This window comes from Hylobates moloch, unplaced genomic scaffold, assembly GCF_009828535.3.
Source record: "Hylobates moloch isolate HMO894 unplaced genomic scaffold, HMol_V3 SCAFFOLD_17, whole genome shotgun sequence".
In the NCBI taxonomy this organism is placed as follows: domain Eukaryota; kingdom Metazoa; phylum Chordata; class Mammalia; order Primates; family Hylobatidae; genus Hylobates; species Hylobates moloch.
The window spans coordinates 41,956,707-42,028,795 of record NW_026652292.1 but is presented as its reverse complement, the minus strand read 5'-3'; positions in this window follow the sequence as shown (position 1 = coordinate 42,028,795).

The window sequence follows — 72,089 nt, the reverse complement described above, 5'->3', positions numbered from 1 at the left end:
TAATTTATAAGATTGTTGTATAAATAAATATGTACAGAAAGTCCATCATACACCTAGTCCACAGCATGGACTTAATAAATGTCATTTATCTTTTCTACTCTATTTCTGCTTCCCATTCTTCAACTTACTACTACACAGCTAATCCATTAGCTAGTATATAGTAGAAACTGAAAAAAATTTGAAATGCATTTCTTTTATTGCTATAATTACAAATATGTTACACAGACCTACCTCAATGCTAGAGTTCATCCATTTAGTTGGTTTAGTTATGTTTAATATTAGTTTAATATTTCAAACATAGCAAAAAATGTTTATTAGTTACTTACAATACGTGGAGGAAAGTAATCAATAGGCTTCTTAGAAACACCCTGATTCCTGATCTAAACCCCAATCTTCAGTGAAATTGCTTTGGTAATGTATACAATTTCAGAAATTTATATTTTCGCTTCTAAAATCTCAATGTATTTAGTTAAGAGAAATAAAAATAACTTTAGCTGATTTTATAATGTATAAAGTTTATTTTAAACCTTTGCCTTTAAATGAAAAAAATAATGTTATTAGAGGTTTTATACTTTTCTGTAGATAACATCAGGCTAATTTTCACTAGACTGTAAATATTCTTATGTGGACAGGCAAATCGGCACTGAATATATAATAGAGATTCTTTTGTATGGATTGTGCCTAAATTACATCAGTCTAGAACAAACATATTTAATTAAAGCCAATAAATTCAGCTGTTCTATGATTGTTATACTTTTCTGTTTTCAATGAAAAATAGCCAGACCTGTTCACTGGGGCTTGTTGTAATTATGGATTTTAATGTGAATAAGCTATCATTTGACGTTCCACCAAGAAAATGTTTTTCCATTTTAAAGAGCTTTAAGATTTGTTATTTGAGTTAGTGTCCTTTGAATACCGGCCAAGAGAATAGGGTTTTTTTTTTCAATTACACATGTATTTCTTCATCTATTTAGAGGCTCTGAGGTCAGACTAGATTAAAAATACACACATGCATTTGTCTCAAGAATGGTGGAAAGTTACCTCCTTGGTGAGTGCAATATGCAAGATTGTGTGTGGTTTGGTCTCTAATCTTTCATTTCTTTCCAACATGAAAAAATAACCTTCCTAAGGCAAGAAGAAAACATTGTACTTGGGGAGTTGCTTTTTTTTTATTATTATTATACTTTAGGTTTTAGGGTACATGTGCACAATGTGCAGGATTGTTACATATGTATCCATGTGCCATGTTGTTTTGCTGCACCCATTAACTCGTCATTTACCATTAGGTATATCTCCTAATGCTGCCCCTCCCCCCTCCCACCACCCCACAACAGTCCCCGGAGTGTGATGTTCCCCTTCCTGTGTCCATGAGTTCTCATTGTTCAATTCCCACCTACGAGTGAGAACATGCGGTGTTTGGTTTTTTGTCCTTGTGATAGTTTACTGAGAATGATGGTTTCCAGTTTCATCCATGTCCCTACAAAAGACATGAACTCATCATTTTTTATGGCTGCATAGTATTCCATGGTGTATATGTGCCACATTTTCTTAATCCAGTCTATCGTTGTTGGACACTTGGGTTGGTTCCAACTCTTTGCTATTGTGAATAGTGCCACAATAAACATACGTGTGCATGTGTCTTTATAGCAGCATGATTTATAGTCCTTTGGGTATATACCCAGTAATGGGATGGCTGGGTCAAATGGTATTTCTAGTTCTAGATCCCTGAGGAATCGCCACACTGACTTCCACAATGGTTGAACTAGTTTGGTGTGAGATGGTATCTCACTGTGGTTTTGATTTGCATTTCTCTGACGGCCAGTGATGATGAGCATTTTTTCATGTGTTTTTTGGCTGCATAAATGTCTTCTTTTGAGAAGTGTCTGTTCATGTCCTTTGCCCGCTTTTTGATGGGGTTGTTTGTTTTTTTCTTGTCAATTTGTTTGAGTTCATTGTAGATTCTGGATATTAGCCCTTTGTCAGATGAGTAGGTTGCAAAAATTTTCTCCCATTCTGTAGGTTGCCTGTTCACTCTGATGGTAGTTTCTTTTGCTGTGCAGAAGCTCTTTAGTTTAATTAGATCTCATTTGTCAATTTTGGCTTTTGTTGCCATTGCTTTTTGTGTTTTAGACATGAAGTCCTTACCCACGCCTATGTCCTGAATGGTATTGCCTAGGTTTTCTTGTAGGATTTTAATGGTTTTAGGTCTAACATGTAAGTCTTTAATCCATCTTGAATTAATTTTTGTATAAGGTGTAAGGAAGGGATCCAGTAAACACATTCAAAAGCTAGCAGAAAGCTAGAAATAACTAAAATCAGAGCAGAACTGAAGGAAATACAGACACAAAAAACCCTTCAAAAAATTAATGAATCCAGGAGCTGGTTTTTTGAAAAGATCAACAAAATTGATAGACCGCTAGCAAGACTAATAAAGAAGAAAAGAGAGAAGAATCAAATAGATGCAATAAAAAATGAAAAAGGGGATATCACCACCGATCCCACAGAAATACAATCTACCATCAGAGAATACTATAAACACCTCTATGCAAATAAACTAGAAAATCTAGAAGAAATGGATAAATTCCTCGACAAATACACCCTCCCAAGACTAAACCGGGAAGAAGTTGAATCTCTGAATAGACCAATAACAGGCTCTGAAATTGTGGCAATAATCAATATCTTACCAACTAAAAACAGTCCAGGACCTGATGGATTCACAGCCGAATTCTACCAGAGGTACAAGGAGGAACTGATACCATTCCTTCTGAAACTATTCAAATCCAAACGAAGGTGACAATCAACAGGGATCTTATAGGGAAGCTCTGGTAAGAGTACATTTCCAGGTTTATTAAGGTTGTTGGCAGAATTTAGTTGTTTGCAGTTGTATCACCATTCCCAGTATCTTGTACAGTTGTAGGTCATTGTTTTCTTGCCTGTGTCAACTGGTGGTTGCTGGTGTCAGCTCCTAGTAACCTGTCTCCAGACTTCCTACTTGAGCCTCTATGTTGCAAAACCAGCAATGATGCCTCCGAACCTTCTCAGGCAGAGTCTTTCTAATTTCTCCCTCTGCCAAGCCTCTCTTTCTCCAGCTAAAGAATGTCCTCTGCTTTCAAAGATTCCTATGATTAGATTGGGTTCACCTGGAAAATTAAAGATGCTTGCCCTATCTTAAGGTTTGTACCCTTAGTTACAGCTATAAAGTCCATTTTGCCATATTCACAGATTCCAGGAATGAGAATGTGGACATCTTTGGGAGGCTACTGTGCATACCACAAATACTAATCTCACAATAATCTGTTTATGGCCTATTTTTGGCCATTACTTCACTGAAATTCATACTCTGCATTTTGTTAAATAATCACTCTCTGAGCTGAAGCACAGTAATACAGAAAATCCTAGATGATTCAAAATGAAAAACATTGATAGAGTAAAAAGAATATCAGAAATCATTGGTTTTTGAGACTAATGTGCAAGTTTACTTTTCCATATTTTTTGATAGCATTTTTCCTTGTTTTTAATTGTGGTATACTTTAGATAAGATGAAATGCACAATTTTTAAGTCATTATTCAATGACTTTTGATAAAAATATATGATTGAGCCACCCACAGCCCATAGAACATCGACATTACCCCAGAAATTTCTCATGCCACATAACAACCACTTCCCGTCACCCTCCAGCCATTATCCTTGTTTCTATCACTACAGATTAGTCTTGCCCATTCTGAAACTTTATGTGGATGTGATCATACAATACATACTTTTGGTGTCTTTTTTTGTAGTACTTTTGAATAGTTTTCAATTATTTGACTATATCAGAGCTTTTACAATCCATTCTCCAATTTTAGGGGCCTTTGAGTTCTCCTCAGCCTGGGGTTATCAAGAATAATTATACTGTTATCTTTATTTCTGTTAGGCTTGACAATATTTCATAATCATGTATTCTTAGAATAATGTGCAATTCATTTATTTAAGCAGTCATATTGATTTTTTTTTTGAGGCGGAGTCTCGCTCTGTCACCCAGGCTGGAGTGCAGTGGCGCAATCTCGGCTCGCTGCAAGCTCTGCCTCCCGGGTTCACGCCGTTCTCCTGCCTCAGCCTCTCGGAGTAGCTGGGACTACAGGCACCCGCCACCACGCCCCGCTATTTTTTTTTTTTTTTTTTTTTTTTTTTTTTTTTTTTTTTTTTTTTTTTTAGTAGAGATGGGGTTTCACCATGGTCTCTATCTCCTGACCTCGTGATCTTCCCGCCTTGGCCTCCCAAAGTGCTGGGATTACAAGCGTGAGCCACCGTGCCTGGCCAGTCATATTGATTTTTAGGTAAATTTTTTTAATTTAAATTTTAGGGTACATGTGCACAACGTGCAGGTTTGTTACATATGTATACATGTGCCATGTTGGTGTGCTACACCCATTAACTCATCATTTAGCATTAGGTACACCTCTTAATGCTATCCCTCCCCTCTCCCTCCTACCCCACGACAGGCCCCGGTGTGTGATGTTCCCCTTCCTGTGTCCAAGTGTTCTCATCATTCAATTCCCAACATACGGTGTTTGGTTTTTTGTTCTTGTGATAGTTTGGTGAGAATGATGGTTTCCAGCTTCATTCATGTCCCTACAAAGGACATGAACTTATCATTTTTTATGGATGCATAGTATTCCATGGTGTACATGTGCCACATTTTCTTAATCCAGTCTATCATTGTTGGACATTTGGGTTGGTTCCAAGTCTTTGCTATTGTGAATAGTGCCACAATAAACATAACATGTGCATGTGTCTTTATAGCAGCATGATTTATAATCCTTTGGGTATATACCCAGTAATGGGATGGCTGGGTCAAATGGTATTTTTAGTTCTAGGTCACTGAGGAATCACCACACTGGCTTCCACAATGGTTGAACTAGTTTACAGTCCCACCAACAGTGTAAAAGTGTTCCTATTTCTCCACATCCTCTCCAGCACCTGTTGTTTCCTGATATTTTAATGATTGCCATTCTAACTGGTGTGAGATGGTATCTCATTGTAGTTTTGATTTGCATTTCTCTGATGGCCAGTGATGATGAGCATTTTTTCATGTGTCTTTTGGCTGCATACATGTCTTCTTTTGAGAAGTGTCTGTTCATATCCTTCGTCCACTTGTTGATGGGTTTTTTTTTTCTTGTAAATTTGTCTGAGTTCTTTGTAGATTCTGGATATTAGCCCTTTGTCAGATGAGTAGATTGCAAAATTTTTTTCCCATTCTGTAGGTTGCCTGTTCCCTCTGATGGTAGTTTCTTTTGCTGTGCAGAAGCTCTTTAGTTCAATTAGATCCCATTTGTCAATTTTGGCTTTTGTTGCCGTTGCTTTTGGTGTTTTAGACATGAAGTCCTTGCCCGTGCCTATGTCCTGAATGGTATTGCCTAGGTTTTCTTCTAGGGTGTTTATGGTTTTAGGTCTAACATGTAAGTCTTTAATCCATCTTGAATTAATTTTTGTATAAGGTGTAAGGAAGGGATCCGGTTTCAGCTTTCTGCATATGGCTAGCCAGTTTTCCCAGCACCATTTGTTAAATAGGGAATCCTTTCCCCATTGCTTGTTTTTGTCAGATTTGTCAAAGATCAGATAGTTGTAGATGTGTGGCATTATTTCTGAGGGCTCTGTTCTGTTCCATTGGTCTATATCTCTGTTTTGGTACCAGTACCATGCTGTTTTGGTTACTGTAGCCTTGTAGTGTAGTTTGAATTCAGGTAGCCTGATGCCTCCAGCTTTGTTCTTTTGGCTTAGGATTGACTTGGCGATGCGGGCTCTTTTTTGGTTCCATATGAACTTTAAAGTAGTTTTTTCCAATTCTGTGAAGAAAGTCATTGGTAGCTTGATGGGGATGGCATTGAATCTATAAATTACCTTGGGCAGTATGGCCATTTTCACAATATTGATTCTTCCTACCCATGAGCATGGAATGTTCTTCCATTTGTTTGTATCCTCTTTTATTTCATTGAGCAGTGGTTTGTAGTTCTCCTTGAAGAGGTCCTTCTCCTCCCTTGTAAGTTGGATCCCTAGGTATTTTATTTTCTTTGAAGCAATTGTGAATGGGAGTTCACTCATGATTTGGCTCTCTGTCTGTTATTGGTGTATAAGAATGCTTGTGATTTTTATACTTTGATTTTGTATCCTGAGACTTTGCTGAAGTTGCTTATCAGTTTAAGGAGATTTGGGGCTGAGACGATGAGGTTTTCTAGATATACAATCATGTCATCTGCAAACAGGGACAATTTGACTTCCTCTTGTCCTAATTGAATGCCCTTTATTTCCTTCTCCTGCCTGATTGCCCTGGCCAGAGCTTCCAACACTATGTTGAATAGGAGTGGTGAGAGAGGGCATCCCTGTCTTGTGCCAGTTTTCAAAGGGAATGCTCCAGTTTTTGCCCATTCAGTATGATATTGGCTGTGGGTTTGTCATAAATAGCTCTTATTATTTTGAGATATGTACCATTAATACCTAATTTATTGAGAGTTTTTAGCATGAAGGGCTGTTGATTTTTAGGCAAATATTTTTTAAGATTACCTGCCCACAAACATAAACTACTTATTGAGCCCTGCTTGTATTTTGATGGGCATATGCACATACACGCTCAGAGTTGAATGTGGCTACTTTAAATGACTTTTGCCATTCTCATAAAATAATTAGCAGATTATCCAGCTTATAAACTTGATGACATTGCTATATAAGATACTGGAAAACAAATTCCATTATATAATATTTACAGAGATAAGTTTTTGAAATGGATAAACCACTTTTCCAGATTTATTATGCTAAATACAGTTGTTTGGATAAGGACATTCTTATAGATATCTGGCTTCATAACTAATACAAGCAATTTATCATAACATACCCACAGTTAATTTTTTTCTTCACTTTTGCCCTACAATGGGTGCTCTTAAATTCCTTTGTAATATCTTTAAAGGCACAGAAGTAAGAATTGGAAAGAAAAATAAGCCTGAGAAGTCTTTGGGCTCCAAAAGTCTTTTCTCTTGGTAACCATAGCAGCTCGTGACTCAATAAAATGATAAAAAGAGGAGCGCCTCTGCCCGGCCGCCCCATCTGGGATGTGAGGAGCACCTCTGCCCGGCCGCCCAGTCTGGGAAGTGAGGAGCGCCTCTGCCCTGCCGCCCCGTCTGGGAGGTCTACCACGGAGGCCAGACGCAATGTGGTGGCTGGACGTGGTGGCTCACGCCTGTAGTCCCAGCACTCTGGGAAGCCAAGGCAGGTTGATCACTTGAGGCTAGGAGTTCAAGACCAGCCTGGCCAGCATGGCGAAACATATGAAAAATACAACAGACAAACCAACCAACCAACCCAGCAACAACAAAACAGGTCTACCCTGGAGTCATACTCTAATTTTTTCTATTTTCCTCCCTTTCTGATCCTTTATCCCACTTTCTTTTACTTTCTCCTCCTTCTTCTTTGTCAAAGACATAGAGGATTGAGTTATTATCATTGATCCATACAAAGTCCCTCTCTCATTTATTTTCTTTAATTCCCACCCCCCATTTCTATTCCCTGTCTTCCCATATACAACCTTCCTAATATGTTTGATATGCATCTTTTTGTTTGTCTGCATTTTTAGAAAATGTTTATTGTTTTGTGTGCAAAAAAAATTAAAAAAAAGAAATATAAAGGAAAAATAAATAAATATTTCCACTAACTTTCAAAAAAAATGATAAAAAGACTTCATATTTTGGGGTTAAAAAAACTTGAACATGTTAGTTTTTCTGACAAAGATAATCAGATATGACAATTACTAAATCAGGATATTAAAACTATCATCTCAGGATAATAACAATTACGTATTTTCCTGTTGAAACTTTAGATTCTTTGTTGTTGTCATTGTCCCTTAAGGAAAACCTATCTGTCCTTGTGCCCCAGTAGCACTCCACATCTTTGGTAGATGTGAGTTTACATTTTTTATCACTACTCTTCTGCTTGAAGAGCATGCTTTAACATTTCTTGTAGTGCTTTTCTGGTGGTAACAAGTTCTTTCACCTATTATTTTAACCTTATTAAAGTGTTAATTTTGTCTTTTGAAGATTATTTTCACTGGATATATAATTCTGAAATGACTTATTATTTCTTCTCTATACTTTAAATAATTTTTAGATTTTCATTTAGCTTACATTTGTTCTGATGAGAAGTCAGAAGTATTTTTATCATTATTCCCTTTTCTATTACATGCCTTTTCTCCTGCCTACAATTACGAATTTTGAATTGGATTACTGTGTTGATATTCTACATCTCTCCACTGTCTTCCTTCTTTTCCTCTAAATCCTTGGACATATTTTAATACCAGTTTAATAATGCTTGTTTTTATTCTTAACAACATCCTGGCTATATTAGTTCTGTTTCTATTGCTTATTTTTCTCCTAATTTTCTCATAGTTTTCTGCTATTTTTGGGTGTTTAATAATTGTTTTTATTTTATATTTGACATGTTTCATACTATATTATTCAGATTCTAGACTTCTGTCTTTGGTAGAAGTGTGTTAAATTTTATTTTAAGCAGACAGTTAATTTACTGGCACATTAGTTTGATCCGGATGGTGCTCATTTTTAAGTTTTTAAGGCTGATTTAAGAGTATTTCTTCTGATAGGAGTAGATGAGCCCTACTTTGGAAGCTGACTTTCCTGAGTTCTTATTTAAACACTGAGAGATGCTCAGTGAGTCTTTTCACTTTGGCTAGTTGAAACTCTAATGGCTCTCAACATTGTTGAACCAGTGAAATCCTCATTCCGCTCATTGCCCCTTAGAAACTGTTCTCTGTGTGGCCTTGTGAAATCTTACTCTGTACATGCATAATATGTTGTTCACTCAAAAAATTCAAGAAGACTCATTTGTAGATTTTTAGATCTCTTTCTCCGTTCGACTCTTTCTTCTCTGGAATGTTCTTCATAAATTCCAGCCACCTCAGCTGCATCCTACAATCGGTTTCTCCATTCAGAAAAATTGCTGCTATTTGGGCTATTGTTTCTTTTTCTGCAGTTTTGGAAGTATCCCTATATAAAAGGCCAGCTTTAAATGTGGAGTTCACTTCAAGGATCACGACTCTATGCTGTGTGTTGTACAATGCTTTAAAATGGGCACATGGTACATTTTGTCTAGTTTTATAGCTGTTTACAGCAGAAGATTCAGTATGAAATCCATTATTTTATTATGGCCATAACCAGAAGTCAAGCACTCTGTTTTTTAAAAAAGCACATATTGTGTACCTGCTATCTTCCATGTACCATAACAGGTGTGTTCAAACACATAGTCAAGTCAGCTTTTACTATTTGTTGTTCCCCATGAAGGGCTTACATTTTATTTTATTTTTTTTCGGAGAGAAGGCTTAGGCAGATTTTTATTCAATATCTATGCATTTGCTCATGGTGACTATTTCTGGTATATTTTTACATACTTCCTAAATACTGTTTGTCTTGCAAGATTTATGGCACTATTTTTTTGCATGTTTTTCTAATTCATCTCCAAAATCAACTTTTCCCAACTTCATATGTTCATAAGATACTTTTAAATTCACCTCTGTTATAGCATTTACCCTGTTGAATTATGGCTGTCTCTGTATGTGTCATAAAAACCTAGCAAAATTTTAGGCTGCAACTGCCACTTTCCCCTCTTTGTGACCCAGCTTGTCACAGTTACAAGTGCACATATTAGGCCGTTTCTAAGGGTTCATTGTACTGAATACATGCTACCTAATTTAACTCACATAATAATCTTTTGAGGTATATAGTATAATTATCATTATGTTTAATAAGTGAATTGAGTCTCAGATAAGTTAATTATTCATTCTAATTTACTAATGTCAGTGTTAGAACTGAATTCTGAATTCAAGCTCCGTGTTTCCAACTCCAAATCTCCTAATCATCACTATACCACATTTATCATGCATTGCCTTTACTCTTGTTAGCCTGACGAATAGGAAAATAATACAATAATCCTTAAATATCAGTACTATCATAAAATTTCATATAACTCATACAATTTTAATCACAATTGGAAAGGTCTATACAGCTTAATTAGTCTAACTCCCCATTCAATGGCCATATTTTCTCTACAGTATTCCTAACCATAAGACTTTTTTTGACCCTGTCATTTGTGTCCCCCCTCCCTTAAAGCAATCCATGTATGATAGTAATTATTAATTTTTTAGAGTAGTTTACATATGCCATCTTAAAACTTGTATCCACCATTTCTTTCTCCACCCTTAATGGCTGTATAAAATTTGTCCCCTTGGTCATTCATTGGCAAGCCCTCAAATATTTGAAAACAACTAGTGTTGCCTTAAGTCCTCTTTCTTTCAAGCTAAGCATCTTTAGTTGCTTTTCTTTGCTCTTCTTCTTAGATTGGTTTCTACTCTTTACATCAAATATTTTCTGTTTCTGGCCAAGATTTTAAGAAATCTAAAACTATGAAACATACTGTCCTGTATGATCATAGTAATCTGTGAGGCCGTTACTATCTTAGGTGTTATTACAAAGTTCTTACTTTCCCTTTCCAAGATGAAAGACATAGCAACATGAATAAAGAAAATTTTCCCTCTAGTAACTGGAAGAGTTAGAGTAACTATGATTTACAGATGAAAATCTAGGGCCAGAGCCTTCCTGTAGGATACGAGACTTCCTTTTCAAGAGGTGGCCCCCTATATAATATTTTTAAATTATCTGCCCTCTTCCTTCAATTCTGTCACTCTGTTATGCCCTTTGAAAAGAAACAGTGAAGGAGTTATACTTGGAAATCTGCCCCATGTTTTTTTCTGATCACTGGAATGCAGAGGTGAATATGGATTTTATGAGTCTGTAGAGTTAAGGAGTAAATATTTTCAGTAATTAATTCTACAGTCTTAGAATTAGCTCTCACTGTAAATCAACAGCTGAATGGTGGGATTTGGACATAATGGAGAAAATATGGACTAAAGAGATTATGAATAGGTATTGTAGAGAATCCATATTTTAATTGGGTGAATTAAGTAAACTCTTGGATGAATTAAAAGGTTAGGTTCTGGTTGGATGTGGTTTTCCCTTATGTTCCAGAAATATGTCAACTCCCAATTTACAACAAAGACCCAAATTCACAAAAAGAGAAAGACACCTCCTTCCCTACCTAGTAGAAGAAACTAATATTGCCATCAGACCATCCATATGCCATTTTTTTTTTACATTACTCAGGCTATAATAGGCAGTGAACTTTCAATAATATATCACCTGATCTTTTGGTGTTTATATTAGAAACCTGTAATCTTTCTCTGACAAAGAGAATGAGCCCATGAGCCAATATACCTGACAAATGGGTAAAGGCAGGGGCAGTGCCCAGGTGTCCCTGAGAAGTCTATCTCTGCCACTGCTTTCTCAGGGCCGCGGAGAGTACGTATCTCATGCAAGCACACACTTGCACTCACGTGTGTGTATGTTTACCCTCTGGATTAGCCCAATTCTCCATTCACCTTTAGTTTTGCCTCATATTTTGGGAGTTCAGATTAGAAAACTGATCTAATCCATCCACATTTCTGGCATCTCTAAGCTTATATGGTATCAATGACCTCATGATCCTTTAGATTTATTATTAATATCTGAGTATTTACTTTCAAGGGTTAATTAACCTTGGTGAAATCTTAAAATCCTCAACTAAAGATATACTACATGACAGGCATACAATTTTGGAACTGCTTTGTTATGAATCTATACAAGGTAAATTGGCAGTGGTCACATATTAAAGTAGCTGCTTGAACAAACCTTAATGGCACAGCTTCCATCTCAGGACTTATTAAGATCCAGTGGTTGCTTAAAGAGAAATTAGTTTGTTTGCTATAATTTGTTGAGGAAATCACCAATACAATATGCCATTAGAGTGCACATATTTCTTATAAGATACCTGTGGTAAAGCTCTTCCTGTCATCCTAAACTGGGGAACATACTGAAATTAGCTTGCGTCATAAAAGTTTAGATGCAACTGAAAATTCAGAGACAATTGTTTTGTCTTAAAAGCTATTTTCACTTTTCCATTGCCACATTTAAAAGTTAAAGTTTATAGAGAAATATTCTCAAGTGATTATGGAACAAGTGCAGGAAAATAGAAAAATAAAAATATGTATTTCAAGGCATCAATTCTAATTCTGCTTCTAAAAATAGTCAGTGTGCAAAGCTGCGGTTGCCGGGGGATTTCTTCAATGAAACTGCATCGTCACCATCAACTACATTTTCAGGATCCACAATCTTCATAGATATACTTTATTTTTTAATATTATAGAGGAAGAAAGTGTAATAATTTGGTGGGAACTCCCTCCTATGTATGATATAGGAAGCTAGACAAATTAGCATCTGCCTGTGCTATGATGATCACAGGAACAATCTTGCAGCTGACAATTCCAAGAAATTACTGTCCTTGAATAACGTCAAGCTTTAAATTTTTGATTACTGAAATTTCGGTAACAAATATTGTAATCAAAATTGAATTTCATAAAACTTTGGATTCATTCTACGATAGTAATATTCAGCTTCAGGTGAATAATGACATTGATACTCAGCCTTTCAGTGTTCGGCCAAATATTTATTTGATGTATCTCTATATATATTTGCAGATTTTAAAATATTTTTTCTGCTGTGTATCATCATAACTGATACACATACACATACATACACACAAAATCTTATGGAAGGCAAATGCAAACATATACACAAAGAACATATTATAGGACAATGTGAAAAAAGAAAACATTCAAAGCAGAGATCATTACATAAGATCTCAAACTAAACATATCTTCACTGTTATATGTAATGAAATAAAATTAATAATTAAAGCAAAAGACTTATATTGGACAAGAAAAAATGTGTTGGTAATTCTGTTAGCTCCACCCAAATCGTTTATCTGACTTTCAGTACTCTGTTCTGTGCTCCAGGAGGTGAACTCCTAAGACTTTATCATTCAGGTTCCTCTGCCAGCTAGCTCCTAGTTGAATTGGATTAATGTAAGGCACTGGCAGTGGGTCACATGGCAGAAGGAGAGAGAGAGAAATCCTGATATCTATTCCCTGCTTTCTTCCTAATACTGCATGAGTGTAGTTTCTACCAGATAACGCTTCTCCACAGCACCAGCTCTTCCTAGGCTTCAATAATGCAAATTACACACCTTTTCCCTTCAAGTCTAGGGATGGTAACAGCGTTTCACTGTTCCTGGTGTCTGAGTTTTACAGCAACCTTTGCTGGGGTTTTAAATCCTGCTCTAGCTGAGGTAAGTAGTCCATTTGCCAAAGTCTCTATTGTGGACCATTGAAGCAGCTTTCTTTTTCTTTTCTTTCTTTCCTTTTTAATAATAGTGATGGGGTCTCCCTATGTTGCCCAGGATGTTCTCAAACTCCTAGGCTCAAGTGATCTCCTGCCTTGGCCTCCCAAAATGCTGGGATTACAGGTGTGAGCCACCATACCAAGCCTGAAGCAGATTTCTGTTTTATACCAGGGTCCCAATTAATGTAGAAGCTATTACAAAATGGGGTATGTAAGAATATCTCTTTCTTAGGGAATAACAGGTAGCTATACCTTGTACTGCCTACCACACAGAAGGAGCAGAGTGACTGAGAGGCTTCTCTGGATTTTGGAAGTAACATTACTACATTTGTGTGTATTCAAACCTATTACAGGCTAACTCACAAGTCTACCCATTTAGAACAAAGAGCTCTTTGCAGCAGGTTCAGTCTGTGCTGTAGGCTCCTCTGCTGTATGGGTATTTTGACTCAGTAGACATAAGTATCTGGCTTAGAGTAATGCTATTTGAAGCTTCTAAGTAACCCCAAGAAGACAATCACAGTTCACCTAACTAATGATTTTGGAACAAAACTATGTCCCCTTCTGCCAAATATTTTTATCTATTTAAGAAGTCTGGCTTGTCACCATGTAACTATGTGATTTGAAGTGTTCACCATCAACTGGGTGCTATCCAAGTTATCAAATCTTAAAATTGTGCTTGAAAATTAGCAGGTTATTATAAAATGGAATTGATATGGATGACATTAAGGCTGAACAGGAAGAGGAGTCACAAGTATATTGAATGAGGAGGTGGTTCAGACCTTAATATTGAATGAGGAGGTGGTTCAGACCTTTATTAGCTATTCCTGCTTGGTTATCAAATTTTCCTCAACTCTCATTCATATTCAACAAGGGAATCCCCTAAAGAGGAGGTGCTCAACAATCAGGTAGATTAGGTGTCTGATCTTTCCTGTGGATGTCTATCAAGCTTTCTCCCAGTGATACTGGTGCTTACTTAGTGGAACCATGCAAAAAGTAATCATAGTTGCATGGATGGTAAATATGCATGAACTCAACACAGTCGACTACCCGTTAGCAACCCTGATCTGTCTACTATCACTGAGTGTCCAACTTGTCAATACCAAGGGCCAGTGTGTTCCTGACATGGCACCATTTCATAGGGACACCGACCAGGCACCTGGTGCCAGGGTGATTACATTGAATCATTTATATTGTGGAGTAAGCAATCATTTGTCCACATAAAACTAAATACACATTCTAGAAATGGGTTTCTCTTCTCTGCCCTCAATGCTTCTACCAGTGTCACCATATGTCACTTTATAGAGTGCCTTATTCATTGCCATAACATCCCATACTACACTGCCTTTGACAAGGAAACTCATTTTATAGCAAAACAATTGTTACAAAAGATCCATGCCCATGAAATTCATGTTTCCCCACATCCCATCACCAGTAAGCAGCTGGCCTGATAGAATGATGGAATGGCTTCCCAAAGGCTCAGTTCCAATGCCAGGTGTGACACAATATTGTTTAAAATTGTGGTGCTGGCCTAACAGATTAAACTATTAGCCAATACATAAGCCATATTTCCAAAAGCCAGAATATGTAGGATCAGGAACTAAGAAGTAGAATTATTTTACCTAATATTCTATTTACAGAATTTTATTTCCCTTCCTGGAAACTTGTATTTAGTAGCTTTGGAGGTTCTCTTTTCCAAGGAAGGAACATTTCTTTCAAGAAATATAGCTATGTTTCCGTTAAATTTGGACCTGAAATTGCACCCTTGCTATTTTTAGTTCCTAATGCCATTGACCTAACTGGCAATAAAGAGTTTAACTATACTGAATGGATTGATTAATTCTGATTAACAAAGGAAAATTAGGCAAGTAGGCCTAATTGGAATCCAGGAGATCTGCTGTGGAGCCTTTTAGCACTTATATGTCCCATGAAGAGCCACCAAATAAAGACAGGATCACTAGGGACTTTGATCCTATGAAATGAGGATTTGGCTCATCCCGTGAGACAATAATTCCTGTACTACGGAAGTAGTAAAGTTTGCTTGAAAATGGAACTGATAATAGAAAAAGGAAATTATGATGATAAAATTTAGCCTCATGACCAAAAGTGAAAACAGTAGTAGCTAATTTACATATTTATGTTAACTGAATATTTCTTTCCCCTCACTCTCCTTGCTATGTCATATAAAGAGTACTGATAGTGGGTGACACTAACAGTTATAATCCAGTTGGGAATAAGACTGCATTTGCTGACACCCTGCCACAATTGAAATTATGCTAGGACTGTGATCTCCCTTTACTAGAGATCCAATTTTCTTAATCTAAGCAAGAGGCAAGAATGAATGCGAAGTAGGAGTAATGTTCTGGTAAGTTTCTATTGACTTCATGGATTTATTTTCTTCCGTTGTCTAACTTGCTCTGTGCTCATGGATGCAGAGCCATGCAGTCAACATCTTCCATATTCCTTTGTAGCTTGAATTTCAGCAGAAGGCACTCAGTGGGAGGCTCCTGTAGGGTTCAAGTTAGGTGGAGAGGAGAATGGGTTATTTCTTCCCCGATTCCCTCTGCTTTGGTTCTGTGCTTCTGCCAGGGGCTGCATCTCTCCATAACTAGCACTCCTGCTATGTGACCTTTCCTTGAAGCTCTGGAACTCACTTAGCTCTGGTAATACTATCTTTTCTCTTGTCTCTTTATGGCTTCCTGTGGTTGGTGTCTTTGTTCCTCTGCATCTCTCTTTCTCTCTTATTTTTTTTAACCCTAGCTACATCTCTGTAAACAGACTCTTAAGTTCTTGACAGTGGTAACTCTGAGAGGAATCATGATTCCTTCCAGGATTACATTCAGTAACAAAGCCAATGATTTTTTGAATACAAGCAGCAACTCTAATAAAAATTAACTCAAAAGCTTGAAAGTGAAGCTTTGGGCAAAAGAATTACAGGCAAATGGAAATAAAAAAAAAAAACAGCAAAGATCACAATATTTAGAACAAATAGGTTTTTTTCGTGGTTGGTAAAAAATATGAAGTAGGTCAAGGCACTTTGTATCAATAAAGAGGTCAATATAAATAAGTAACTGTCATAAATATTTATTAAATATGTATGCAAAATTCAGAAAGCAAAAACTTCAGAAGCATTTTTTAAAAGAATTTATAATGCTATATTTTCGGCTGATGGAAGATCAAGTGAAAAAACATAAGTGAGATTTAGGAGGACATAAGCAATTAATGGAGGATAACTAATATGTGCATATTTATTCAAATACTCATGGAATAATAGCCAAAGTGGACAAAGTATTGGGCCTCAATGAAAACCTTAGCATATTCCAAAAAGTAAAAATAGTGTAAAATTTAGTCCATGATGACAATGTAATAAAACTGAAAATTATTTCTGGGAAGTGATATTGCCTGCAATTGTTAATTTCTACATTTTTAAAAATAATTATTCTATTATTATGTTCAGTAAACATTGTACTTTTTTATAGTTAAAATATCAAAATACTCAAATATATACAAAAAGTTCATAATATATAATTTTAAAATACCATACAAATATCAAACTTAGAAGAAGCATAAACAATTGTAGCTGTGCTAATAGCCCTCAATGAATTCAGAATGTTATAATTAGATATTGAAAGAAGGGTAAGAAGTACATGTATAGTAACTGGACAGTGCACAGTCACAAGTTGGGTATAGCCCTATAAATTGTCTATTTTAAAGTATACGTATATAGTAATTTGCTATTCAGAAATGTTGAATCATTTAAAAATAATTTTATTATTACAGAAACAGGATGGGTGTATCAGAGAAAAGTTTTTAAATGTGGAGGAGCAAAATGTGTTGAAATAGTCCTATAAACAAGAAACCACCATTGTTAATACCTTTGCCTCTAGGCTTACATATTATTTTTCATCAAATATACACTTTGTAACCTCTTTTTCAGTCAATAATTTTCACATTTTTATTTTCATGCATTTCCATTATATATAATATCCATGCTGTATTTAGAGGTCTTTAATTAATTAAACATTTTTCTTTAGGGCTGATTTCTTTAAACCAGTCTCAGTGCGGTCCTGCACATTGTATCTAATTGTCTGCCCCTTATTTTTTTTTTAACCTAGAATTACCCCGCTTTTTAAATGGTACTGACTTGTTGAAGGAATGAGGCCAATTGACCTACAAAATGGCATACCTTAGGGCTTTGCTTGATTGCTTTCTGTGTCTAAATTTACACCTAATGCCTTAATGGCTGCCAGGTAAACACGCTTGACTAGAATAAATCACAGGTGAAATTTTGTACCTCATGTTGTACTACATCAGAAAATTTGTAATGTCAGGTTGACCCACAGTTGACACACTAAGAGTGATCATTGGTTTGTGTGATATCTGATATCTGATACTGATATCATCCTTCAGTTAGATTGCCCCTTTTGCAAGTATGGGATGCTATGAATGTCTACTTCCCCATAAGCCTTCACTTAATGAATTTTAGCAGCAATGTTTCTCTTTCATAAGCTTCCACTGAAATATAATATAATTGAATTGTGCAAATCATAATTGTATAGCTCAAGGAATTAGTGCAGAGTGAACACACGCATGAAACTACCAACCTGGGTGAAGAAACACTCAAAGGACACATAGGAGGCTCCTCATGCCCCAACCACATTATTTCCCTCTCCCTTCTCCCAAAATGTAACCACTGTCCTGATGTCAAATGGCAAACAATAATTTACCCCCTATAAATAGACTAATACAGAATGTGTTTGTATTTGTTCCTCTTGTTCAAAATTATGATCAAGATTCACAGACGTTATTGTGTGTATCTTTATCATATTCATTTTGATAGATGTAAAGTAGTACGATCTATTCATATACCACTATTTATTCTTTCCTGTCTTGCTAGACATTGCTTTCCTTCTGTGGCTAAATAATCCATTTGTGAACATTGTTATAAGTTTCTATTACTGCATATGTGCATACAATTCTGTTGAATGCATACCCAGAAATGAAATTCTTGGTTCACACAGGACGCATGTGTTCAAATCTGGTAGATAATATGAAACCTGTTTCCAAAGTGTTTGTTCAAAATCCATCCTGATAGCATAAGAGATTTCCAGTTGCTTCAAAACCGCATCAACACTTTAAATTATTTTCTATCTTTTAACTTTTCTAGTGAATGTGTAGTATTTCTCCCGATGGACTTAATTATTATTTAAGGACAAGTGAGGTTGGACATCTTTTAAAAGGTTTATTAGATATTTGTATAATCTCTTCTGTAACCTGCTTTTTCGAAATACTCTCCCATTTTCCTATTAGGTGGCCTCTCTTCTTATTGTTGGAATTTTATGTATTCTGCATATAAGCCATTTGTCAATTATATAAACTGCAAATAATCTAGTTTCACTTGCTTTTGCTCTCTTATTGGTGCCTTTTTAGAGAAGAAAACACTTAATTTTAATACAGTTCAAATCATTAATGTTTTTCATATCCTGCTTAAGAAATCTTTGCCTTCCCAGGCCCTGAAGATATTCTTTATTATCTTATAAAATTATTGCTTTTCCATTCCCGTTTAGATCTACATGAATGAAATGGTTTTGTGAATGAAGCGAGGTAAAAATCTAGATTTCTTTTTCCATACTGATACAGGATTCTATACTGTTATATTGGTCTATCTATGCTTGTGATATTTACCTTTCTTCATAACTGTAGTTTATATTATAGCCTTGATATCTGGGACTGTAAGTACTTTGTTCTTTTTTGAGATGTTAGCTGTTCTTAGCCTTTTGCATTGTCATCTAAATTCTAGAATCCACATGTCAATTTTTGAAGGTAAAGAAGCCTCTTGGAACTATGATTGATATTGTAATCAACAGATGAATTTAGGAAAATGGACATCTTTATAAATTTAAGTTTTCAATTTATGAACACATTCTATCTCTTGATTTATTTAGGTTTCATTCAATATTACCCAATAAAGTTATATAGTTCTGTAGAGATTTTGCATATATTTGATTAAATTTATCTCAAGTATTTGATGTTTGGATGCTGTTCAAAGGGGTATCTTTTTTTATATTTTAATCTTCTATTTATTGTATAAAGAAATACACTTTTTAAAATATTGGCCTTATATCAGAAACCACACAAAACTGTGATATTAATTCTAATAATTAACTAGAAAATTATCTTGTACATTTCATAAACAAATGTATAGTGTGAAAATGGGAGTGGCATTTTACCATTCTGGTCTTTAGTCTTTACTCCTTGCCCTCTTGCACTGGCAATGAATGGATTAGAATAAAGTAGGATGGAGTAATGAGAATAAGTAATCTAGCCTCATATTTTATCTTGCAGACAAGATGTTTAACATTTCACATTAAGAAGGATTTTGCTGCAGATTTTTTTCATTTTTTGAAGGTTATGTTTATCAGATTAAAACGCTACAGTTTGCTGAGGTTTTCAATTCTAAAAAATACTATTATCAGAGATTTTAGACAATCAGTAGATTTTTCTTTTTATTCAGTAGTAAATTGCAGTAATAGACTTTAAAATGTTTGTGGCAAATTTGAGCAGAAGGAGGATAACCTTTCAAATACAAAAGTTGCAAGTATAAGAAACCACAAAATATTTTTACTGAGATTTTCAGATTCACCCGTTGTTTATGTTTTGCTCCATTTATTTATGATTTTTCCTCCTCTCTCATTCTTCTCTTTTTTTTAATTATTTAAGACTAATATGTTAAATTTGCCCTTCTACCCTGTTAGGGTTTGGCTGTGTCCCCACCCAAATCTCATCTTGAATTCCCATATGTGTGGGAGGGACCCAGTAGGAGGTAATTGAATCATGGGGGCACGTCTTTCCCATGCTGTTCTCATGATAGCAAATATGTCTTAAAAGATTTGATGATTTTATACAGAAGAATTTCCCTGCACAAGCTCTCTTCTCTTGTCTGCCACCATGTGAGACATGGCTTTCACCTTCTGCTGTGATTGTGAGGCTTCCCTAGCCATGTGGAACTTTGAGTCTATGAAATCTCTTTTCTTTTGTAAATTGCCCAGTCTTGGGTGTATCTTTATCATCAGCATGAAAACGGACTAATATATACCCCCAAATGAATTTAAGTTTTCAATTTATGAACACATTCTATCTCTTGATTTATTTAGGTTTCATTCAATATTACCCAATAAAGTTATATAGTTCTGTAGAGATTTTGCATATATTTGATTAAATTTATCTCAAGTATTTGATGTTTGGATGCTGTTCAAAGGGGTATCTTTTTTATATTTTAATCTTCTATTTATTGTATAAAGAAATACACTTTTTAAAATATTGGCCTTATATCAGAAACCACACAAAACTGTGATATTAATTCTAATAATTTGACTTTCTAAAAAAAGGACATCTCCCTATAACCAAAGTATAATTATCAAAATCAAAAAAATTTACTTGTTAATTTTTTAATGTTAAAACATCCTTGCATTTCTGAAATTAAAGAAGTTCGTTAGTCTACATTAAACTTTTAAAACATGCTACTGAATTAGTTTAAAAATATTTGCATTAGAGTTTTACTTCAATTTGTATATGAAACCTGTATTGTGTTTTTCTTTCATGTACTGCCCTGTAAGATTTCTTATCAAGATAATGTGGCCATCATAAAATGTGTTGGAAAGGGTTTCTGCAATTACAGAAACTAAGTGTTATAGAACTCTAAGTGTTATAAAAGAATTACTATTCCATTATTAAATCTTTAGAAGAATTTGCAGGCAAATCCTGGCATGGACTATTCCAAAATTGAATATGTTAAATATTTAATTTCATTAATGTAAATCAGGCTACTCATATTTTTTTTCCACTGTCTGCTATAGTAAGTAGCATTTTTCTTAGAATTTGTCCATTTTTTTCTAAATTTTCAAATTGTTGCCAAAATTTGTTCATAATATCCTTAAATAAATTTTTAAAAATCACATGTATTGATGTATAATTTACATTCATTAGAATTTACTCTTCTTAGACATCCAGTTTGATGATTATTGATAAATTACATTCATTAGAATTTACCCTTCTTAGATATACAGTTTGATGATTATTGATTAATGTATATAATCATATAACTACCACTGCAGTCAAGGTATAGAACACTCCCATCACCCCCATAAATTCCTTCAATTTCCTTTGTATTAAGTCTGCAACCCCTACTTATATACCCTGGCAACCACTGATCCTATTTGTCTCTATAGTTTTGCCTTTACCAGAATATCATATAAATGGAATGAAACAGTGTATTGCCTTTCATGCCTTTTGCAAAATTATGTTCTTTCATGGATTTTAAGTTTCTTCTTTTTAAATTGCTAATATTAACCTACTATCTCTATATAGAAAACTTTATCACTAGCTGATTGATGTGCATTTGAGTTGTTTCTAGGTTTAAGGTATTGTGAATAATTTTCATATAGGGATATACACGAACTTCCCTTGCTCCCTTTTTTGGGGGTAAATTCTTAACAGAGGAATTTCTAGGTTGTATGTAAGAGGATATTTAAAATGATAAGGAACTGCCAAACTGTTTTCCAAAGTTACTGTATCATTTTGCATTCCCACTAGCAAACTGAGAGTTTTGTGGTCCACATCCTCACTATCGCTTGATACTTTCAGTTGTCTATAATTTTTAAATTTTAACCAATTTAGTTATATGTGTAGGGGCATCTCATTGTGGATTTAATTTACATTTTTCCAGTGAATAATAATGTTGATCATTTCATATGCTTACTGGCCATTTGCATATCTTCTTTGGTGAAGTATCTGCTCAAATGTTTCCCTACTTTAAAATTTTAAAAATTTAAAATTATTTTATATTCTGCTAATATTTTACAACTGAAGTTCACAACACACTGCAAGGGTTAATTCAGACACACTGGCAGAAATTGCAGTATCTGAAAATCTATATATATTACTTACCAATAATTGGTACAGAGTTGTGATTATTGATTAAGAAGCCTGAGAAAGAACTAGGACAAAGCACTTCTGAGCCTTTAGAGAACTTATTTTCTTGGACTGGATTTTCCAAAACAAAACTGATCTTTGGCTATATGTTTTTGGTCATATCTCACAGAATAATATCTTTAGAAGATAATTTCAAATATCCAGAAAAATGCTTATCTCGAAGTCTACTTCTGAACCTTTAAACTTGACCCAACTTCCCACATATCTTTTCCAGGCAATTACTTTGGCTTTCTCTAATTCATTCTGTACTCAGGATCTCAACCTTTTATTTTCCCCCAGTTTTCTTGAACTAATAGTATCTGTGAAACATATTCTTGGAAAGCAAAGCAAACAAAGAAACACACAGTTAATCAAAAGTTAACAATTGATGAACAATATCATGGCAATGTTAGCATACCATACCAGTAGTATGCTTCTGTTGTTTGCTTGCAGATCTAATGAAATCATAACATACGACTCTCAGAAAACAGCAAGGTAAAGATGACTTCTTAAAGATGTCCTAGACTTAACAGCAATCAGGTTCTAGGTAGGAGACTGGGTCCAGTTGATTTTTAACTTTTATTCCAATAAGATTTTATCTTTATCAGAAGGAATGATATTTTTTAATGGTAGTTAAAAACAGGTAGGAAATGAACGATTATTACACAACAGTACACTCTATACTATGTGATAAACGTCTGTGTCTCTTTTGACTTAACAGTCTGAATTAAAATACTACTATTTCATTAATCAATATGATATTTAAATCACCAAATTAAAAATGATCACTCCGTGTTAAAATTTTCTCTGATGACACTTCACTATGCAGAACATGGTAATTACTTTGAGAAATCAGCTATTCCAAGGTAACTGGGCAGTTAGAATATTTTATCAGGTAAATTACCAGTCACCATCAACATTCATCACAGACTCATTTGGATTTTATTACAGATTGACATTTACTTATTTGCCCAACTTTTAAAATTACAACAATTGCACGATTGCCCCAGGGTGCAACTGTAGAAAACTAGCACACTAATTATATTAATTATCATAAATAAAATGTTATCAAAGAGTAGCATGTAATAACATAGCATTTTTTAAAAGCAACTTAGGGCATCCCTATAATACCTTAAATTTAGGTATTACATTGAAATTTTTAAGACTGCTTTATCTCTATAGTTTTAATCTTTAACACTTCAGCCATAGGAATGTTATTATTAATGCCATTTCAGAAATGAAGAAGCCACAGCCAAAACAGCTGTATGATTACCCTAAGATCATACACAGTTGGAACATTTTAAGGTTAAGTCAAAAACCACATTTCCTAAACTTCCAAAGTTCCATTTTTTGCCCCTATATTTTTCTGCCTTTTAGGGATGAAAAGTAAAATATTTATCTTTTATGCTCCAAAGTATCAACACTTTAAGTGAACTAAAGATCCAAAAGTGAGTCTGATCTGCTTGCTTTTTCCCACCTCTATTGCTACTGACCTAGTCAAGCAAACATCATCTTTCCTCTCAAGTACCTGTAACAACTCCCTTCCTTCTTGCCCCATAAAAATCCATATTATACAGAGAAACCCAACTGACTTTTAAAATATAAATAAGATCATGCCATTTTTTTTTTGCTTAAAATGATATGTGGATTCTCAACATACTAGAATAAAATCTAAATCATCAAGTCCTATAAAATTCATGTAATCTGACCCCCCTCCCATTTCATCTCCTACCACTCTGTATGCCCTCATTATTTTGCTTTTTTTTGTCTGACTGTTGAGCCTATTGCCAAGATTCAGCCTGCCTCTGTGTCTTTGTTCTTCTATTTTGCTCTGTTTGGAATGTTCTACCCCCAGGTTTCTGCAGAACTGGTTTCAAATTTCTACTCCTCAAAGAGACTTTCTTAAATAACTGAACCTAAACTGACCTTTCCTCTTTCTCCTTCTTTCCTACAGCCTATCCTCTAGTCATTCCTTATCACATTCTGTTTTATTTTTATGCCCTTTTTCTTTGCTTTCAGAAATTATCAACTCCCACACCTTAGAAGACCACATAAGAGCTTGTGTATCTTGATTACTACCTGTAACAGAAGCTATGCATTCTTCACTCTTATCTCTAAAGGCTGCTCTGGAAATCACCTGCAACTTCAGTTGATGGTTCTATATATTCTAAAGAGCTTTCTACCTCAACATCTCTCAGCCTGAGGCCATTCTCTGAGTATTCTTCCTAGCAGACAAGAAATGCCAGGAAGTTAATGGCTCAAGGTATTAGGTTGGTGCAAAATTAGTTGTGGGTTTTGCTATTAATACAACCTTCAGTCCATAGATAAAATCAGGAAATTACTATGTACATGGCTCCTTCATTCCTCAGGTGGCCAATTATAAAGGTGTGTTCTACATCTTTCACAGTCTCCAGCATGACTGAACCCTAGTTGCACACAGTAGAAACCAACTTACTCATGTGCACTTCATTGCCTTTCATTTCTCTATTTTGTTGTTAAAACAAACTCACACTGACTTCCCTGTCCCCAGTGCCTGATTGGACTCATCATACATACTATTGTCCTCTTCCCTGCTCTTTGTTTTCACCATTTTTCTTCCCCACTGGCTTGTCTTGTCTCCACTAATAATCTTCTTTCTATAACTTCCCTCTCTGAGCCATATGCTTTTATCTCTCACCAATGTCCCGGATCACTGTCTTGAAGGTGGTTATCTCCACACGGCCTTTTTGTCTCCAAGTTTTGATAACTAATACTGCCTTTCATCCCTTCATGCCTAGAGAAGGTAACAGTTGCAGGGTACATACAGAATTACCCCTTTTGGTTTATCTATACACTGTCCACAGCTTTTAAATTGCTCTTTTATTATATTCTATTCAAATTAAACAACTTAAGTATATTGTGTATTTTCCCTAGTACACTGATAGGTAACATTTGTACATTCAGGTTTTAGTGTATATTCAAAGAGAGATTTTCCTTTCTTTCTTCCTATAAGATTTTTCACTTATTTCTTGAAATTGGCTTAAAGAATACAGCATATCCAGGTTTTAGGGGAAAAGAGACTCGGCACTAAAAACAATAATACTTTGCTATGCACTAAATTCACAAGAACAATTTTTCTTTATCTATTTCTGCTTCTTCTTTAATTCCTAGAGAAACTACTTTTTGTCTGATATCTTTCTTCAGAAACCTTATTTTTGTTATAGCTCAAAGCAAACCTCTTGGGCTTCTCTTTTGGAGGCAAACCTTCTCTTTGGAGCAGCATAAAGACATTCTACTCTTATTTACTTCTCTTCAGTTTTTTTTATTTTATTTTATGAGGAATTAAGTGTATAGAGTGAAATATACACCTATTAAAGGTATACACCCATGTGACACACATTTTAATCTGAACACAAAACATTTCTTTCACCTCATAAACTTCTCTCATGCCCCTTTCCAGTCAAGACTGCTGCAACATAAGGCAACTGGTGATTTGGTTTCTATCACCATAAGTTAGTTCTGCCAGTTCTCAAACTTCATATAAATGAAACCATAGCACATGTAATCTTTGGGTCTAGCTTATTTCACTCAGTGTAAAGTTTTTGAAATTTGTCTGTTGCTGTGTCTTGATAGCTTGTTCTCTTTTGTTACTGAACAGTGTTGACTAAAAGAGTCAAACTCTGTAAAATATTTGAAGAGATTTATTCTGAGCCAAATATGAGTGACCATGGCCTGTGACATAGCCCTCCTCAGGAAACCCTGAGAAAATTTTCCCAAGGTGGTTGGGATTCAGGTTGATTTTATACATTTTAGAGTGTTAAAACATACTAAATATGGCCTGAGAGGGACTCCATACTTCTATACGTGAATCTTTGTGGACAAACTGCAACCTAACTTAATAGGTAGACAACATTGAAAAAGCTAACTTAGGAGTATGCGCCTGTCACAATAGCTGAGTGTTGGCCAATCCCGGCAGCCATACTTCAACCACTCTTACACTACTGAGTGTTCAAACTGTGTTCAACTAAGGCAAATGCTAAGCTGTAACCAATTCAGTTGTTTCTGTACCTCACCTCCAATTTCTGTACCTCATTTCCCTTTTTATGTCTATAAATCTTTCACCACATGGCTGTGCTGGAATCTCTCTGAATCTGCTGTGATTCCAGGGACTGCTCTATTCTCAAATCGTTGATTGCTGAATTAAACTTCTTTAAATTTAATTCAACTGAAGTGTTTCTTTCAACAGCTGGTGTCAGAAGTGGGATCTGAAGTAGAGCCTTAACAATCCCCAGGAGTGCTAAGTGAACAAGCAAGGTACCTGCAAAGACCTACTTTTGTCCCTTGATCTCTCAAAGTGGCTGGGGATCATGGGTAAGTTCTCGCAGATTTCAGAACTCCATGGATTTGTGTTTGGAACTCTGAGTTTCTTTGAACAAATTTGTGATCAAAACAGTTTGAAAATGAGGACAGAAACTGAACTGGGTCCAGGATCAGATTTGATCTGGTAATTAACTGACTTGGATCCAGCTGGAGGCCTCTCTCTCTTTTTTTTTTTTTTTTTTTTGAGATGGAATCTTGCTCTGTCACCCAGCCTGGAGTAGAGGGGCGTGATCTAGGCTCACTGCAACCTCTGCCTCCTGGGTTCAAGTAATTATCCTGCCTCAGCCTCCCGAGGAGCTGGGATTACAGGTGCCCACCACCATACCCAGCTAATTTTTGTATTTTTAGTTGAGACGTGGTTTAACCATGTTGGCCAGGCTCATCTTGAACTCCTGACCTCAAGTGATCTACCCACCTATGCCTCCTGAATTGCTGGGATTACAGATGTGAGCCACCATGACTGTCCCAGTTGGAGGCCTCTTACCTTTGGCTGAGTCAGAAAGAAACTGTTAGTAAATGGTAATATCGCAGTGGTTGTAAAATTTGGCTTTTAGAAATGCACAGGGATTTTTGAGTTCTACCCCTTCATTTCATTTTTCTTGTGCACTTAGGTTGAAAAAAATTATTGGCTAAATCAATCAAGGGAACTTAGGTTGAAAAAAATTATTGGCTAAGTCAATCAAGGGAACCTAAGAGTAAAGCCAATATTTTAGGTAAAAATGGGATCCTTCATTTTTGAAAGTCTGAGTTGCTTCCATCTTTTCCTTTTTTATTTTATTTATTTATTCATTATTATTATTATTATTATTTTGAGATGGAGTCTCTGTCACCCAGGCTGGAGTGCAATTGTGCAATCTTGGCTTACTGCAACCTTCGCCTCCCGGATTCAAGCGATTCTCCTGCCTCAGCCTCCCAAGTAGCTGGGATTACAGAGGCATGCCACCATGTCCAGCTAATGTTTTGTATTTTTAGTAGAGATGGGTTTTCACCATGTTAGCCACGATGGTCTCAATCTCCTGACCTTGTGATCCGCCCGCCTCAGCCTCCCAAAGTGCTGGGATTACAGGTGTGAGCCACTGCACCCGGCCTAAAGAAATAGAATTTTATTAATTTATCAGCTGAGTTAGCATTACAGCAGCTTACAAAGCATTTGCCATTGTTTAGGGTTGCAGTGAGGACCACATGAAACACCTGATGAAAAACCTTCACAAAACCTGGTCTCTTTCCAACAGCTTAGCTATGTGAGAATAGCTTTTATAACATGACAATCCTAAAAATAAAACCATTTTAAAGTTAAAACTGTCCTTCCAGTTGCTGTTTCAAACTTTATCCCAAGAACTGAGGTGCCGTTCAGTAAAAGGCAACTAGAGGCTTCTCAGGAGTAAGGCTAAGTACTTGTTTTATGTTTTCTGGTGATGAATTTATTTCTTGTCTTTGAGTTTACAGTGACAGCTATAAAAGTGATTGCCAATAGTATTAGTATAATTTAATTTCTAATAGAATGAGTTTTCCATGTATGTGTTAGTCAGAGCTATGATATTCTTAATAATACCAGAACTTATTTTGTGCTCTATGATGATGATATTAGTGATCTGTTTTCTCAGCAATATTTTACAGTGCCTTGGACTATTAATACACTCATCTGTGTTTTTGGCTGGGTGCTGTGGCTCACGCCTGTAATCCCAGCACTTTCGGAGGCTGAGATGGGTGGATCACTCAAGCTCAGGAGTTCGAGACAAGCCTGAGCAACATTGTGAAACCCCCTCTTTACTCAAAATAGAAAAATTAGCTGGGCATTGGTGGCGGGCACCTGTAATCCCATCTACTTGGGAGGCTGAGACAGGAGAATCATTTGAACCCAGGAGGCAGAGGTTGCAGTGAGCCGAGATTACACCATTGCACTGCAGCCTGGGCAAAAAGAGGGAAATTCCATCTCAAAGGAAAAAAAAAAGAGTAAATAGTAAGATCGGGCATGGTGGCTCATGCCAGTAATCCTAGCAGTTTGGGAGGCCAAGGCGGGCAGATCAGCTGAGGTCGGGATTTCGAGACCAGCCCGACCAACATGGAGAAACCCCATCTCTACTAAAAATACAAAATTAGCCGGACTTGGTGGTGCATGCCTGTAATCCCAGCTACTCAGGAGGATGAGGTAGGAGAATCGCTTAAACCCGGGAGGTGGAGCTTGCGATGAGCCAGGATCATGCCATTGCACTCCAGCCTGGGTAACAAGAGCAAAACTATGTCTCAAAATAAAATAAAATAAAATAAAATAGTGAATAGTATTCCTTTATGTGTGTGTGTGTGTGTGTGTGTGTGTGTGTGTGTGTATCACATTTTCTTTATCCATTCATCCAATGCTGGCCTCCTAGGTTGCTTCCATATCTTAGATATTATGGATAATGCTGCAGTGAATATGGTAGTGCAGTTATCTGTTCAGTATGCTGATTTCAATTCCTTTAGCTATACATTCACAGGTGGGATTGCTGGAACATACAGTAATTCTATTTTTAATTTCTGATGAATCTCCATGTTATTTTCCTTAATGGCTTTATTCATTTACATTGCAAAATGTAATTACTTTTTTTTTTTTGAGACAGAGTCTTGCTCTGTTGCCCAGGCTGGAGTGCAGTGGTGTGATCTAGGTTCACTGCAAGCTCCGCCTCCTAGGTTCACACCATTCTCCTGCCTCAGCCTCCCAAGTAGCTGGGACTACAGGTGCCTGTCACCTGCCCGACTAATTTTTTTTGCATTTTTAGTAGAATGCTGTTGGGAATGGACTGGTTTATTCAATAAATCATGTTAGGTACACTGACTAACAGTGTGTAGGAGTGAAGTCACATTTAGTGAATTCTTTACATTAAGGTATAGTCAAAACAGACTTAATAATTAAATGTAAAAATGATCTGGAGAAAACCTTTTTTTGTTTTGTTTTGTTTTTTGAGATGGAGTCGCACTCTGTCATCCAGGCTGGAGTGTAGTGGGGCGATTTTGACTGACTGCAACCTCAGTTTCCCAGGTTCAGATGATACTCCTGCCTCAGCCTCCTGAGTAGCTGGGATTACAGGTGTGTGCCACCACACTTGAATAATTGTATACGTTTTAAAATAGGAATAGATTTTCTAAGCTAAACTGAACAGAAATGCTAAGAAAATAGTGAGATTTGACTTGATAATTATGTGTCTGAATGAATCAGCCAATTAATAAAATGAAAACAGGCCAGGGACAGTGGTGCATGCCTGTAATCCAAGCACTTTGGGAGGCTGAGGTGGGTGGATCACCTGAGGTCAGGAGTTCAAGACCAGCCTGACAAACATGGTGAAACCCCATCTCTACTAAATACAATAAAGTAGTTGGGTGTGGTGGCACATGCCTCTAATCCCAGCTACTTGGGAGGCTGAGGCAGGAGAATCATTTGAACCTGGGAGGTGGAGGTTGCAATGAGCCGAGATTGCGCCATTGCACTCCAGCCTGGGCAACGAGAGCAAAACTCTGTCTCAAAAAAAAAAAAAAAAAAAAAAAAAAAATCACTGCCCCACGAACTTTTTCACATAGGATGATTAAGGATTCCAGAGCCCATGCTACCTCTAGGGGCTCCTACCCCTCCCACACCACACATATATCTTGACAGGGCTAGTTACAGAGAATAAAAGGCCCAGTAAGTTAATATCACAATCATTGCCACATACCTACCAAAAAACTCAAATTAAAATTTTGACAAAATTAAGTATCAACAAGAATGCGAAGATTTGGGAATTATCAGACATTCTAAGACTGTCAGCTGGTGTGTTAACATTGGGATGAAACCAACAATAGCTAGTAAAATGGAAGATACGTTTACCCTGTAACCTATAGTTTCACCTCTTGCTTTATACTGTACACTATACACACTATACATACTAATGGTAACCAAATAGAAATACACAAATGTTCACAACAGCGTCATTTGTAACTGACAAAAATGAACACAACCCACATGTCCACCAACAGTGAAGGGATACACACTGGTGTACTGTATTTTTATTTTTATTTTTATTTTTATTTTTTGAGACGGGGTCTTGCTCAGTCACCCAGGTTGGAGTGCAGGCTGTGATCTCAGTTCACTGCAACCTCCGCCTCCAAGGTTCAAGCAATTCTCCTGTCTCAGCCTCCCAAGTAGCTGGTCTTCCTGATGGGTGCCGCCACTCCCAGCAAATTTTTGTATTATTGGTAGAGACAGGGTTTCACCTTTTAGGTAATGCTGGTCTCCAATTCCTGACCTGAGGTAATCCACCTGTCTTGGCCTCCCAAAGTGCTGGGATTACAGGTGGGAGCCACCATGCCCGGCCTTTTTTTTTTTTTTTTTGAGACTGAGTCTCACTCTGTTGTCCAGGTTGGAGTACAGGGTGCAATCTCGGCTCACTGCAACCTCCACCACCTCCCAGGTTCAACTGATTCTCCTGCCTCAGCCTCCCGAATAACTGGGATTAAAGGCACCCACCACCACACCTGGCTAATTTTTTTTTTAACAGAGTCTAGTTCTGTCACCCAGGCTGGAGTGCAGTGGTGCAAACTCGGCTCACTGCAACCTCCACCTCCCAGATTCAAGTGATTCTTCAGCCTCAGCCTCCCGAGTAGCTGGGACTACAGGCACGTGCCACCACGCCCAGCTAATTTTTTGTATTTTTAGTAGAAATTTGGTTTCACCGTGTTCACCAGGATGGTCTCAATCTCCTGACCTCATGATCCGCCTGCCTCAGCCTCTCAAAGTGCTGAGATGACAGGCATTAGCCACCGCATGGCCTAATTTTTGTAGTTTTAATAGAGATGGGGTTTCACCATGTTGGCTAGGGTGGTCTGGAACTCCTGAACTCAAGTGCCTGCCTCGGCCTCCCAAAGTGCTGGGATTATAGATGTGAGCCATCGTGACTGGCTGGTGAACTGTTTTAATAGAATGCAGAAACAATGCTAAGTGTGAATCTTAAATACTTAATATTGAGTAAAAGGAGCCAGATGCAGCAGGATACAGACTTTTACTCCAATTCTGTAAGAGAAAAACCAGGCAAAACCAGACTTTACCTTAGGCTTTTAAAAAATGCATAATAAGGCCAGGCACTGAGGTCAGGAGTTCGAGACCAGCCTGACCAACATGTAAAACCCTGTCTCTACTAAAAATACAAAAATTAGCCAGGCATGGTGGCACATGGCCTGTGCCTGTAATCCCAGCTACTTGGGAGGTTGAGGCACGAGAATAGCTTGAACCCGGGAGGCGGAGGTTGCAATGAGTCAAGATCATGCCATTATACTCCAGCCTGGATGACAGAGCGAGGCGCTATCTCTAAAAAAAAAAAAAAGATAAAAAAAGAAGGAAAAAAATACATAATAAAATTATAAAGAGAACCAAGGAGAGAACCACAGATATCCACAGGTAATGTGGATATCTGTTATATCTGTTACTAATAAGGGGAAGGAAGACTTTAGGATCAGTTAGGGGCATACAGAGGACTTCTCGGTGATGATAGTGCTCTATTTCTTCACCTGGATAGGTATCACACAGATGTTTATTTAATAACTGATGTATCCATATGCTTGTTTGCATATTTCACAATAAGAATGAAATAGAGGAAAGGAAGGTGAATAGAAAGAGATTTCTCCATTCATCAAAATTTTAAAGTCATGTTTTTCCTCAGGTTCTTCTCCAAGTTCAGTCTGAAATAGTGAAAGCAGCCAAGCACGGTGGCTCATGCCTGTAATCTCAGCACTTTTGGGAGGTAACAGAGAGAGACTCTGAAAAAAAAAAGAGAGAGAGAGAACAATAGAGTGGTTATCAGGTAGAGAGGAAGGGAGGAAATAAGGACATGTGAGTCAGAGATACACAGTAGCAGATATGTAGGATGAACAATCCTATACATCTATATACAACATGAGGACTATAGGTAATAAAATTGTACTGTATATGGGATTCATGCTAAATAAGATTTTACCTTCCCTTGCCACACCAAAAAATGTGGGTATCTGTGATAGATATGGTAATTTGCTTCACTATAGTAACCTTTTTACTATGTATATGTATTCTATAACATCATATGTTTACCTTAAATATACACAACAAAACTTATTTTAAAAAAGAAAAAATTGGCCAGGTGTGATAGTTCACACTGGTAATCCCAAAACTTTGGGAGGCCGAGGCAGGCGGATCACAAGGTCAGGAGTTTGAGACCAGCCTGGCCAACATGGTGAAACCCTGTCTCCACTAAAAATACAAAAAAATTAGCCGAGTGTGGTGGCACACACCTGTAATCTTAGCTACTCAGGAGGCTGAGGCAGGAAAATTGCTTGAACCTAGGAGGCAAGGATTACAGTGAACTGAGATTGCACCACTGCACTCCAGCCTGTTCATCTCAAGAAAAAAAAAAAAAAAGAAAGAAAAAAAAAGAAAATATTTTTGCCAGGAGTGGTGGCTCACACCTGTAATCCCAGCACTTTGGGAGGCTGAGGCAGGAGGATTGTTTGAGCCCAGGAGTTCAAGAACAGCCTACAGTCTGGGAAACATAGTGAGACCCCATCTCTATAAAGAAAGAAAATGAGGCCAGGTATGGTGTCTCATGCTTGTAATCCCAGCACTTTAGGAGGCTGAGGTGGGCAAATCACAAGGTCAGGAGTTCGAGACAAGCCTGGCTAAATGTTGAAACCCCATCTCTACTAAAGATACAAAAAATTAACCAGGTGTGGTGGCACGTGCCTGAAATTGCAGCTACTCAGGAGGCTGAGGCAGCTGAATTGCTTGAACATGGGAGGCAGATGTTGCAGTGAGCCGAGAGCTCGCCATTGCACTCCAGCCTGGGTGAAAGGCCAAGACTCCATCTCAAAAAAAAAAAAATATATATATATATAAAGAAAAAAATTTATGAAAGTATGCATAACAAAATTAAAATGTTGACTCTAAAGTGAGCTACTGAATGACTGGGGTGCATGAGAGAAAAGGTTACTTAACATTTTTATACCTATTGAATTGTATCCTATGTATGCATTATAAATTTAAATGTGCAATAATGCAGATAACTGAAGTGTGGGTATGCTTTGATTAGGACTTTGCATTTCCCATTTGCTCAAATTCCTTATGATTCTAGATGCATATAAATAGAAATACAAAATGTAAGGAGACACGGGACTTCTGATAGCCCTTTCTTCTTTCCACATTTTGTGTCTCTGGCTGTAGTTTGCCATATGAGTCCATATGGCAAATGAGCAAAATATTTTTCAGATGGATACCTGTGACCAAGCATTGCAAGTTAAAGATATTTCTGAATCTTGGACTGCTTATTTACAGTGAAGGCCCCTCATGCATAGTAAAGCAGAGAGGAATGTAAAAGGTTGCTACAGCATTGATAATCAATTTCTGGTGAGCAATAATTATAGGTAATGTAAAATGAGACAATTATTGCTTTTCATCATACCTTGAAAGAACTCTTACAGTCAATGATTTTGAAAAAAAAATTCTAAGTTCACTCCTTTCTTTTCTATAATGAAAAGACATTATCCAGTAGAAGTTCGAGTGTAAAATCTGAAGGCAGCTTATCTGACCCGGCCACATGGTCTTGCCACTTGTTAAAGATAAGTTTCTACACACTAACCTCTCCAGACCTCAGATCAACTCTCTAAAATGGAAACCTAGTAATATTTGCCTCTAGAACTGAAGCTGAACTGAGCATTTTAGAGAAGGAACAAACATACACACGATATATATATAGTCAGATTATGAACCCAGTGTAGCCCAGAATGCAAAAATTTCTCAGTAATAGAGATCCTCAAGAGAAAAATGAGATTTAGCCTATCTCAGTGACCTTTCATGTGGCAAATGAAAAGTGAAAGTCCATAATGAGAAAGATATGGGCAGCCAGTGACACCATCCATTCAATGTAGACTCTCAACATCTCTGACAGTCATTACGTGTTGTACCCCAACCTGCTTATGTATTGGGGTGATATCACCTTTTGATCAAAACATGCATAAACCTCAAGCCTCAGTAAGAAATATTTATGGACAACCAGATATTCTGTGTTTCCAGTCAAAACTCAGGTAGACCACATTTTATGTGACAGGAGAAGGCAGAGTTGATGCCCAGTTAACACTGAGATCATCCCTGCCTGCAGCTTCCTATCATCATAGCAAGCTCTTTCCCTGCAGTCCATCATCTGTATCTACCCTTTGCTATATAGATAGCAAAAATAAGCATCTGAAAAGATGCTCAACACCATATGTCACTAGGGAATTCAAATTAAAACAATGATGAGATACCACTACACATCTATTAGACTGGCTCAAATCCAAACACTAACACCACCAAATGCTGATGAGGATATGGAGCAACAGGAACTCTCATTGATTGCTGCTGGGAATGCAAAATGGTAAAGCCACTGTGGAAGGCAGTTTTGCAAATGCCTGCAAAACTAAACATACGCTTACCATATGATCTGGCAATTGCATTCTTTGGTATATACTTAAATGACTTGAAAACTTGTATCCACTCAAATTCTGCACATGAATGTTTACAGAAGCTGATACATAACCGACAAAGATTGGAAGTAACCAAGATATCCTACAATAGGGAAATGGATAAACTAACTGTGAAACATTCATACAATGGAATATTCTTCAGGAATAAAAAGAAATGAACTACCAAGGCATGAAAAGGCATGGAGGAATCTTAAACACATATTTCTAAGTGAAAGAAGCCAATGTGAAAAGGCCACATAAGTACAGAGTTCCAATTATATGGAATACTAGAAAAGGCAAAACTAGGCAGATGGTATTATAAAAAGTTCAGTGGTTGCCAGGAGCTTGAGTGGAGGGAAGGATGAATAGGTGGAACACAGAAGATTTTTAGGGCAGTGAAACTTTTCTGTGACCCTATAATCGTGGATATATGTCCTTAAGCATTTGTCAAGGCCCATAAATGGTAGAACACAAAGAGTGAATCTTAATATAAGCCATGAACTTAATAATATCAATATTGGCTCATCAAACACAACATATGTACCACACTAACAAGATGATAATAGAGGAAGTGTGTGTACTATGGTGTGAGGTGGATATTAGAGCTCAGTATGCCTTCTGCTCTATTTTTCTGTACACCTACAACTGTTCTAAAAATTAAGTCAATTATTTATTTATTTATTATTTGTTAATTTATTTTTCGAGATGGAGTCTCACTCTGTCACCCAGGCTGGAGTGCAATGGCACGATCTTGGCTTATTGCAACCTCTGCCTCCCAGGTTCAAGCGATTCTGCTGCCTCAGCCTCCCGAGTAGCTGGAATTACAGGCACCCACCACCATGTCCGGCTAATTTTTTGTATTTTTAGTAGAGGCGGGGTTTCATCATGTTAGCCAGGATGGTCTTAATCTGGTGACCTCATGATTCACCCACCTTGGCCTCCCAAAGTGCTTGGATTACAGGCATGAGCCACTGCATCAGGCCTTATTTATCTTTTTGAGACGGGGTTTAGCTCGTCACTCAGGCTGGAGTGCAGTGGTGCAATCATGGCTCAATGCAGCCCCCACCACCAGGGTTCAAGTAACCCTCCCACCTCAGCCTCCTGAGCAGCTGGGACCACAGGTGTGTGCCACCATGCCCAGCACACTTCTTAGACCTCTGAAAAGATGCTCAACACCATATGTCACTAGGAATATTCAGTATTTAACTAGAGGCTTCAATGGGCTCTGAAATATCCCCTTGTAAACTCTATAAAAAGCGTGTTTCCAACCGGCTGAATGAAAACAAAGGTTTACATCTTTGAGATGAATTCATACATCAGAAAGCATTTTCACCGAGAACTTTTCTAGTTTTATAGCAAGATATTTGTTTTTTCAATATTGGTCTCAATGGGCTCCAAAATGTCCCTTTGTACAGTCTACAAAAATGCTTGCCAACATACTGAATCAAAACAAATGTTTAACACTGTGAGATGAATTGTCACATCACCAAACATTTTTACAGATAGTTTGTATCTAGTTTTTAATCACTAAATTTGGAATTTTTCACTATAAGCCTCAAAAGGCTCCAAATTGTCCCCTCTTAGATTCTACTAAAAGAGAGTTTCGAACCTACTGTACAGAAAAAAAGTTTAACTCTGTGAAATGAATCCCCACATTGCAAAGCTATTTCGCAGATCGCTTGCTTCTAGTTTTTATCACAAATTATTTGGCTTTCCACTATAGGCCTCAATGGGCTCCGAAATGTCCTTTCATATATTCTACAAAAAGAGTGTTCCAACTTAGCTGAATCAAAAGAAAGTTTAAACTGTGTGAGGTGAAACCACAAATTGCAAAGCATTTTCACATACAGCTTCTATAGTTTCTATCATATAATATTCAGTTTTTCACTATCGGCCTCCATGGGCTATGAAATGTCCCCTCATAGGTTCTACAAAAAAGTGTTTCCAACATGCTGAATGAAAACAAAGATTTAACTTTGTGAGATGAACCCACACATCACAAACCATTTTTATAGATAGATTTTCTCTAGTTTCTATTGTGGAATATTCAATTTCATACTATAGGCCTCAATTTGCTCTGAAATTTCCCCTTGTAGATTCTACGAAAAGAATATTTCCAACCTGCTGAATCAAAACAAATGTTCAATTCTGTGAGATGACATGCAAAGCTTTTTCACAGATAGCCTGTTTCTAGTTTTTATTGTGGGGTATTTGGTTTTTCACTATAAGCATCAATGGGCTCCAAAATGTCCCTTTGTAGATTCTACAAATAAAGTATTTTGAACCTGTTGAATCAAAACAAAGTTTTAACTTTGTGAGATGAATCCACACATCCCAAAGCACTTTCACCCATAGCTTGTTTCTAATTTTTACCATGGGTTATTGGTTTTTCACTAAATGCCTCAATGGACCACGAATTGTTGCCTTGTAGACTGTACAACCAAAGAGAGTTTCCAAACTGCTGAAGCAAAACACAGGTTTAACTTTGTAAGATGAATCTACACATCACAAAGCATTTTTACAGATAGGTTGCTTTTAGTTTTTATCAAGAGATATTTGATTTTTCACTGTGTGGTTCAATGGGCTATGAAATCTCCCCTTGTAGATTCTACAAAAAACGTTTCCAAACTGACGAATCAAAAGAAAAGTTCAACTTGTGAGATGAAATCACACATCACAAAGTATTTTCAGAGATAACTTCTGTATAGTTTTTATCGCAGGATATTAGATTTTCCAATATTAGCCTCAGCGAGCTCTGAAACGTCCCTTTGTAGATTGTACAAAATGAGTGTTTCCAACCTATGGAATAAAAAGGAAGGTTTAACTCTGTGAGATAAATCCATACATTACAAAGCGTCTTCACAGATGGCTTGTTTCTAATTTTTATTGTGGGATATTCGGTTTTTCATTAAAGGCCTCAAGTGCTCTGGCATGTCCCTTCATAGATTCTATAACAAGAGTGTTTTAAAACTGCTGAATCAAAATAAACATATAACTCTTTGAGAGGAATCCACACATCGCAAAGCATATTTTCAGATTACTTGTTTCCAGTTTTTAAAGCATGATATTCACTTTTTCACTGTATGCCACATTGGGCTCAGAAATGTCTCATAGTGGATTTTACAAAAATAGTGTTTCCTACCTGCTGAATCAAAACAACAGTTTAAATCTGTGAGATGACCCCAAACCCCACAAAGCATTTTCACAGATAGTTTTTTCCTAGTTTTTATCACGGGATATTCGGTTTTTCAGTATAGGCCTCAATGAACTCCGAAATGTCCATTCATAGGTTCTATAAAAGCATGTTCCCTGGCCGGGCGCGGTGGCTCACGCTTGTAATCCCAGCACTTTGGGAGGCTGAGGCGGGCGGATCACGAGGTCAGGAGATCGAGACCACGGTGAAACCCCGTCTCTACTAAAAATACAAAAAATTAGCCTGGCCTGGTGGCGGGCGCCTGTAGTCCCAGCTACTCGGAGAGGCTGAGGCAGGAGAATGGCGTGAACCCGGGAGGCGGAGCTTGCAGTGAGCCGAGATTGCGCCACTGCACTCCAGCCTGGGTGACAGAGCGAGACTCCGTCTCAAAAAAAAAAAAAAAAAAAGCATGTTCCCAACTCCCTGTATAAAAGCAAAGGTTTAACTCTGTGAGATGAATCTACACATTGGAAAGCATTTTCACGGATAGCTTGTTTCTGGCTTTTAGGACAAGACATTCGATTTTTTACTATTGGCCTCAATGGGCTCAGAGATGTCTCTTTGCAGATTCTAGAAAAAAAAAATTTTTTATTTTTCTGAATAAAAATAAAGGTTTAACTCTTTGATATGAAATCACACATGACAAAGAATTTTCACAGATAGCTTGTTTCTAGGGTTTATCACTGGATATTGGGTTTTTCACTATAGGCTTCAATGGAGTCTTAATTGTAACTTCTTAATTCTACAAAAAGAGTGTCCCCCAACCTGCTGTGTGTAAATAAAATAAAGGTTTCCCTCTGTGAGATAAATCTTCACATCGCAAAGCATTTTCCCTGATAGCTTGTTCCTAGTTTTTATCTCGGAAGATTTTTTCACTATAGGCTTCAACGGGCTTTGAAAGTTTCCTCTGTAGTTTCTACAAAAAGTGTTTTAACCTGCTGAATCAAAACAACGTTTAACTTTTTGAGATAAATCCACACATCAAAAAGCATTTTCACCGGCAGCATTTTTTTTTTTTTTTTGAGATGGAGTCTCGCTCTGTCGCCCAGGCTGTAATGCAGTGGCGCGATCTCGGCTCACTTCAAGCTCTGCTTCCCGGGTTCATGCCATTCTCCTGCCTGAGCATCTCAAGTAGCTGGGACTACAGGCACCCGCCACCAGGCCAGGCTAGTTTTTTGTGTTTTTAGTAGAGATGGGGTTTCACTGTGTTAGCCAGGATGGTCTCGATCTCCTGACCTCGTGATCCACCCGCCTCAGCCTCCCAAATTGCTGGGATTACAGGCGTGAGCCACCGCACCCAGAAAAAAAAAAAAAGGTTTTACTATGTGAGATGAATACACACATCACAAAGCATTTTCAGAAATAAATTTTTGTTTTTATCATAAAATATTCGTTTTTTAACTATAGACTTCCATAGGTATGAAATGTTGTGTGCTCTAGAAAAAAAGGATTCCCAACCTGCTGAATAAATACAAAGGCTTAACTTTGTGAGCTCAATTCACACATTGCCAAGCATTTTCACTGATAGATTTTCGATAGATTTTCTATAGTTTTTATAATGGGATAATCAGTTTTTCAGTACAGATCTCAATTTGCTTTGAAATGTCCTCTAGTACATTGTAGAAAAAGAGTGTTTCCAACCTGCTGAATGACAAGATAGTTTAAACTCTGTGAGATAAAATCACATATTGCAAAGCATGTTTAGACAGCTTCTTTGTAGTTTCCCGCCCCTCTCCCTCCCCGCGGGCATTTGGTTTTTCACTATATGCCTCAATGGGCTCTGAAATGTCCCCTCATAGATTGTACAAAAAGAGTGTATTAAACATGCAGAATCAAAGAAAGTTATAACCCTGTGAGATAAATCCACACATAGCAAAGCATTTTTACAGATTGGTTGTTTCTAGTTTTTATCATGGGATATTCTGTTTTTCACTATAGGCCTCAAAGGGCTCCAAAATGTCCCTTTGTAGATTCCACAAAATGAGGGTTTCTAACCTGCTGAATGTAAACAGAGGTTTACCTCTCTGAGATAAATCCATACATCACAAAATGTGTTCGAAGGTAGTTTTTTAATCTAGTTTTTATCACGTGATATTCAGTTTTTCACTATAGGCCTAATAGGCTCTGAAATTTCCCTTTGTATATTCTGTAGAAAGAGTGTTTCCAACCTGCTGAATCAAAACAAGGTTTTAACTATGTGAGATGAATCCACACATCTAAAGCATTTTCACAGATTGTTTGTTTTTATAGGGGGATAGTCAGTTTTTTACTACAGGCCACAGAAAGCTCAGAAATGTCTTCTTTTAGATTCTGCTAAAAGAGTGTTTCCAACCTGCTGTATATAAATATAGGTTTAGCTCTGTGAAATAAATCCACACATTGCAAACATTTTCACAGATAGCTTGTTTCTAGTTTTTATCAAGGGATGTTTAATTTTTCACCATAAGCCTCAATAGGCTCCTAAATGTCCTTTTGTAGATACTACAAAATGTTTCCAACTTGCCATTTAAAAACAAAGGTTTAACTCTGTGAGATGTATCCATACATCACAAATCATTTTCACAGATAGATTATTTCTAGTTTTTATTGTGGGATATTCTGTTTTTCACTAGAGGTCCCATTGAGCTCCAAAAAGTCCCTATGTACATTCTACAAAAAGAGTGTTTCCAGCCTGCTGAATCAAAACAAAGGTTTAATTCTAAGAGATCATTCCAAATATTGCAAGACACTTTTACAGATAGGTTGTTTCTAGGTTTTATCATGGGATATTTAGTTTTTTAATATAGGCCTCAATGGGCTCTGAAATGTACCTTAGTAGATTCTACAAAAAGAGTGTTTTTAACTGGCTGAATCAAAACAAAGGTATAACACTGTGAGAGAGATGCACACATCACAAAGTATTTTAACTGATAGCTTGTTTCTAGCTTTAATTCAGGATAATCTGTTTCTGACTATAGCCCTCAATGGGCTTCAAAATGTCCCTTCTTATATTCTACAAAAAGAGTGCTTTAAACCTGCTTAATCAAAGCAAAGTTTTATTTCTGTGAGATGAATCCAAACATTGCAAAGCATTTTCACATATATCTTGTTTCTAGTATTTAATGCAGGATATTTGGTTTTTCACTATAGACCTCAATAAGCTGTGAAATTTCCCCTCATAGATTCTACAAAAAGAGTGCTTTCAACCTGCTGAATAAAAATAAAGGTTTAACTCTGTAAAATGAAATGACACATTGTAAAGCATTTTCACAGATAACTTGGTTCTAATTTTTATCATGGGATATTCAGTTTTTTACCACAGGCCACAATGGGCTCCAAAATGTTCATTTGTAGACTCTACAAAAGGAATGATTTTGGCCTCCTGAATCAAAACAAAGATTTAACTCTGAGAGGTGAATCCATACATTGCAAAGAATTTTCACAGACAGTTTTTTCTAGTTTTCATCACAGGACATTCTATTTTTTTCATACACTTCTTCATGGGCTCCACAATGTCCCTTAGTAGATTCAACAAAAAGAGTGTTTTCAACATGCTGAACAAAAACGAATGCTTAACTCTGTGAGTTGAATCCACACATCACAAAGCATTCTCTTATATAGCTTGTTTCTAGTTTTTATCTCAAGATATAAGGTTTTTAAATGTAGGCCTCAATGTTCTCTGAAATGTGTCTTCTTAGGTTCTATAAAAAGAGTGTTTCCAACCTGCTGAATCAAAACAAAGTTTTAACTCCATGAGATGAATTGACACATCACAAAGCATTTTCACAGATAACTTTTTTCTAGTTTTGGTCGCAGGATATTCAGTTTTTCACTAGTCGCCTTTATGGATTCCAAAATGTCCCTTCATAGAGTCTACAGAAAGAATATTTCCAACCTGCTGAATCAAAACAAAAGTTCATATCTGTGATATATCCACACATTGCAAAGCATTTTCACAAATAGCTTGTTTTTAGTTTTTATCACGGGAAATTTGGTTTTTCACTATAGACCTCAATAGACTCCAAAATGTCCCCTTGTAGATTGCACAAAAAGAGTGTTTTCAACATGCTAAATCAAAAAGTTTTTAATCTGTGATATGAATCCATACATCACAAAGCATTTCCATACATCACAAAGCATTTCCACCATCAAAACAAAGGTTTAACTCTGTGAGATGAATCCACACACTGCAAAGTATTTTCACAGATAGCTTTTTTCTATTTTATGTCATGGGATATTCAGTTTTTCACTATACTCATCCATGAGCTCCAAAATGTCCCTTTGTAGATTCTACAAAAAGGGTCTTTAATCTGCTCAATCAAAACAAATGTTTAACTCTGACAGATGAATCCACCCATCACATAGCATTTTCACAGATAGCTTGTTTCTACTTTTATCACAGGATATTCAGTTTTTCACTGTAGGCCTCAATGGGCTCTGAAATTTCCCTTCGTAGATTCTACAAAAAGTGTGATTCCGGCCTGCTGAATCAAAACAAAGTTTTAACTCTGTGAGATGAATCCTCACATTGCAAAACGTTTTCACAGATAGCTTGTTTCTAGTTTTTGTCATGGGATATTTGGTTTTTCACTATGTATCTCAATTGGCTCCAAAATGTCCCCTCATAAATTCTATAAAAACAGTGTTTCCAATCTGCTGAATCTCGATAAAGGATTAACTCTGTGAGATGAATATACACTTGGCAAATAATTTTTACTGATAGATTCTTTCTAGTTTTTTTGGCAGGATGTTCGGATTTTCACTGTAGGCCTCAATGGCCTCTGAAATGTCCCCACCTAGATGGTACAAAAGGACTATATACAACATGCTGAATAAAAACAAAGGTTTATCTCTATCAGAAGAATCCAAACACTGAAAAGCATTTTCACAGATAGCTTGTTTCTAGTTTTTATCATGGGATATTTGGTTTTTCACTAATGGCCCTAATAGGCTCTGAAATGTCCCTTCTTAGATTCTACAAAGACAGTGTTTCCAACCTGCTTAATCAAAATAAAAGTTTAACACTTTGAGACGGATCCAGACATCACAAAGCATTTTCAGAGATAGATTTTTTATTGTTTTTATCACAAAATATTCATTTTTTTACTTCAGGCATCAGTGGGTGTGAAATGTCCTTTTGTATATTCTATAAAAAAGTGTTTTTAACCTGCTAAATAAATACAAGGTTTAATTCTGTGAGATAAATCCACACATTGCAAAGCATTTAAAAAGATAGCTTGTTTTTACTTTTTATCACAGTATATTTGGTATTTCACTATGGGCCTCAATGCTTCAAAATGTCATTTTGTAGATTCTACAAAAAGTGTGATTCCAGCCTGCTGAATCAAAACAAAGGATTAACTCTGTTAGATGAATCCACACATTGCAAAGAATTTTTAGTGATAGCTTGTTTCTAGTGTTTATCATGGGATAATCTGTTGTTCATCAACCAGCTGAATCACAAGAAAGTGTAACTCTGTGAGATGAAATCACACTTTGCAAATAATTTTCAGACACAGCTACTTTGTAGTTTTTAACATGGGAAATTCAATTTTTCACTGTTAGTCTCAATGGGCTTTGAAATGTCCTTTTGTAGATTGCACAAAAAGAGTGTATCCCATCTGCTGAATCAACACAAAGGTTTAATTCTGTGAGATAAATCCACATATTGCAAAGCATTTTCATAGCTAGCTTGCTTTTAGTTTTTATTGTGTGATATTGGGGTTTTCACTATAGGCCTCAATGGGTCCTGAAATGTTTCTTCATAAATTCTACATAAAAAGTGTTTTAAACCTGCTGAATCAGAAGAAAGGTTTAACTGTGAGATGAATCAACACATTGCAAAGCATTTTCACAGATAGCTTGCTTCTAGTATTTGTCATGGGATATTTGGTTTTTCCATATAGGCCTCAATGGACTCTGAAATATTACCTTGTAGACTCTACAAACTGCTGAATTAAAACAAAGGTTTAACTCTGTAAAATGAATCCACACATCACAAAGCATTTTCACAGATAGTTTATTTTGACTTCTAACTGTAGGCCTCAGGGGTTTGAAATGTCTTTTCTTTGATTCTACGAAAAGTGTGTTTCCAACCTGTGGAATCACAATAAATGTTAAACTCTGTGAAATGAATCCAGACATTGCCAAGCATTTTCACAGATAGCTGGGTTCTAGTATTTATTGCGGGATATTCGTTTTTTTTACCATAGACCTCAAAGGGCTCAGAAATGCCCATTCGTAGATTCTACAAAAGGAGTATTTCAAATTTGCTGAATCAAAACAAAGGATTAAATCTGTGAGATGAATCCACACATCTCAAAGCATTTTCACAGAGAGTCCATTTCTACTTTTTATTGCGTGATACTTGGTTTCTCACTGAAGGCCACAATGGGCTCCAAAATATTTCTTCGTTGACTCTACAAAAACATGGTTTCCACCCTGCTAAATCAGAAATAAGGTTTAACTCTGTGAGCTAAATCCACACATCACAAAGCATTTTCACAGATGGCTTGCTTCTAGTTTTTATTACGGGATATTTAGTTTTTCACCATAAGTCTAAATGGGCTCCAAAATGTCCCTTCTTAGATTCTACAAACACATTGTTTCCAACCTGCTGAATCAAAACAAAGGTTTAACTCTGTGAGGTGAATCCACACATGGCAACGCATTTTCAGAGTTAGATTTTTTATTGCTTCTATCATGAAATATTTGGTTTATTACTATAGGTGTCAATGGCTGTTAAATGTCCCTTTGTATAATCTATAAAACAAGTGTTCATAATTGACTGAATAAATACAAAGCTTTAACTCTGTGAGATGAAATCACACATTGCAAAGCATTTTCAGACATAGTTTCTTTTTAGTTTTTATCGACAAACATTCATTTTTTCAGTATAGGCCTCAATGGGCTCAGAATGTACCTTTGCAGATTGTACAGACAAAGTGTATCCAACCTGTGGAATCAAAGCAAAGGTTTAATTCTGTCAGATAAATCCAAACATCACAAAGCCTTTTCACAGATAGCTTGCTTCTAGTTTTTATCGTGGGATATTCTGTATTTCACTATAGGCCTCAATGGGCTCTGAAATGTTTTCTCTTAGATTCTATTAAAAAAAAAGTGTTTCTAACCTGCTGAATCAGAAGAAAGGTTTAATTCTGTAAGAAGCATCCCACATTACAAAGCATTTTCACAGAAATCTTGCTTCTAGTTTTTGTTGCAGATATTCCATTTTTCACTACAGGCCTCAATGGGCTCTGAGGTGTCCCTTTGTTGATTCTACAAAAAGAGTGTTTATGAACTGTTGAATTAAAACAAAGGTTTACCCCTGTGAGGTGAATCCACACATCACAAAGCATTTTCACAGAAAGCTTGTTTGTATTTTTTATTGTGGGATATTGGGTTTTTCACTATAGGCCTCATTGGGCTTCAAAAAGTCTTTTATTAGAGTCTATGAAAAATGTGTTTCCAACCTGCTAAATGGAAACAAAGGTTTCACTCTGGTGAGATAAATGCACACATTGCGAAGCATTTTCACAAATAGCTTTTTTCTAGTTTTTATCATGGGATAATCGATTTTTCACTATAGGCCTCAATGGGCTTTGAAAAGGCCCTTTGTAGATTCTATAATTAAAGTGTTTTCAACCTGTTGAAACAAAATAAAGGTTTAACTCTATGAGATAAATCCACACATCACAAAGCTTTTCACTGACAGTTTTTTTCTAGGTTCTATCGCAGGATATATACTTTTTCTTCTCTTTTTTTTTTTTTTTTTTGAGATGGAGTTTCGCTCTTGTTGCCCAAGCTAGAGTGCAATGGCGTGATATGCTGCTCACCACAAGCTCCGCCTCCCCGGTTCAACCCATTTTCCTGCCTCAGCCTCCCAAGTAGCTGGGATTACAGGCATGTGCCACCACACCCGGCTAATTTTGTATTTTTAGCAGAGATGAGGTTTCTCCATGTTGGTCAGGGTGGTCTCAAACTCCCAACCTCAGGTGATCTGCCTGGTTCAGCCTCCCAAAGTGCTGGGATTACAGGCGTGAGCCACCATGCCTGGTGGGATATATATTTTTCATTGAACGCCTCAATGGGCTTCAAAATGTCCCTTCATAGATTCTACAAAAAGTGTTTCCAACGTGCTAATTAAAATAAAAAAAAAAACTTTAACTCTGTGAGATGAATCCACACATCACAAAGCATTTTCACTGATAGCTTGATTTTAGTTTATATTGCAGAATATTTTGTTTTTTCACTGTAGGACTCAATGGGCTCCAAAATTTTCTCTTGTAGATTGTACAAAAAGAATGTTTCCAGCTTACTGAAGCAAAAGAAAGGTTTCACTCTGTGTGATTAGTCCACATATCGTAAAGCATTTTCACAGATAGCTTGTTTCTAGTTTTTACTGCCAGATATTCTGTTTTTCACTCTAGGCCTCCATGGGCTCCAAAATGTCCCCTTGTAGATGCTACAGAAAGAGTGTTTCCAAACTGCTGAATTGAAACAAATGTTGAACTGTGTGACATAATTTTGCACATCACAAAGCATTTTCACGGATAGCTTGTTTGTAGTTTTTATCGCAGGATATTCAGTTTTTCACGATAGGCTTCAATGTGTTTTGAAATGTCACCTCTTAGATTCTACAGAAAACGTGCTTCCAACCTGCTGAATCAAAACAAAGCTTTAACTCTGTGAGATAAATCAACACATGGCAAAGCCATTTGACAGATAGCGGTCATCAAGTTTTTATCGTGGGATATTCCATTTTTCTCTACAGGCATCAACGTGCTTTGAAATGTCCCTTCATAAATTCTACAAAAAAAAGTGTTTAGAGGCTGCTGAATCAAAACAAAGATTTAGCTTTGTGTGATTAATCCAGATAGCACAAAGCATCTCACTGATAGTTTGTTTCTAGTTTTTATCACAGGGTAATTGGTTTTTCTCTAAAGTCTCAATTTGCTTCTAAATGCCCCCTGGTAGATTCTAGAAAAAGAATGCTTCCAACAGGCTGAATCACAAGAAATGTTTAACTCTGTGAGATGAAACCACATATGGGAAAGCATTTTCAGTCATGGCTTCTTTGTAGTTTTTATCACAGGTTATTTGGTTTTACACTATAGGGCTCAAAGAATTTTGAAATGTCCCCTCATTGTTTGTACAAAAAGAGTGTATCCATCCTTCTGAATCAAAACAAACGTTTAACTCTGTATAATAAATCCACACACCCTAAATAATTTTCACCATATCCCCCAACAAGGAAACTCTTATTCTCCCAGCTTCTATGGGAGTCCTGCATGATTCCTGCAGGATGAGAAACAGGCAGCCATGTCTGGTTTTTACCTGGTAATCTAAGCTCTGTTTCATTTCATCTGCCTATCCTTTCTCATTGTAGAGGGGGTCTTTCACTGGGCTGTTGCTGGGTGGGACTGCCTCTTACTGGGGATCTTTTGTCTGTCAGGGATTTCAGAGAGCAAAAGGGAATTCAGGTAGGCTGGCTGCGCTCCACGTTGTGGGTAGCGGTCTCATTGAGGGGGTTGGGTTAGTTTGCATTTTGCAGGAGACTTTTGGGTCTTCCGACAGGAATCCTTCAACACGGCTTGGACTCCAGCACAAATCTGCTTGTTCTCCCAGGCAAGCCTTGATTTTCCTTTGCTTCCACAGTGCCCCTCAACAGCACTCCTAGACACCCCTTTTCAGGCTTGCAATCGCCCCAAACGTCCTCTGAGACACCCTGTCAACGTCATCTGCACCCGTGTGTTGCTAGTTTGAGGTTTGAGAACACTGTCTCACCTTGGACTTGCTTTTATCAGGCTTCCTGCCTTCCAGAGCGCCGTGCTGAGAAGGAGGAGCCCCTGCAAGATCCAGAATGAAGGGACGTAGTGAGCTCAAGGGCCCGGCCATCTTCCACTGACACCCGCCTCTGGGGTCTCAGGTATGATTCCATCACCCGGACACCCCTCAACAACTCACCGGACTGTATTTCCATTCCCATGCAACCGGATTCTTGCACACAGCCTCTTTCTGGAACAGAGTCAGAAGAGCAGTTTCCAGCACCCACCTCACAGTTTGCAACGTCTCCTCCTCCAGTGGGACCCGACCTCGGAGACGTCCCGAGGAGGCCTTATTGTCGAGATATTTAGGGTCCCGCAGTGGGTTGTCACAGGCAGCATTTTCCCAACACCAGGGGCGCTCTGCCTGCACCATTTTCCTCTGCTTAGGTAAGCTGACAGCACTGACAACCGGGCGCCCATGACTACCTCACAAATGCGAATGCGTCAGTCTCTGGGCACCAGGAGCGAGTGGTGAGCCATGGCTCGAGTCACAGTGGCCACCGTGGCCTGGAGACAACTCCCTGTGGCTTGGTGGAGGAGATTTCTGTGGACGTGCATCAGTGTTGGACTCTCCCCTGTGGTCTCTGGGGATCCACGGAAGAGTCCCCCGATTCTAGGAACTGGTAGGCAGCCAGCCTGAAGAAACGTCAAGTGGAGCCTCAGGAATAAATCACGTAATTCCTAAGGATCCAAAAGGAACCGCAGGATGCGTCAAGCGTGCCTCACGGTCTCCTTGTGGAGTCTGGGGTGGTTTGCAGTTTGCAGGAGGCATCTCGGTCCTCTAGCTGGAATCCTTGAACGTGGCTTGGATTCAAGCACAAGTCTGCTCCTTCTCCCAGGCGGGCCTTGATTTTTCTTTGATTTTATGGGGGGTCCACAGTGCCAATGAACAGAACTTGTGGATACCCTTTTCAGGCTTGCAATCGCCCCAGAGGGCCTCTGAGACACTCTCTCAACCTCATCTGTACCCGTGAGAGGTCAGTTCGAGGTGTGAGAACACTGCTTCACTTTGGAGTTGCCTTTGTCGTGGTTGCTGCCTTCTCAGAGAGCCGTGCTGTGAACAGGAGTCCCAGCGAGGCCCCGGTGAAGGTCTTCTCTCTGGATCCGGAGGAATCATAACTTTTATCAACTCTGTAGGTAACCTGGCCTGTGTGAATTCATGCACTGGTCTCCATTTCTGGGAAGAGCTTCAGCACCAGCAGCACACACCACTGTGAGGGCGTGAAAAAGTATCTCTTTGGGTAGATGGGTATAATCCTCCTGTAAAGCTTCATTTGCAAGAAAACGGCTATCACCCTTTTCCACCTGTGGAATAAAGAGCCTTCTTACACGTCCAAGATCACCTGTGTTTAATATAATGTTGTTAGATCCCAGTCATCTCCATCTTCTTCAGAGGCACTATTTGGGATTGAGATTCGAGACGTAAAAATAATACTAGATTTTGTATCCCTGTGAACCAAAGACATTGAATGAATATACCTCAAGCCCTGGCTACCTTGCAAAAGGAGACCCTTCAGCTCTGCTTCTTTAAAGTAACTGATGATTCTGCAGTTTTCATTCACTTCGGTATCAGCTAAATTTCCACCATGACAATATTCATCCTGTGTCGGCATAGCACCATCTTCTGCCCAGGCAGAGAAATACAGAACTGCATGAGGAAGCCGTCCAGGCACTGCAGTAGAGTCTGAGCTCCTCTCAGAGAGCTTTGCTCACTGCAGAGTTGGCCTAAGGCTTTTCTGATCACCTAATGCGGTGCATGCATCCATCCTGCCTCTTCACACAGTAAACACAGAACCAAAGCCTCTAGAGCAATTGTCTGCAGCTCCTGAAACTGCTGTGCGCCGTAATCTCGCGTTGCTCTCAGTCACTGCAGTTCTCTCAGCAGGGCACGTTTCATCTCCCACCTCCTGAGCACTGGCTTCCGTGTCTTCACCACAAGAATCATCCCCATGCCCCTAACAGAATCCGGAGTGAAAGGATCCGAATTCATTCGGAGTCTGTTGCACATCCAATTCCCATTTCCTGATTTTTCTGTATCACGAAGAAGAACCTCCCGGCGTTTAACAGAGCTGGGACCAATCCCTCTAGCTCTGGAGAGGAAAACCGGGGGTGCAAGTGGCGGGCGGCAGAGCCGAAGCTTGCAGGAGGTCCACTGGGGTGCCAGGGATCCCTCAGCGACCAGCAGGGCCCTCCCCGGCCGGGTCCCCACAGTCCCGCGACGCCTCCCCCCGGTACCCCCAGCACTCGCCACAACCAGTGGCCCAGGAAGCAGGTGCTGCTGGCCACCAGGAGCCCAAGAACCCTCCCCACACCGGTCACACAGACCGCTGCCAGGCCGGTCAGCGCTGGGCAGGGCCCCAGCAGCTCCTCCTCCTCCAGCTTCCGGGGCTGCTGGGCCTGGCGGGCAAGGTTCCGCTCACCCCGCCCCCCGAGAAGGAGACTGAGACCCACAGGGACCTCAGCTTGTCTGGTGCTGGAGCCTGCGCTGTCAGAATGCAGCTCAGCCTTGGGGCAGGAGGGAACCTCGCGTGCCCCCTGGTGGCTGCGGACAGAAGCTGTCACTCCCCATGGGCGGCGGCGCCTGAGCCCCGCAAGGGGCGGGCTGGAGGTGCCACTCCCATTCATAGACCAGGAATCAGAGCCCTGGGCTGTCAGAGTCTGGTCAAGATTCTCCCAAACTGAGCGGGGCCGGAGACCAACTCAACCCCAGCTGCAGTGTATGCAGTGTAGACAGATCTGGACTTTAGCCATTCCGGAGACCACCCCTTGCCTCACCCGTACATGCCCGGCCCACCTTTCCCTTCCTCTCCTAGACCCCACACCCCTCTCTCTGAGTCGCTTCCTCTCTTAAACAAATAGGGGTGACAGCGAGTAACACATCGGTAACAAGAAATTAGCAGGTGCTCAGTAAAATGGTCTACGCTGGCCTCTTCCACAGTCAAGGTGAGCATTAACGGGAAAATGAGTTACGGGCATTGGAAATGGACAGTCGCGGCAGCCCCTCCGCCTCCCTCCCGCTTTGCCTTCCCAAAGTGCCAACTGGGGCCCAGAAAGGGTGTAAGCGAAGATCCCGTCACCTCCCAGCAGGGGGCGTGCTGTCCGCGGTTTTCGGGATTCTGGGCGTGGAGCCATCCTCACAGGACCCTCGGAGGCGGGGAGGAGAAACAGCACACCTATTTGACAGGTGCAGAGACTGAGGTCCATGGCGGCGGGGTAAGAGGACCAAAGCGGCAGGACCTGTGAATAGCAGAGCGAGGATTCCAGCAGGTCCGCAGCCAGTCACTGGGTGAGCCCCTGCCATGTGGGGATCGCTGAGGTGCAGGCATTCTGATAAGCACCCGGTTGAGGAACTCATGGCACTCCGTCCTGACTTCTGGGGCACCTTCTGAAACACAATACGGTAAAGGCTGTGCAACATGTGTGCGATCCAGCATGTGCACGAAACAAAAAGGGATAGATTGGGGTGGTAGTACAGGGACAGAGTCACAGTTGGGACCCTTGAGAAGGCAGTTGGAGTTTTTCTGCCCGGGCAGGAGAAGCCTTCTGGGCACCCAGGCTGGCATGTGCAAAGGCATAGAGGCAAGCTCCCCCTGACACAGGGCTGAGGGGAAGCTCTAAGTGCTGTACACAAACTGTTCACACTGCATCCTTCTCCCTGGACTTGCTCCCCCCACAGCACCTCCATCCTTCCAGTTAGCTATCCAGGTCAGCACCCTCACCCTCTGACACCGGGTGCCCCCACATTCGAGAAACAAGAATTCAGTTGCTTCTCACCCTCCATGGCTGCTCATCACTTGGTCTGAGTCCCCACCCTCTCTCTCTCCCTACCTGGTCTCTGCTTCCGTCCTTGACTCCTGACGTCTAATTGCAACTCAATACTAGGTCAGATCATGTCACACTTCTGCGCTGATGCAAGAACTATGTGGTTCCTTCAGTTCAGTGTCCACCAGGATTTGATATTCCCAAGGCATGTCTCTCACTCCTGTGTTCTCAGTTTACCTTCACACAGGAAGACACTTTTTCTTCTTGAAGTGTGCTCTTATGTGGCTACTCTTGGTAATCAAATATCGGTGTTATTACTTTTGAAATTATTTTAATTGTCCTTACCCCCTAAAGATATTTAGCTATATATTCAATGCTAGCTTGAATAATAATTTTTCTAAGCATGCTTTTTGACTTTTTAAAATTTAAGATGACATTGGATGATTTTATTATGTATAGCATGATGTTTTGAACATTCCACATATAGATTGTTGAATGGTTAAATCTAACTAATAACAAATGCATTATCTAACATTGTTATCATTTTTGTTGTGAGAACACTTATCATCCACTATCGTTGCAATTTTCTAGAATGCAATATATCATCAGTAACTGTAGCCACCTTGCTATAAAATAGATTTCTTGAAATTTATCTATCTAATTTTAATTATGTTTCCTCTGACCAACATCTCCCCATCCTGTTCCCCTCTCTAACCACTCCAGCCTGTGGTAACCGCCATTCTGCTCTCTACTTCTATGAGACCAACTTGTTTAGATCCCTCATATGAATGAGATAATGCATTATTTTTCTTTCTGCACCTGGATTATTTCACTTAATATACTGTCTTCCAGGATCATCCATGTTGACAGTAATGACAGCATTTTATTCTGTTGTATGACTAAATATCATTCCATTGTATGTGTTTATGTATGTATGTACATACATACATGTATGTATACACATACATACATGTATGTATACAAGCATATGTAGACATACCATTCTTCAAATATATTATTTCGCATTTATTTTTATTAAAATTATATTTCTCCCTTATCTAAATACTGATAAAAATGAGGTATTTTAAGTCCTTCCTCTTAATAAACGCCAAAGTTAAAGGGCAGTTTCTCTGTTTTTTAATAAGATTATTTTTCTTGCTGTTTTTTTTAGTTCCCTGCAGATTCTGCATATTACTGCTTAATCGTAAGTATAGTTTGGATTTTTTTCCCATTCTGTATAATGGCTGTTTCTTCTGTGGTTTACTTTTCTTTGCAAAAACTTTTCATTAGTTTAATTCAGTCCCATTTATTTATTTTTGTTTTTGTTCCATTTGCTTTTGGGTTATTTGTCATAAATTATTTACCTAGGCCAATGTCTGGAAGAGTTTTTACTAGTTTTCTTCTAGAATTGTTACGGTTTCAGGTCTTAGATTTAAGTCTCTAATCCACCTGGAGGTCATTTTTGAATATGGTGAGAGATACAAACCCAGTTTTATTCTTCTACATGTGGCCACCCAATTTCCCCACCACCATTTATTACGTATGTGTATGTTTTTGTCTCATTTGTCAAAGGTTGTTATTGTTTGGCTGTTTGTTAGATTCTCTATTCTGTTACATTGTTCTATGTGTTTATTTTTATACCAGCAAAATGTTGTTTTGGTTACTGTATCCTTGTAGTATAAATTGAAGTCGAAGGAAAGACAAAGGAAAGTCTTTGTCTTTATTTTGAAGGAGAGTTTTAGCAAATATAAGTGTTCCTAAATTGCAATTTTTCTTTCAATAATTTGAATATATTATCCCACTCTGCCTTGGCCTGAAAGAATCTGAGAATTGCACTGATATTTATGTAATAAGCAGATTTTCTCTTGCTGCTTTTAAAATTCACTTTTTGTCTTTGACTTTTGACAATTTTATTAAAATATGTCTTGGTGTAAGGTTCTTCATGTTCAATCTACTTAAGGACTCTTGAACTTTATGAGTCTGGATGTCCACCTCCCACCTCAAATTCAGCAAGTTCTCAGTCAGTATTTCTCAAAATAAGCTTTCTATTCTTTCCTCTATTTCATCTTCTTGTATCCACATAATGCATATATTGCTTTACGTGATGATGTTTTATAAGTCTCATAGGTTTTTTTTACTCTTTAACTTTTGCTGTTTTTTTTGTTTTTTGCATCTCTGACAGGATAATTTCAAGATACCTGTTTCCCACTTTGCTATTTCCTCTTCATGACTGAATCTGCTGTTAAAACACTCTATTAAATTTTTCAGTTTAGTCATTATATTCTTCAGCATTAACATTTCGGTGTTTATTTTAATCATTTCTATTTATTAGTGTAACTTCTGATTTTCTTTAGGTATTGCTTTCCTAATTTTGTTTAGTTGTCTATACGTGTTCCCATATAGTACCCTGAGCTTAGTATCTAAAACAATTACTTCCAGTTTTTAAAGGCACTTTGTCAATTCCTATTTATTTAGGGTCTACTATTGAAGTTTTATTGCTTTACTTAAATTGTGTCATGTTTTCCTGATTCTTCATGATTCTTGTGGCCTTGTGCTGGTATATATATTTTTGAGAAGGTGGTCACTTTTTCTAGTCTTTACAGGTTGGCTTCAACAGGAAAAGTTCTTCACCATTAAGTGTGGCCTGGTGTTCTTGTTCGGTCAGGTGGTTGAGCCTGTTGATGGATTTGGCCAACTGGCGGTGCTTCATGGTCAGAAACGTATGCTGGTTTTACTCCCCCTGATTTGTAGCTTTGTTGGGTGAGGCCACTTGAAGCGTTCTGAGGCACATTGAGATTTGCATGTACCAGTCACTGAGTGTTTCAGCCCCTTTCTTTGATCCTAGTTATCTTCAAGTGGTCTAAGTATTAAAATTCTTCCAGTGTTTGTTTTCAGGCAAAGCAGAAGTGTGCCCATCAGGCAGCACTCCCCAAATAGATGTTGAATATCCACTTTGATCTACTTTTCTCCCACTGGAAAAATAATGGGCTGAGGGTATACTTCTCAGCACAGTATTGTTCTGGATATGGAAGTGGTAAAGCAAACAAAGTAAAAGCATTCCTCTTTTCCTTTTTAATGAGCCTGTCTTTGCTTTTGAGCTCTTTTTGGGTGTTGCAATCTCACATTGGTATTTGGAGTTCTCATAAAAGCGTTCTTTCCTGTGGGTAGTTGCCAAATAGATGTCTCTTTGAGGGAATCAGGGCTGGGCACCTACTATTCCACCGTCTTACCAGACTCCCTCTACACCCAACCACTTCCATCTCTCAATCTCTCAGTAACTTGTAAAATAGGAAAATCCAAACATGTCTAGAAATCATTACTAAAACTAACAGATGAGTTGAGTGAAGCCACAGTATATAAGCCAAATGTGTAAAAAGTCAATGTGTATTTTTATAGACTGGCAGTGAAAATCGAACCTTACCCTGAAAAACCCCAAGAAAGTACTGAGGAAAATTAAAGGATACCCCAATAAATAGAGCAATCACGTTTACATAGAATATTCAATATAATTAATATGTAAATTTTCCCCAAATTAATATACAGCATCAACACAATTCAGTAAAATTTCAGCAAAGAGCTTTGTAAAATTTGATAAGCCAATTCTTAAAGTACTTTGCAAATATAAAGAATCTAAATTAGTGAAAACAATAACAAAAAACAGTCACATTTAGAGACATATTATCTGAAATAAATACTATAAGGCTACAGTATTCACAACAGCGTGTTGTTACCTGAGGAAATAAGTATAAATAATTGTAATAATATAGGAAACTCAGATTATATATATACACACACATATATATAAACACACACATAAATGTGTGTATATAGATGTATATATTTACACACATATATAATTTTTTATTAAGGAATGTATGAAGACAATTCAAAGGGAAGAATAGATATTTACATAAATACTCTTGGAGAAGTTGAATACCCATATGTAAATATGTGACTATTGATTAATCAAAGTACATCTGAAAAATTAACTTCAAACGAATTTGAGATCTAAGTGTAATACATAAAATTATATGTTTTGTATGAATAAAGCATAGGAGAAATGTATTGTGATCCTGGGATAGGTAATGGTTTCTTAGATAGGCTACACATGCAGAAAACATAAAATAAAATGCATAAATTGAGTCTTCATAAGACACTGCTAAAAATAAATTGACAACCATAGCCTGAAATATTGAAATACATATATTTGATAAATGTTGGTGTTCAGATTTGTATATACATAATTCATACAACTCAGTTAAAAGCAGGCAAATGACCTGACAAACATTAGTGGGCAAGGTCCATTAGCCGCTGATGGGTAAACACATTGTGGCGTGCCCATAAGATGGACTATTTCTCAGCAAATAACAAGTAAGAAATTACTGATATGTACAACTTGGATGATTCCAAAGGAATTATTATGAGTTAACAGAAGACACTAAAGACTACATAAATGTTAACATCACAATTCTGTGAAATTTTTCAAAAGGCAAATCTAGTAACTGAAATAGAATAGTTTTGTCATGGGCATCATGTACAAGGAGAGAATTTAATTGAGCTTTTCGTGGTCATGGAAGTGTTCTACCTCATGTTTGTGGTAGTGATTATACAGTCACATGCAACATATTTTGAAATGATAATGTGTAAAATTTTACAAATTATTCATTTATAATTGATGAATTTTAAAGAATGTAAATTGAACCTCAATAAAATTATTTCAAATTATGCTGTGGAAGAACGTGTGGGACAATTGGAGCATGCTCAAAACATAGTGAATGTCTGCAATCATTTAGAAAAACTGTATTTTAGTATTTATTTAAGCCAAACAGATGCTCTCCCTGTGACTAAGCAACTTTCCTGTAAATATATATACCACAGAAATGCATCCTTATAATCATGGCAGCTTTCTTTATAATGGCTAAAACAAGGAATGTATCCAAATGTTTGTCAACAGTAGAATGAATAAATTCTGATATATTTGGAAAGAAATCTTTCAGGACAGGGCAGAGTGGGATAATATATTCAAAGTATTGAAAGAAAAACTTCTAATTAAGACCACTTATATTTGCTAAAACTCTCCTTCAAAATAAAGGAAAGACAAAAACCTTCCTTCGTCTTGTCTTTGACTCCAATTTATACTACAAGGATACAGTAACCAAAATAACATTTTGCTGGTATAAAAAATAAACACATAGAACAATGTAACAGAATAGAGAATCTAACAAATACAGCCAAACAATAACAACCTTTGATGAATAAGACAAAAACATACATATACATAATAAATGGTGCTGGGGAAATTGGGTGGCCACATGTAGAAGAATGAAACTCACCTTATCCAAAGATTAACTCCCGGTGGATTATAGACTAAATCTAAGACCTGAAACCGTAAAATTCTAGAAGAAAAATCTAGTAAAAAACTCACAGTAAATCACAGAGGAAGCAGACATTACAGAGAATGTGAAAAAAAATCCAAATTCTACTTACGATTAAGCAGTAATGTGCAGACTCTGCAAGGAACTAAAATAAAATCAGCAAGAAAAAAGAATCTTTAAAAAATGGGGAAACTGCCCTTTAACTTTGGCTTTTATTAAGAGGAAGGACTGAAAATACCTCATATTTTTATCAGTATTTAGATAAGGAAGAAATATAATTTTAATAAAAATAAATGCAAAATAATATATTTGAAGAATGGTATGTCTACATATGCTTCTATACATGCATGCATGTACATATATACATACATAAACACATACAATGGGCTGACATTTAATTATACAACAGAATAAAATGCTGTCATTACTGTCAACATGGATGATCCTGGAGGATATTATATTAAGTGAAATAAGCCAGGCACAGAAAGAAAAATACTGCATTATCTCATTCATATGAGGGATCTAAACAAGTTTTGGTCTCATAGAAGTAGAGAGCAGAACGGCGGTTACCAGAGGCTGGAGTGGTTAGAGAGGGGAACAGGATGGGGAGATGTTGGTCAGAGGGTACATAATTAAAATTAGATAGGAAAAATAAATTTCAAGAAATCTATTGTATAGCAAGGTGGCTACAGTTATTGGAGATATATTGCATTCTAGAAAATTGCAACGATAGTGGATAAGTGTTCTCACAACAAAAAAGATAACTATGTTAAATAATGCATTTGTTATTAGCTAGATTTGGATTTAATCATTCAATAATCTATATGTGGAATGTTCAAAACATCATGCTATACATAATAACATCATCCAATGTCATCTTAAATTTTAAAAAGTCAAAAAGCATGCTTAGAAAAATTATTATTCAAGCTAGCATTGAATATATAGCTAAATATCTTTAGGGGGTAAGGACAATTAAAATAATTTCAAAAGTAATACAGAGATTTCATTACCAATAGTAGCTACATAAGAGCACACTTCAAGAAGAAAAAGTGTTTTCCTGTGTGGAGGTAAAATGAGAACAAAGGAGTGAGAGACATGCCTTGGGAATATCAAATCCTGGTGGACATTGAACTGAAGGAACCACATAGTTCTTGCATCAGCGCAGAAGTGTGACACGATGTGACCTAGTACTGAGTTGCAATGAGATGTCAGGAGTCAAGGATGGAAGCAGAGACCAGGTAGGGGGAGAAAGAGGATGGGGACTCAGACCAGGTGATGAGCAGCCATGGAATGGGCGGGGTGGGGAGGTGAGAAGCAACCGAATTCTTGTTTCTCAAATGTGGGGCCCATAGGATGTGGGTGTGAGAGGGTGAGCGTGGTGGCCTGGATAGCTAACTGGAAGGATGGAGGTGCTGTGTGGGGAGCAAGTCCAGGGAGAAGGATGCAGTGTGAACAGCCTGTGCGCAGCACTTAGAGCTTCCCCTCCAGCCGTGTGTCAGGGGGAGCTTGCCTCTATGCCTTTGCACATGCCAGCCTGGGTGCGCAGAAGGTTTCTCCTGCCCTGGCAGAAAAACTCCAACTGCCTTCTCAATGGTCCCGAAGGTGACGCTGTCCTTGTACTCCCACACCTGTCTATCCCTCTTTGCTTCATACACATGCTGGACCTCACACATGTTGCACAGCCTTTACCGTATTGTGTTTCAGAAGGTGCCCCAGAAGTCAGGATGGAGTGCCATGAGTTCCTCAACCCGGTGTTTATCAGAATGCCTGCACCTCAGTGATCTCCACATGGCAGGGGCGCACCCAGTGACTGGCTGCGGACCTGCTGGAATCCTAGCTCTGCTATTCACAGATCTGGCCGCCCTGGGCCGCTCACTCCGCCCCCAGGGACCTCAGTCTCTGCACCTGTCAAATGGGTGTGCTCCTTCTCCTACCCGCCTCTGAGGGTCCTGTGGGGACGGCACCACGCCCAGGATCCCGAAAACCGCGGGCCGCGCGCCCTCTGCTGGGAGATGACGGGGTCTTCTCCCACACCCTTTCCGTGTCCCAGTTGGCGCTGGGGGAAGACAAAGCCGGAGGGAGGCGGAGGGGCTGCCGGCGACTGTTCACTTCCTGGGATTGGATTCATTTTCCCGTTAATGCTCACCTTGACTGTGGAAGAGGCCGGCGTAGACCATTTTACTGAGCACCTGCTAGTTTCTTGTTACTGATGTGTTACCCGCTATCACTCCTATTTGTTTAAGAGAAATAAGCGACTCAGAGAGCGGAGTGTGGATCCTGGAGAGGAAGGGAAGGTTGGGCGGGGCATGTACCGCTGAAGCAAGGGGGGTGTGTCTCAGGAATGGCCGAAGTCATGCTCTGCCTACACTGCATACACTGCGCCTGGGGTTGAGTTGGTCTCCGTCTCCGCTCAGTTTGGAAGGATCTTGACCAGACCCTGTCACCCGAGGGCTTTGATTCCTGGTCTATGAATGGGGGTGGCACCCCCAGCCGGCCTCTTGCTGGGCTGAAGCGCCTCCGCCTAGGGGGTGTGACAGCTTCTGGCCGCGGCCACAAGGGGGCGCGCGAGGCTGCCGCTGGCCGCAACACGGAGCTGCATTCTGGCAGCCCAGGATCCAGCCCCAGACAGGCTGAAGTCTCTGTGGGTCTTCCTCTCCTTTTCGGGGGCGAGGTGAACCGAATCTTGCATGTCAGGCTCAGCAGCCCCAGGAGCTGGAGCCTGAGGAGCTGCTGGGGCCCTGCCCAGCGCTGACCGGCCTGGCAGCGGGTCCCAGTGCGACCAGTGAGGGGAGGGTGCTTGGGTTCCTGGTGGCCAGCGGCACCTGCTTCCTGGGCCACTGGTTCTGGCGAGTGCTGGGGGCGCTTGGGGGAGGTGTCGCGGGACTGTGGGGACCCGGGCAGGGAGGGCCCTGCTGGTCGCTGAGGGATCCCCGGCGCCCCAGTGGACCTCCTGCAAGCTTCGGCTCTGCCATCCGCCACTTGCACCCCCGGTTTTCCTCTCCAGAGCTAGAGGGATTGGTCCCAGCTCTGTTAAACTCCGCAACGATTCTTCTTCGTAATACAGAAAAATCAGGAAATGGGAATTGGATGTGCAACAGACTGCGAGTGAATTCGGATCCTTTCACTCCGGATTCTGCTGGGGGCATGGGGATGATTCTTGTGGTGAAGACACGGAAGCCAGTGCTCAGGAGCTGGGAGATGAAACGTGGCCTGCTGAGAGAACTGCAGTGACTGAGAGCAACGCGAGGTTACGGCGCACAGCAGTTTCAGGAGCTGCAGACAATTGCTCTAGAGGCTTTGGTTCTGTGTTTACTGTGTGAAGAGGCAGGATGGATGCATGCACCGCATTAGGTGATCAGAAAAGCCTTAGGCCAATTCTGCAGTGAGCAAAGCGCTCTGAGAGCAGCACAGGCTCTACTGCAGTGCCTGGACGGCTTCCTCATGCAGTTCCGTATTTCTCTGCCTGGGCAGAAGATGGTGCTATGCTTACACAGGATGAATATTGTCATAGCGGAAGTTTAGCTGATGCTGAAGTGAAAACTGCAGAATCGTGAGTTACTTCAAAGAAGCAGAGTTGAAGGGTCTCCTTTTGCAAGGTAGCCGGGGCTTGACCTATATTCATTCAAAGTCTTTGATTCACAGGGATACAAAATCTAGGATTATTTTTACATCTCGAGTCTCAATCCCAGAAGCTGCCTCCGAAGAAGACGAAGATGACTGGGATCCAACAAAATTATGTTAAACACAGGTGATCTTGGACGTGTAACAAGGATCTCTAGTCCACAGTTTGAAGAGGGTGACAGTCGTTTTCCTGCGAATGAAGTTTTACAGGAGAATTATACCCATCTACACAAAGATATTTTTTCACTTGCCCTCACAGTGGTATGTGCTGCTGGTGCTGAAGCTCCTCCCAGAAATGGAGACCAGTGCGTGAATTCACACAGGTCAGGTTACCTTGATACCACAAGTGCTTTCCCGAGAGTTTACAGAGTTGATAAAAGTTATGATTCTTCCAGATCCAGAGAGAAGACCTTCAGCAATGGCCCTGGTAAGCATTTGGTACCACTGTCTGCGTCTAGAAAGAGGGCAGAACAGTAACAAATAATAGAATTAAAGCCTGGAAAGTTCAAAAATTTGCTTTTAGAAGAATAACTCAAGGAAGCACAGATGGCAGAGGCTGCAGGTGAAGCAGAGCGCTCTGCTGGCGGGAGAGCCACCGTGTCCAGCACCCAGAGTAATTGGCCATTCAGCATAGTGGAAGGCACATGAGCTGCTCCACCAACCTTCCTGTATACTCACCTACTCATGTCCCACTTCCTCCAGAAACTGTGACAAAAGGAAGCTAGGTTGAAATCACTGCTGGAATCCCGTTTATAATTACTTTCACTATTGGTGTCAGTAGTTTTACTGCTTGGGACTTTTATTTGTGAATTACAGTTGAAAGCTGCATTTTTACCTATGTCAGGCTTTCGTCTGATCTTACCTGTCTTTCCTCTGTAGGATGCCAGTCGCTACTGGATATTACACCATCCTGTCCAGGGTTAGCCACTGTGGTGGTGTGCTGCTTATAGCTTGCTGTTGCATTGTAATAAAAGATATCATTCCCTGTAGTGACTTGTAAGAAGAACTCAAGGGCATTGTTACAAAAATATTCTCCCTTCAAAAAGAGAAAAGCTAAAAGACTCATTACTACTCAGCCTTCAATACACCTGTGTGTCAACCTTGTATTTCTTTTTTTATAAAAAACTGTAAAATACACTTTTAGGTCCAACTGTTAGTGCTTTGTAAGCGTTGCATGAAGCCTGAGATGATAATTCTGTGGAAGCATTGCCTTGGGAATTTGCTGTCTTTGCTGTAAGCTTGTAGCATTAAACAAACATTGTAGTTCATAGGCTTTCTCTTTGAAACAATTATGTGAAATGTACCGCTGTTCTTGAGGAACTTTGAAGCTAGTGCATTGAAAAATGCTCCTTTCCCCTCCTTTGTAATGCTATATAAATGAAATATAATAATTACTGGTTTTATAATTTTTTTTCTGGTAATGTTCTTCTCTGACTCTTTAAAAATGTCCCCTCGCTCTTCCCAACTTATATACTAGACGGTGTGGCTAGTCTGATTCTTTATGTTTTGCCCAGTTTCTCCTCAATATTCATGTATATAAATTGATCCTGGTGATCCTATACATGGCTGTTTGAAATGCCAGAATGATTTCTGACATTCCAGGTTTTTCACAAAATATATTTTGTTTGTGATTTGTCATTTTACTAATAATAACAGCTAAAAGAAGTTGCAAAAAAATAAAATAAAATAAATGGCCAGGCGTGGTGGCTTAAGCCTGTAATCCCAGCACTTTGGGAGGCCGAGGTGGGGGATCACGAGGTCAGGAGATGGAGACCATCCTGGCTAACACGGTGAAACCCCATCTCTACTACAATACAAAAAATTAGCCAGGCATGGTTGCAGGCACCTGTAGTCTCAGCTACCCAGGAGGCTGAGGCAGGAAAATGGCATGAACCCAGGAGGCGGAGATTGCAGTGAGCAGAGATCGATCGCGCCACTGCATTCCAGCCTGGGTGACAGAGCAAGACTCCATCTCAAAAATAAAATAAAATATAAAAATAAAAAAAAAAATAAAAAGAATTTATGTTTTGTTTGTTTCCTCATTAATGTTGGTTGAAAGCATGTTTGCACTTGTCTTTGACTTGCATTTTATTAACATCGATTGGCATATTAAAAGTCCCTCAGAGCTTACCTTAATTGTCTAAAAAGATGTAAGAAAAAGGGCCTGTGGGAAGGACTATGAGGCGGAGGGCCTGGTGTGAGCACATGCTGGGCAGGAGGAAAGAGGTAATGACCAGGAGCAGGGAAATCCCCAAACCCAGCAAGTCAGGGAGCCAAATGAAAGCCTTTCATCCTGTATAGGCCACCTAACCCCGTCGACACTCCAAGTGAACATTCTCTTTTAGAGATACTCATTGTCCTGTTTTTTTCTGTAATCTTGTAAAGGAATCTGATTTCTCCCATTAGCCTTTTCGCAGGACCAAAATTTCATATTAGAATGCTATTCTTTAGAAGGCATCTTCTTAGATTAGGCTGCAAGGAGATTGAGGAAATTTCTGTCGGTCACTTATACCCCACAGGGACATTAATTCACCAGAGCTTTGGTGGGGGAGTAGAGGAGCTCATTACAAGCAGGTCTGGATGCTGCACAGAGTGTAAAGGGGGCAGAAGGACCCAGGACACCTCGGCCTGGAGATAGCTCCAATGCTGAGACGTACTGTTATTATCCCCATTTTACAGAGGAGGAAACTGAGACACAGGCAGGTAATGTGATCAAGACCACGCTGCCCCGCAGTAGAGGAGCCAGGATCTAAACCCAGGCAGCCTGCCTTGCCATCAGAGCTCTCACCCACAGCCTCGTGCTGCTGTTAAGCAGGATTGCCCTGTGGCCAGGGGTACAGCCTCTGGGTTCACATTCCAGCTGCTCTACCATTTCCAGCTCTGTGACCTTGGGCAAGTTACTTGTCTGTGCTCAGTGTCCTCTGCAAAGTGGGTATAGCAATACCTGCTTCATGGAGTCCCTTAAGTGAGTTAATAGCTGTAACGTGCTTAGAATGGTGCCATACGCATCATCACCATCCAGTACATACGGGCTATTTTGCCTGAATCACAGATGGACAAATATCCTTGAAGGGTCTAAAATCTAGGATCCTGAAATGCCTGGCAGTGGGATCCTGAAATCCTCTGGCAGCATTCTAACATCTTTTGGCTGCAGAATTGGACCCTGCTTCCCAGGGCTAGAAGGTGTGGGATCACCTGCTTACCCAGTTCAGCCCCAAAGTAGGCAAAGAAGGTTTTGTCACAGGCTTGCCTGGGGACCAGCGCCTGTAACCTCCCCCATCCCTCCCTTGCATGCTCCCTCACCCAGATTCACACATGCACTCCAGGCCTTCTGGGCCCAAAGAGAAGGAGAGAAGGTGGGGAGTGGGTTCACTGGTCCACCGAAGCATGCTGCCTCCAGCCCTGCTGAACTGGTGGGTCCAGGGAATGGGCCTGGAGCTGAAGGGGTCTTGCCCTCCCTTCAACTTTAAGCCTTGATTTGCAGTGATCCAAGAGCTTCATCTCTTCCTGTGAGCCTGTCTGGATGTTTATTCTGGATGGCACCGGCCCCTTCTGGCAGGGGTGCACAGGCCAGGGCCTGGCTGGCAGCCATGGCCGGTGAGGAGACCTTGGCAGATGAGAACACCTTCTGCTTCAGCTTCAATGTATGGGTCTTCTCCTGGCTCTCAGTACATTCCTCCTGAGCCATGCTGGTCCCCAGTTCAGTGACACCGTCTACAGCAGCATCATAGTGTCCAGGGGTATAATCTGGTGTATGTGCCAGTGTTACCCCAAGGTATATGGTTGTGGGGCTGAGTGGAGCCAGAAGGGCTGGATCTTGTACCTCTCTTCCATGTATCAGCCCCATCCTTCAATCATCTTCTTGTTCTTTCATTTTGACTCCGTTTTATTCTGTCTTCTCTTCTGAGCACCCATCCATTTATCCATTCATCCATCTATTCATCCATCCATTCATCCCAGCATCAATCTATCAATCCATGCATCCATCCATTTATTTGTCCAACCACCCATCCATCTATCTGTCCATCATTTAGCACAAGGATTGATCAGAAACCTCCTGGTTCTGGAGTCATAGACCAGACACCATGGGGAGACATGATGAAAAACAACATATGATTTGTGTGCTTGAAACAAAAGCTAATGAGTGCTTACCACCTGCCTGGCAGTCCTTCACTCAGGGTGCAGTTCTCCCCTCATCCTGAGCTTTTTGGTACCTTCTGTAGTTTCATTTTGTAGTAGAGAAGGCTGAGCCTCATAAAGTGGGGTCACACAGCTGCGTAGTGGAGTTTGGATTGGAGCTCAGATATGTGTGACTTAGGCATCACCCTCTGCCTTGAGTCCTCCACTCCAGGGTCCCAGAGCTGCTGAGCATTCTGGGGTTGGTCAGCTCTAACCTTGATGGCATGCATTGAGCAACTCTCCATATTTTGGAGTCTTAATGTATTCCTAGCCTTAGTGATGGCAAGAACCCTGCTTTGGGAGACCTGCGTTCTAGTTCCAGTTCTGTGCCAAACTTTCTGAGTGATCTTTGTCTTTCTGAGTCCACTATTTGCATCTGCATAATAGGACACAAGCACCAATTTTCACAGCCTCATAGGGGTATTACAGAGGTCAGAGAGGAGAAGAGATGTATGAATATTTGTAGACTGTAGAGTGTTTTGTTTAGGTGAAGGGCTGTCAGGTCCTGACAACCCTCTGGAATGAAGATGTCAGAAGTTGTAAACCTTTAATGCCCAGAGAGGTGGAATGACTCTTCCAAGGTCACATAGCTGGTCAGAGACAGACCTAGGGGAAAAAAAGGGAGAGAAACATGGATTCTAAATTGGGCTCTGTCTCCAACTGCCTGGGAGACTGCTCAAGCCCCTTCCCTCTCTAGGCCTCAGTTTCTTTGTTTGTACAATATGGGATACAGGATGAGGGGATGGACAGGGAGGATATCTGGGGGACCTGCTAGACCTCACCTCTAGGGACAAGGCTGGGGAATCCCCAGAACTCCCATATTGTCCTTTACACCTGGGTGGCTGTGCTCAAGGGTTCTGGGAGGGGGAATCCTGTGGCCCTGGACTTCCTGGCCCTTCCCCTTCTGTGGGCCCACCCTGGGCTGTCAACTTGTTTTGTGCTGGAGTGGTCTGAGCTGTTTTATAGTCATTTCCCAGGCAGTTTATGTTTGCCTCACCTCTGTCCATGCCATGTCCTGAGCAGAGGTCCTGGGGAGCAGAAGTCCTGGGGGCCAGAGCTACCCACATCACCACTAGCCATGGTAGTCCTCTTCCCCATGAGGAGGCTGCACCCTGGGAGATGGCAGCTGGTGGAACAGAGCATCTGTCCTGACCTCCCCCTTAACCAGGGGTGGCTTTGGGGCTGTGGGCAGAGATACTGGAGTGGCAGTGGGAAGCGAAGTGGAGGAGGAAATATTGCGGGGTATGAATGAGTCACAGTTGATAGACTCATGTCTTCATGTGCTTTGGAGGCAGTGTGGTGGGGTGCAGATGGCATATGTTTTGGTGACCTACAGCCTTACATTCAAATACTTGTTACCTCAAGTTTCATGTCTGTGACCTTGGCAAGTGGAGCTCCCCAATCCTGAGCCTTGCACAGCTGAGTGGGAGAAACCAGAGGGGTCTTGTGTTGTTGGGGACCTGGCATCATGCCTGGCACACAGTACTGGCAAAATCTTCATTCTCAAGATTGGCATTTGTAGCTCTGGGGGCTACACACAGAGGTCTCTGTATGTATGGGCAGGTATATGTGGATAGGCGTGGGTCTGTTTGTGTGCCGGAGTGCATGTTTCAGGGACACAGGCTGTTAGAACCAGCACAAGGTGACTTCAATAAGGGAAGGGAGGAAAGTGCATGGTAAACCAGGAAGACACTCTAGAGATAAGGCTTTCTGCACCCCACATGGTCTCTTGGTGCCTGTGCCATTGTAGCCTTCAGTGCTCATGCTTGTCCTATCCTCAGGGTCCTCCCCTGGATCTCAGTGCCTGGCCTGTGGAAAGCTTCAGTAAAAGGGAAACATAAGGGAATAGAGTTAGCTAATTAGGGTAATTAAGTGAGGGGCAGCCAATATCAACATGCATTAAGCTGTCCCTGATGTTTAGGGACTGGAGGTCTGGTGGCAAAGACAATTTGCTGCATGATGGGGAGAGAGTAGATTCACAGAGAAGGGGAGGGAGTAGATTCACCGAGAAGGTGAGCTGGGCTTTGTAGGTTAAGTAGAAATTCACCAGGAACAGAAGATGTGGGAAGATGCTCCAGACAGAAGAGCAACATGATCAAAGCCATGTGGCGAAAGAACAAGGCAAGTGGGTCAGCAATGCTACTAGAGGGGGAGGAGAACAAGGTCAGAGTGGAAAGGGAGGGGCCTGAGCTCCCAAATGTCCATTCGCAGAATGGACAAAAACAGTGTTTCCAAACTGCTGAATCAAAAGAAAGTTTTAACTGTGTGACATGAATGTACACATCACAAAGCTGTTTCCCAGATGGCTTCCTTCTAGTCTACATCTCAGGATATTTGCTTTTTCTTCATTGTCCTTAATGATCTCCGAAATAGTCCTTCTGAGATTCTACAAAGACAGTGTTTCCAAACTGCTGAATGAAAAGAAAGGTTTAACTCAGCGAGATTAATGCAAATATTATAAAGCAGTTCCTCAGGGAGCTTCCTTCCAGTTTTTATCCAGGGATATTCACTTTTTCACCATTGGCCTGAATGAGCTCACAAGTGTCCTTTTAGAGAATGAATTAAAAGTGTTTCCAATCTGCTTAATCAAAAGAATGGATTAACCCTGTGAGATGAATGCACAGTTCACAAAGCAGTTTCTCAGAAACATCTTTCTAGTTTTTAACTGAAGATAATTTTTTCACTATATGTCTCAATGAGCTCCCAAAAATCCCTTTGCAGATTGTACAAAAGCTGTGTTTCCAAACTGCAAAGAAAGGTTTAACTCCGTGAGATGAATGCACACATCACAAAGCAGATTTTCAAATAGCTTCCTTTTAGTATTTATCCTGGGATATTTACTTTTTCACCATTGGCCTCAAGGAGCTCCCAAATGTCCATTTGCATAATGGAAAAAACAGTGTTTCCAATATTCTGAATCAAAAGAAAGGTTTAAGTCTGTGAGATGAATGCACACATCACAAAGCAGTATCTTAGAAAGATTTTTTCAAGTTTATGTGAAGATATTTTCTTCTTCACCTTAGGCCTCAATGCACTCCCAAGTATCTCCTTGCAGATTCTACCAAAGCAGTGTTTCCAAATTGCTGAAGGAAAAGAAAGGTTTATCTCACTGAGATGAATGCACACATCACAATGTGGTTTCTCAGATAGCTTCTTTCTAGTTTTTATCCTGGGATGTTAGCTTTTTCCCCATTGGCCTCAATGAGCTCCCAAATATCCATTCATAGAATGCACAAAAACAGTGTTTCCAAACTGCTGAATGAAAATAAATGTTTAAATCTGTGACATGAAGGCACACATCACAAAGCACCTTCTCATAAAACTTCTTTGTAGTTTTTAATCAGAAGATATTTTCTTTTTCACCATAGGCCTCAATGCATGCCCAAATATCCTTTGGCAGATTCTCCCAAAAATGTTCCAAACTGCTGAATAAACAGAAATGTTTAACTCTGCCAGATGAATGCACATCTCACCAAGCAGTTTCTCAGAGAGCTTCCTTGTAGTTCTTATCCTGCGATAATTGTTTTTTTGCCATTGGCTTCAATGAGATCCCAAATGTCCTTTCACAAAATGGAAAAAACAGTGTTTCCTAACTGCTGAATCCAAAGAAAGGTTCAACTCCATGACATGAATGTACACATCAGAAAGCAGTTTCTCAGAAAGCTTCTTTCTAGTTTTTATATGAAGTTATTTTCTTTTTCACCATAGTCTTCAAAGTGCTCCCAAATATCCCTTCACAGGTTCTACAAAAACAGTGTTTTCAAACTGCTGAATGAAAAGAAAAGTTTAGCTCTGTGAGATGATTGTGCACAACAAAGAGCGGATTCTCAGATAACTTCCTTCTAGTTTTATCCCGGGATATTCACGTTTTTTCTGTTGGCCTCAATGAGCTCCCAAATGTCCATTCACAGAATGGACAAAAAAAGCGTTTATAAACTGTTGAATCAAAAGAAAGTTTTAACTCTGTGAAATGAATGCACGCTTCAAAAAAAGTTTCCCTGAAAACCTCGTTCTCCTTTTTTCTGAAGATATTTTCTTTTTCACCAAAGGTCTCAAAGCACTCCAAAATATCCCTTCACAGATTCTACAAAAACGTGTTTCCAAATGGTTGATTGAAAGGAAAGGTTTAACTCTGTGAGATGAGTGCACACTTCACAAAGCAGTTTCTCAGATAGCTTCCTTTTAGTTTTTTTCCTAGGATAGTCACTTCACCCTTGGCCTCAATAAGATCCCAAATGTCCATTTGCAGGAAGCACAAAAAAAGTATTTCTAAACTGTTGAATCAAAATAAATGTTTAACTCTGTGAGATGAATGCAAAAATCACAAAGCAGTTTCACAGAAAACTTCTTTCTAGTGTTTATCTGAAGATATTTTCTTTTTCACTAGAGGCCTCAATGCAATCCCAAATATCCATTCACAGATTCTACAAAACTGTGTTTCCAAACAGTTGAATGAAACGAAGGGTTTAACTCTGTGAGATGAATGTGCACTTCGCAAAGCGGTTTCTCAGATAGGTTCCTTGTAGATTTTTTCCTAGTATAGTTGCTTTTTTACCTTTGGCCTCAATAAGCTCTCAAATATCCATTCACAGAAAGCACAAAAAAAGTGTTTTCAAACTGCTGAATGAAAATAAATGTTTAACTCTGTGAGAAGAATGTGCACATCACACAGCAGTTTCACAGAAAGCTTCTTTCTAGTGTTTATCTGAAGATATTTTCTTTTTCACCATAGGCCTCAATGTGCTCCAAAATATCCATTCACAGATTCTACAAAAACTGTGTTTCCAAACTCCTGAATGAAAACAAACATTTAACTCTGTGCAGTGAATGCACACATCACAAAGCAGATTCTCAGATAGCTTCCTTCTAGTTTTCATCCTGTGATAGTCCCTTTTTCACCATTGACCTCAATGAGCTCCATTATATCCATTTGCTGAAAGTTCACAAACAGTGTTGCCAATATGCTCAGTCAAAAGAAAGGTTTAATTCTATGAGATGAATGCACATATCCAAAAGCAGTTTCTCAGAAAGCTTCTTTCTAGTTTTGATCTGAAGATTTTTTTTCACTTTTGGCCTCCTTGTACTCCCAATTATCCCTTTGCAGATTCTACAAAACAGTGTTTCCAAACTGCACAATGAAAAGAAATATTTAACTCTGTGAGATGAAGGCACACATCACAGAGCAGTTTCTCAGATAGCTTCCTTCTAGTTTTTATCCTGGGATATTCACTTTTTCACCATTGGCCTCAATGAGCTCCCAAATGGACAAAAACAGTGTTTCCGAACTGCTGAATCAAAAGAATGGTTTGACTCTGTGAGATGAATGCACACAACACAGATCAGTTTCTCAGACAGCTTCTTTCTAATTTTTATCTGAATATATTTTCACCATAGGCCTCAATGCACTCCTAAATATCCATTCATGGATACTACAAAAACAGTGTTTCCAAACTACGAATGAAAAGAAAGGTTTAACTCTGTGAGATAAAAGCACACATTACAAAGTTGTTTCTCAGATAGATACCTTATATTTATTTTTATCTTGAGATATTCACTTTTTCACCATTAGCCACTATGAGCTCCCAAATACTCATAAGCAGAATTGAAAAAAATTAGTGTTTCCAAACTGCTGAATCAAAAGAAAGGTTTAAATCTGTGATATGAATGCACACATCAGAAATAAGCTTCACAGGAAGCTTCTTTCTATCTTTTACCTGAACATATTTTCTTTTTCACCATAGGCCACAATGGGCTCCCAAAATTCCCTTTGCAGATTCTACAACAACAGTGTTTCCAAACATCTGAATGAAAAGAAAGGTTTAATTCTGTTAGATGAATGCACACCTCACAAAGCAGTTTCTCAGGTAGCTTCCTTCTCATTTTTATAGGGAGATCTTCATTTTTTTGCAATTGTCCTCAATGAGCTCCAAAATGTCCCTTCAGAGAATGGACAAAAACAGTGTTTCCAAACCGTTGAACCAAAAGAAGAGTTGAACCCTGTGAGAGGAGTGCTCACATCACAAAGCAGTTTATCAGAAAGCTTCTGTCTACTTTTTATCTGAAGATATTTTCTTTTTCACCATCAGTCTCAATGAGCTCCCAAATATCCCTTCCAACATCCTAAAAAAACAGTGTTTCCAAACTGCTGAATGAAAAGAAAGCCTTAACTCTGCGAGGTGAATGCACACATCACAAAGCTTATTCTCAGATAGCTTCCTTCTCGTTTTTATCCTGGGATATTCAGTTTTTTGCCTTTGGCCTCAATGAGTTCCCAAATATCCATTCACAGAATAGACAAAACATTGTTCCCAAACTGCTGCATCCAAAGAAATGTTTAAGTCTGTGAGATGAATGCAAACATCATAATACAGTTTCTCAGAAAGATGCTTTCTATTTTTTATCTGAAGATATTCCCTTTTTCACCACGGGCATCAATGCACTCCCAAATATCCCTTTGTAGATTCTGCCAAAACAGTGTTTCAAAACTGCTGAATGAAAAGAAAGGTTTAACTTTAGGAGATGAATGCACACATCAAAAAGCAATTTCTCAGATAGCTTCCTTCTAGCTTTTGTCCTGGGATATTCACTTTTTCACCATTGGCCTCAAGGAGTTGCCAAATGTCCATTTGCAGAATGGAAAAAACAGTGATTCCAAAACAGATGAATCCAAAGAAAGGTTTAAATATGTGAGACGAATGCACACATGACAAAGCAGTTTCTCAGAAAACTTCTTTCTAGTTTTTATCTGATATTTCTTTTTTCACTAAAGGCCTCAATGCATTCTGAAATATCCCTTCGGGATCATACCAAAGCAGTGTTTCCAAACTGCTGAATGAAAAGAAAGGTTTGAGTCTGTTACATGAATGCACACATCAAAATGCAGTTTCTCAGATAGCTTCTTTCTAGTTTTTAACCTGGGATATTCTACTTTTCTCCATTGGCCACAGTGAACTCCCAAATATCCATTCATAGAATGGAAAAAAAAATGGTTTTTCCAAACTGCTGAATCCAAAGAAATATTTAAGTCTCTGAGATGAATGCACACAT